The sequence below is a fragment of the Triticum dicoccoides genome, chromosome 2B, assembly GCF_002162155.2.
Source record: "Triticum dicoccoides isolate Atlit2015 ecotype Zavitan chromosome 2B, WEW_v2.0, whole genome shotgun sequence".
Taxonomy (NCBI): Eukaryota; Viridiplantae; Streptophyta; class Magnoliopsida; order Poales; family Poaceae; genus Triticum; species Triticum dicoccoides.
The window spans coordinates 770842976-770915064 of NC_041383.1; the positions used below are offsets into that span (position 1 = coordinate 770842976).

General features: G+C 45.5%; 3 protein-coding genes across 5 annotated transcripts; 2 read left to right on the plus strand and 1 right to left on the minus strand.

Annotated features, from left to right (window-relative positions):
• The first annotated feature begins 6387 nt into the window (after positions 1-6387).
• Positions 6388-9038, plus strand: LOC119366181 (heterogeneous nuclear ribonucleoprotein U-like protein 1). Its single transcript, XM_037631875.1, has 7 exons — positions 6388-7042; positions 7128-7316; positions 7419-7527; positions 7624-7682; positions 7767-7877; positions 7988-8615; positions 8713-9038. Exons 1-7 carry the CDS (start codon positions 6425-6427, stop codon positions 8862-8864), a joined length of 1866 nt encoding a protein of 621 aa, XP_037487772.1. The 5' UTR covers positions 6388-6424; the 3' UTR covers positions 8865-9038.
• On the minus strand, positions 9013-14741 carry LOC119366179 (double-strand break repair protein MRE11-like). 3 transcript variants are annotated; one of them, XM_037631874.1, is made up of 23 exons: positions 14511-14741; positions 14209-14264; positions 13883-14018; positions 13618-13775; positions 13288-13378; positions 13067-13186; positions 12927-12995; positions 12712-12803; positions 12497-12599; positions 12302-12409; positions 12156-12218; positions 12018-12089; positions 11767-11844; positions 11625-11687; positions 11471-11537; positions 11272-11354; positions 10690-10803; positions 10499-10576; positions 10351-10419; positions 10021-10247; positions 9699-9786; positions 9391-9576; positions 9013-9302 (listed from the first exon to the last, which is right to left on the minus strand). In XM_037631874.1, coding segments are annotated over exons 2-23 (2103 nt in total). In that variant the 5' UTR covers positions 14211-14264; positions 14511-14741; the 3' UTR covers positions 9013-9266. The 3 variants fall into 3 exon arrangements, with proteins under 3 accessions (XP_037487771.1, XP_037487770.1, XP_037487769.1); XM_037631873.1 differs by lacking the exons at positions 14209-14264; positions 14511-14741 and having other exon boundaries at positions 10021-10244; positions 13883-14068; XM_037631872.1 differs by lacking the exons at positions 14209-14264; positions 14511-14741 and having other exon boundaries at positions 13883-14068.
• A 168-nt stretch (positions 14742-14909) lies between these two features.
• LOC119366182 (sm-like protein LSM7) lies at positions 14910-17025 on the plus strand. Its single transcript, XM_037631876.1, has 5 exons — positions 14910-15077; positions 15164-15245; positions 15897-15968; positions 16320-16372; positions 16663-17025. Exons 1-5 carry the CDS (start codon positions 15075-15077, stop codon positions 16753-16755), a joined length of 303 nt encoding a protein of 100 aa, XP_037487773.1. The 5' UTR covers positions 14910-15074; the 3' UTR covers positions 16756-17025.
• Positions 17026-72089: the final 55064 nt, after the last annotated feature.

A 72089-nucleotide genomic window follows, 5' to 3' on the forward strand; every position in this document is an offset into this window, starting at 1 on the left:
CTGTTGGCTCTGAGGCATTATATGATTGTCAGATTGGTACTTGGCTCTTTCTTGTGTGCAAGACAATTCTTCCAATGCCCCTGTTCGGCTGTTCCTTATGGTTAAGATTCAAGCGAGACAGTTTATATTATACTCCTACTGTAGGCAATAAAAGAGAGACAGGAAAGAGGTGTGAATGTCTCTTATTTGGGTCAAGTAAATACACACAGTTCAGATAGAAAGTAGAACCTCATATCAGCAGCAGCTTGGGACGCATATCATGATCATGATGGTGAAGACATGCAAGCCAACAGAAAAAATAAAGTCTTAGATTATACTCGGAATTACTTGTCACAAAAATGAATGTATCTAGAACTAAAATATATTTAGATACATTCATTTCTTGTGAAATAAGCAAGCAAAACGTAGGAATGTGATACTCCCTCCGTCCCAAAATTCTTGTCTTAGATTCGTCTAGATACGAATGTATCTAATACTAAAACGTGACTTGATTCGTATTTAGACAAATTTAAGACAAATGAGGATGTACAGTGCTTCAGCAAGCCGTCGCCGAAACTGATGAGATGCGGCAGTTTGAGGACGTAAGAGCATCTCCAACAGGCGCGGCAAAAGGCACGCCCGCACGGTAAAGTTGGGTTTTAGCGCGCGCCGGCTGGTTTCGCGCGATCGAGCGGTGGCGGGAACTTACCGCGCGCGGGGAAGTTAGTGGCACGCGGCGCGGTAGATTTGGCGCGCCGCTTCGCGCGCGCCTATAAAATCCCCACACGCACAGAACACAGCCACGCGCCCTCCCCTCGCAACCTCGCAACCTCGCCACCTCGCCGCTTAGCCGCTTTCCCCGCCACCACCGCGCCACCATGCCGCCGCGCCGCCGGGGTTCTTCGGGCTACCGCGGCATCCGCGAGCGCCCCAACGGTTGGTACTACGCCGAGATCCGATCCGGCGACGTCCGGCTCGGCCTCGGGTCGTTCCGAAGCGCGCACGAGGCGGCCCGCACGTACGACGCGGCGGCGTGGCGCTTGGAGAGGCCCCGGTCGCAGATGAACTTCCGGGACGTCTTCACGCGCGAGCAGGCGCAGCGCGTCGCCCCTCCGCCTCGTCTCATCACCGACATGGACCGTGCCGAGCACGCTCGGCGGCAGCGCCGCCTCCTCATCGCCGAGGAGGACGAGCGAGCCATGGCGGAGTGGCGCCGTCGCCACCCGGAGGACGTCGCCGACGAGCGTGCCTACTGGGCGGAGAGGACGGCAAGGCGCCGCGCGGAGCGGGCGGACCGGCGTCGGCGGAAGGCATTGGCGATAGCGCAGTGCGATATCGTTGAAGCAGGTGGGAGGTCGATCTTCACGTCAGACGATGAATGTTGGGAGGACAACATCGACGAGGATGATGATGGTGATGATGGTAGCGACTTGGAGTAGTTTCTATCTATCTATGCCGTAGTAGTTTCTATCTAGTTGCACCGTAGTTCTATGTATCTATGCTTTCGAACTATCTATCTAGTTGCACCGATGTCAAATACCTTTGTATCGTTATTTTATCTATGCAAAATTAGAATTAAAAATGTTGTAGAATGTGTGCGCGCTGTGTATTTTAGCGCGCCTGCTAGAGCTGCGCGCGTGCTGCATTTTAGCGCGGCTGCTTGACACAGCGCTGCGCGCCGCGCCAAACCAGACGATGGACGTGTGGCAAAGCAGTTTTTAGCGCGCGGCGCGTTCGGCGGCTGTTGGAGATGCTCTAACGGCAGCCGCCCGCCTAGACCCGAAGGTCCTAGATCGAGCCTGGGACGCACCCCGGCCGCCATCTCGTACTAGTCCCGCCGGCTGCAGCCATGCCCCCTGTCGTGCCCTGGCCGCCGCTGCCCGCCATCCTCATGGGAAGGGAGATCCAAATCAGGCCGCCGCCGCCTCAGATCTCGGGACGCCAGAGGAGGTCCGCCGCCGCCGCGCCACAGGGCCTTCGCCCAGCGACGTGCCGACGGCGGCGGAGGGAGGAGGAAGCACGGGGAGTCAAGGGGAGGTCGGGAGGTGGCCGCCCGGTGCGGCCCGGTGGCGGCCGCACAGGGTCGGGAGGGAGGAGTCGGGAGGATGGGGCTAGTTTGCCTGGCTGTCGTCCTTTAGTTCGACGTCAAGAACTCCTTCCCCAATCCTTCTTCGGTTGAATAAGGCCATGGCCAACTCTCCATGGTAGACGGCTGCCCCGACTGTCCATCTCAAAGTAAGCCCTCCAACTCAACTTAAGTACGTACTTGTAGAGAGGATTAGCTGTGTTTTTTAGCGTCAGAAACATTAGGTGTTGGATCAGCGCTAAGTTTTTTTTATCAGGACCGCGGCAAGGTGTTAGTTGGGGAAAGGACGAGTGAATGGGAAAGTAAGGCTTTGTTATTGAAGACCATGGAATTGAATTGGTTCCAACGAAGGACATTGATAATGAGACTGAACTCAAAATTTGTTGTTTGGATGTTCCAGCAATTGGCACTTGGAATTCGGAGGACAGACTGCATTATGATGCTTGTTTGAATGGTCATTGTCCAAATTGGAATTGTTCATTTCTAGGAGGCGCTCGCTATGGGGTGTCGGAGATTCATCGGAGAGGTGAGAGACGGAGGAGGAGGGCGAAGACAGGCGGCTGACTTGCACAATGCATCGAGGACTGTTTAACACCACTTTTATTTTTGCCACGAGCAAGATGAAGGGGTATGCGAGGCGCACGCGGAGGGGGAGGGCTGCCCACATAAGAGGGAAAACCAAGGGCTTTGGCTCCAAACTGATGGGTAGGGCACATGAGTGTTGTCGCGGGGCGTCAAATATTCGTTGTCAAAGAATGGCATGGCTTTTCAAACAATGATATTCGAGCCACCCAAACGCCAAAGTTGAATTCTAGGCCTAGCATCTACATCCAAGCGGTGTCTAAGAGGGGGAGCGGCTTTGACTCGTTTATAGCGAGACACAAGCTCATATCGTCTCAGGCGTTCCTACTAATGGGCCGGCCCAAGTAGCTTCCTGCATGTTAATTTATTTTTCTTCTCTATTTATAACACTGGGAAGAGCCAAAGGTAAAACCGAGTTAAGTCTCACAACATTCGAGAAATGGCCCTTGCATCTAAGAGGAGAATGTGGAAGAGTGTGGGCCCTATAAGGTTATCGATGGGTAAGGCTGGTCATAGTGGGAGTAACATAAGTAATAACACAGATGCCACATAAGCAAAAAATGATGAGGTGGCAAGTAGTTAATGAGGAGAGATGCAAATAGAGTAACATAATACGTTACCATCACACAGCGCTTCCTAATGCAAAATGAGTCTATAAAATAATAAATAAACACATATATGTTACCACACATATGACATTACTCACTATGAAGGTAGTAACATAGACTAGTAACATATGCGTGTTACTAGACTAAGTTACTCTCCACTATGACCAGCCTAAGGTGAACTTGCTATTTTTTATGCTATCCGATGCTATGCTATGTGTCAGTTTAGCACTATCGTGGTGATCACCGTTTTTTGTGCGGGGAACTTCCAATCTACTTATAATCAATCATGGCAGTACAGTGAATACCAGATGTACAAAAATTACAACCAAAAGTATATGACCACCAGCCACGACTTCATCGTACACCCCTCATCGGAGCGGGCAAACGTTATTGTAATAGACAGTCAAAAAATCGTCGTGCTATGCCCCTACAGGACCAGCGCAACATAGCAGCAACCATCACCGACGAAGAGAATCACAGATCAAAAGGATCAAACATATAAACGTATGGACAAAGACTGGATAAAAAAAGGATCCATCCAATACGAACACGAACAATGGAGACTCGCCGGAGCACATGCCATAGCGCCCCCTTTCGGGGATACAACGCGAGGAATAGACTAGTTTTGCTAGGCAGTGGAGAGGGTAGTCCTGCTCCCTGCCTCCCTCCTCCTACGCCTCTGTAACCCATTTTCTTTATTTTCTTGTGTCTGATCAGTTGATCACACATTATTGTAACTCTCCCCTGCTAAGCCAATGAAAAGCCAGAAAGTCTGGATCTTTCAAAAAAAAAAAAAAAGCAAACGCGAACCTCGCGGGCACTATTGTGTTGGCCATGCAGGTTTGTGATTTTGTTCGATTTTTCCTAGAAAACAATTTCTCTACCAGATTTTTCCTATTCGCTTGTATTTTTTTACATGATTTGAAATTCTGAACATTTCCTCAAATTAAGAAATGTTTTCTTCAAAATTGTGAGCATTCTTGAAGATTTTTTCATATTCATGAACTTTTTATAAACTTACGGGCATTTTCTAAGTCCGTGAATTTTTTTAAGTCGTGAACAATTATAAAACTCTTGTATACTTTAAAATTCATTGATATTTTTTTCCATATTTGTGGACAACTTAAATTTTTTGAACATTGTTTAAATCCACAAATGTTTTCTAAAATTATGAAAATTTTTGGCAATTAAAAAACCATGAATGCTTTTTCTAAAGTATGTTAATGGAATGTTGGTTCTGATATTGTCATGCGGGACCGGTGACCCAACCAGACGCTTACAAGCAGGGTCCACTTCAAAGGAAAACCTTTAAAGCTTTCATGGGCCTCTATTTGTGTTTTGTAGGGAGCTTAGTAATTGTAACTAGGATTGTTTAAATTCAATGCTTTTTTTTTTCTAAAACATATGAATGTTATGCAGGACTGATGACCCGACCAGACGGTCACAGATGGGGTCCACTTCGAGAAAAAACATTAAAGCTCTTCTAGCCTCTCTGTTTCTGAGGGAGCTTAGTTATTGTAAGGACACTTAGTTCTGAAAGAAATTAGTTTTTCGAAATACTAGTACTACCTCCGTCTAGGTGAATAAGTCATTCGCGTAGTTCTAGGTCATCGATTTGAAGAATTAAATATGTGTTATATGTCGTGAAAAGTATATCACTAGATTTCTACACGGATGTAGTTTCTAAATATATATTTTTTGTCACATATAATACATATTTAGATAGTTAAATCGTCGACCTAGAACTACGCGAATGACTTATTCACCGAGACGGAGGTAGTACTAGCTTTGGATAGACCATAGTGGACGCCAAGGCACGACTCGAGTATGAGGGATTGGTGCACCGCCACATGTACGATCGGTTTCGAAGTGAAGGATGTGAGGGTGATCTTACTCCTCGTTATGTGGGAGATGGGGAATCACCGAAACACAATTGTGTTCGACAGCGCACCTCCTTCCTCAGGGGTGCTCATGCACCGAATTGAAGACGAGGACGCGCATGAAAACAAACTGGAATCTTAAAAGAGAATGTAGAGCCTCTCTTTGGAGGGCTAGCAAGGTGGGCAAACGCGAGGAGTTAGGCTAGTAGTAGTTTGTACGGTTTTTACCGGTGAAGTTGGTCCACATGTAACTTGTAACATGTACTTGCCATCAGTTTGTACGGTTCCTTCCTTGCCCGTCCACTTTTTAAATATATAGTACGCACACTCGTGCGTATTCGAGAAAAAAAAATAGTAGTACTAGTACCTTCGTTCTGGTTTATTGGCCCCTCTGTAATTTGTGCCAAATTTTGATCAAATATTTAAATAAAATGTTAGTGCATGTCAACAAAAATTATATCGTTGGATTCATATTTGAACATACTCCCTCTGTTATTAAATATAAGTCTTTTTAGATATTTCAATATGGACTACATACGGATGTATAAAGACATATTTTAGAGTAGGTTCACTCTTTTTCTCCGTATGCAGTCTATATTAAAATCTTTAAAAAGACTTACATTTAGAAACGGAGGGAGTAGTTTTCAATGATATGAATGAACATTTTTGTTAGTTAAATTTATGATCAAAATTTTGCACAGAATATAATGAGGACCAATATAAAGAAACTCATTTAAAAATACTACAGTACATACCGGTGCCGATACCGCCTCGAAGCCTCCAGCACGTCCCCTTTTTTAATCCTCTCGCCTTTGCCGCACCCTCCGTAGTCCGTACCGCCTCGACTCCGTCCCAATCGAATCGACCGCGAGCGACTTCAACGAGCCGAACCGAAACATCACCGACCCACCAATGGCGACGAGGCCGGGCGACGAGGCCGCGCAGCCCCCGCCGAAGCGCCCCCGCCACGACGGCGACCAAGCCGACCCGGCGCCGGCGCCGCCGCGCGTGCAGCTCAACCCGGCGGACTGCAACCTCGGTAAGCACACACGCATACCCGCCAGAAATTAAAACTGTCTACAAACCCTCGCTCACACAAGGACTGCTGGACACGCGTCCCGCTTCTTCTCTCTCCAGACTTCGACGTCGGCGCCGGCGGGCTGCGGGGGGAGGCGCTGCACGGGGGCGGGTTCGCCTACTGCTGGTCGGGCGCGCGCGCGACGGCGGGGGCCCGGGGCGGCGGGCGCTACTGCTTCGGGTGCAGGGTGGTGGCGGAGCAGGCCGTGGAGATGGGCGACACGGAGGCCGCGCAGCGCCACCTCTGCCGCGTCGGCGTCTCGAGGGGGGACGACCCCGTGGGCGGCCTCGGGGAGGCCGGCGGCCGCGGCTTCGGGTTCGGGGGCACGGGGAAGCTCTCCCACCGGGGCAGGTTCTTCGATTACGGCGCCACGTTCGGGGTCGGGGACACCGTCGTCTGCGCCGTGGACCTCGATTCCAAGCCCATGGCCTCGATTGGGTTCGCCAAGAACGGCGAGTGGCTCGGCATTGCTCACCACTTTGATGCCGGCCACAAGGGGCTTGGCCTGGTTGATGCTCCTGTGAGGCCGATGCAGTGGGAGTCAGCAATCTTCCCGCATGTCCTGCTGAAGAATGTCGTCGTCGAGATGCAGTTTAGCAGGGAGGACGGGCTGGAGCCGGTCGACGGCTACGAGCCCTGGACCTCAGCTTTTGCCGATGGCAACGCGGTATTCGGGCCTGTGTTTGCTGAACAGAAGGAGTGTGAGGTTATGATGATGGTCGGCCTCCCGGCTTCGGGGAAGACTACTTGGGCAGAGAAGTGTGTCAGGGAACATCCGGAGAAACGCTTCGTCCTTCTTGGAACTAACCTTGCATTGGACCAAATGAAGGTAACCGCCGCAACCCCGCCGCCCATCTTACAAGCAGTGTTTGTTCACTCGGAATTTGCTTTTCACCTTGTCATGCTCTTTGCAGGTGCCAGGATTGCTCCGTAAGAACAACTACGGTGAGCGCTTTGACCGTTTGATGGATCACGCCACACAGATTTTCAACACATTGCTGGACAGAGCCGCAAAGATCCCCCGCAACTACATTCTCGACCAAACAAATGTGTACAAAAGCGCCCGGATTCGCAAGCTGAGGCCATTTGCAAACTACTACAAAGTAAGCCGCCGGAAAAGAGACATACCCTGTTTTCAGGAGTTTTTATTAAATAAATTAACAGAGTGCTAATGTTGGATGGCTTATATATCTTATACGCAATAGATTGCTGTGGTTGTTTTCCCGTCGCCAAGTGAACTCAATTCCCGGGCAGCAAAACGGTTCCAGGAGATGGGGAAGGATGTACCAGCTGAAGCGGTTGATCAGATGACAGGTAACTATCTAGACATACTTTTGGGGTGTTTTTTTTATCCCTGTTCTATCTACATCCTTTATAAGTAACTAATTTACTAAATGCTTCTCTTTGCAGCCAATTTTGTCCTGCCACTGTCAAAGGACATGCCTGGTTCAAAGGAGCCTTTCGATGAGGTATACTACAAATCATGATGATGCAATGCATGGTTTGGCCACTTCACGTTTTTATCAAGCACATTTTTTCTTCATTGTGCACAGGTGATTTTTGTGGAGCTTTCCAGGGATGATGCCCAGAGAAACCTAGACGAGATGAAACGTGTGCTGCCAAGAGCCTCAACTCCCAGCCATGGCAATGTCAGTAACCAGATGGTACGGTGTCATTATTCTTTCTGAAATTGTTCTGCCCATGTGTCTTTCCATAAATGATGATCCTAAGTGATAAACAGCAATGCCCTGACTTCTCTGGGATTGTTTTACAGGCAGGACCATCTCCGTTGTCAGGCTTTGAACCACCAATGAACTACTCATATGGACAAGGTGTGCATGCTCCCGGTGCGCCGGCTGGCTACTCAAATGCTCCATATCAGACCCAGCCCAGCTACTCGAATGCCCCATATCAGCAACAGACATATGCAAGCTACCCGAATCCGAGCTATCCAAACACCGCAGATCAGCATCAAGTTCATGCAAGCTACCCAAGCACCGCAGACCAGCATCAAGTTCACACAAGCTACACGAGCACCGCGAACCAACATCAAGCCTACGGAAGCTACGCAAGCACCGCGAACCAACATCAAGCCTACGGAAGCTACGCAAGCGCCCCGCTTCCTGGATATGGATCACCAAATGCATATGGTTCCCAAGGGTACCCAAGTCCATACAGCAGCCCTGATTACGCGACGAGCCTCTACCAGACTCCTGAGCCAGCGGGAGACTACATGGGATCCGGCTATGGGCCTGCAGCCCCAGTCCATGCCCAGACATCCGGCTACGTACCTGCAGCCCCAGTCCATGCCCAGCCATTGCCTCCAGCTGTTCATCAGCGTCATGATGGTGCTTCCTCATGGAGCCCTGGCAGTTACGGACCCTATGGACAGCAGCCTCTTGGTAAGCGCTTAGCTCATGTCCCAAGCTCTTGCTTTAGTTCACTCTGTATTCCATACACCCAAGTTGGTTCATAGAAAACTGATGCGTTTCTCTGCAGATGCGCGCTACACAAACACGAGGTCGCAGTACGGTGCTGCAGTCCCCATGCCGCCTCCGAACGGAGCTCTTCTGCATCCAGTTCCTGGGCCGCCGCCTTCGGCACCTCCCCCTCCTCCCTACTACATGAATGCACAGCCAGGCCGTTGGTAGGGAGTGCTGGAGCTCCGGGTGTCAAGAGGATACCAGAGAAGATTAGAAAACTGTTTCTAGAATCGTGACATTCTGTATAGTTTTGCACGTATGTGAAGATGGCCTTTCCTGGATTATCAGCATTGTTTTCCTAATTGCTCGAGAAAAATGATTCCCTGGTCACTTTCTGTTCAATGCTTTGCTTAACAGACTTCTGAGGACAGACTATATGTCGATGATAATAGTTCCCAATGGTAAACTGGCAAACTAACTACCAGCGTTCAGCAGTTACAAGCATAAAAATTACAGTAATCGAGTTTTCCACTTGTTCACCGCAAACATACCGCCAGCCAGGCCGATGGGAACACATCAGCTATTCTAACCCTGCCCTTGACTCTCCAAAGCGCTTCATGAGAACGAGAATCATCTCCTCTTGACTGCTCCGTAGTTCCTCGTAACCTGCAAAACAGCAAAACTCTTAACATCAATCATGTAACACAACACAAACAACATTCTCACGCGAAAATTACAAGGTGACTTTGCTTACCCGAGGCGGAGGTTTCTTAGGCTTGTCATCTTCGTCGCTGTCATCGTCTTTGCTCATCACCATGCTTGGCATGGAACCAGTGTCGGCTTTCCTCCCTCTTTTCGCAGTGGTAGTGCCTCTGGCCCGACCTCTACCTCGAGGAGCAGGCCTCTTCCGTCCACTTTGTGGGAAACTGTCCTCAGGATCCTATGAGCATTCGAGGAACCATAAAACGCAGTTCACGAAGTCGTTCGTCAAAGGCCGTCAAGATTGCCGATTTGTCATGGATGTATAAAGTCTGCGTAAGTATAAAGAGGAAACAGACATACTGAATTTTCAACAACTTCATTTACTTCGTTTGCTGCGTCCTCATCCGAGGAAGAGTCCACCTCCTCACTGCGAATAGCAGCACTTGACCTGAAAATGTTGTTCAGTCAGATCAATGTTGAAGTTCCAACACACAAGTTCTACGACATTCAAAAACCTCAATATAGGTAAATGGCAGACAATTGATTAGAGTTCCCTTTGTCCATGAGCTCCACACTCATGGTGTTAATCCATAAATTTCTCCAAGGTAGCATATACTAGTTCACACCAGACTAGAAATTTTCAGTGCTGAAAAGACAAAAATGGCAAGGAATTTTAACAAACCTTGATTGACTGAAAGTAAGGGTGGTTTGTTTCAATGAGCCTTTCCCCCTGCCTCTTTTGGAAGCTCCACCTCGAGCGGCACCAGTAGCATCTTTAGAGGGTCTAGTAAATCCAGCTGTAGATCTGGTTGATCTGGTGCCAAGAAGCAACTCCCTGGTGTCCTCGTCATCACTGAAAGTGTTCAGGCTACTTTCAGCTGCTACAGATTTACCTCTAATAGTATCCTGCTTTGAGTACCATCGGAGCAATAAGCAGGTCAGAAACTAAAAAAAATGGCATACAGCATAATGAGGTGCGAAAGAGGGAAAGGGCTTAAATATATGTGATCACCAAATTTTGAGTGCTTGATGCAAGCCCTGTGTCTCCCTTGGAGCGGAGGGATATTTCCTTTACACGTTCCTAGTAGAGAGTAAAAATGGTCAATCATAAACCTTTCTGCCAGAACCTCGTCCCAAAACTATAGTACAAGGGTTTGTACCTGCATGCACTCGCCGACTTTGACTATTATATCTTCTTCCTCGATTTTAAATTTCTCCGCTTCATAATTCAGTTTCTTCTGCAATTTCCAACAAAACATTTGGAGATTAGACATAACTTCTCACGCATCATGCGGCCAAGTTGAGGACTAACGCTATATGCCTAAGACAACAGAACGGTAGCAAATCATACCCTTGTTTCATCTAGATTTCGCTGCAAACAGGCATAGAATGCGGTCTTGTCATCCTTGCTGACAAAGTCATGCAATGCAATGTCCAAGTCGTCAACTGGAAGAATCTCCATTTTCTGCAAACAAGAAATGTGCGCCATTGTAGAAACAAAAAAATAAAGTATATTCAAATCTGTAGAACAAAATTTGGAAGTCCGCTGGACAATAAAATCATCCATTGTCTCACAATACTGTGAAGTTTTAACTCATGTAAAGTTTTATCGCGGCCGAATAGCCATGTAGGTGCATCATATTAACTGATCAATGGTCCAATGCCTATCACAAAGCAGCTTCTACCTTCTACCCAAAAGTATTTAATCTGTCATTATATTTATGATTTTATGAAGCATGTTACATTTCTCTCCAATACTAAACTAACAGTGAGCATTTGAAATGGGTTTAATGCATGATGCCTAATAGATTATTTTCCTGATATCATGTATTATACAAGTAGAGGGCATGACATTAAGAATAAAACAGATACCCATATGTATCCCATCCCCTTCTGAAAGAAGAAATATAATAGATGTAGTTTCAAGAAATACCAAGTTATTTTCTGCAACCAAAGCTTCAATAGTTTGTTGGTTTAGTTCCTCAGGACGAAGTTTCTCGGACTCATCGATATTCTCTGCAACATATTAAAGACAACGTCAATGAACGTTTACTCAAAATTTCTCATAGTTCTGTATTTTCTCTCACTAATCAAACATCATTTGCACTGTTTTTTTTAACACAGCAAAATACCTCCTGTAGTAGTCTGGCGCTTCTTTGCTGCTTTTGAGAAAATGAGAATATCTTGGGGGTTCGCAACCTTTACAACAAGAGGCCATGAAATGAGTTCGTTCAAGTAAGCTTGAGAAGAACACTTTAATAATTAATGCATTAGTGTCTGAGGTACCTTGCCGACATACTTCTGACCAAATCGTTGCGGGTTTATTGTTGAAAACCCAGAGTAATCTACCTGCAAAACAGTACCCGGACTTTAATGTGTTTTATATATCTTCATCATTTTTCGCGGAACACTTCTCTTGATATTTTACCTTGATTCGAACTAATGGAAGTTTGGCTTCAGATCTACTGGCTGCTGGTTGACTACTCTTTTCGATCAGATTTCTTACCTGAAATTGAGGTAAATTGTTTCCATTTAACAAAGGAGTTTCACCAGACTAAAGAAACTGGCAAATAAGAATTCTTGACCAATTCACATGATGACACGAGCAAGGCCATACGCTTATAGGAAAAGGGACAATATCTGAAGTTCTAAACACAAAACAGGAAACTTAAAACTCACAATTTTATCCAAATGTTCAAGAACAGAGGCCTGATCATTAGGGTCGACATCTGCTTCATCTTTCAACACAACCTACACATTCAACACCATGAGAAACTGAGAATCACTTGCTTATATAAGCACGAAGGAGTGGCATACCTCAGCATACTCAAAAGGTCTAACGGTCATCAAAGGTATTTTGTTTGGCCTATACTGGTTTCCCTGTTTAAGGAATATGTAAGGAATAAGAAAACTCTGAACACCACAACAATGTAATGTTTAACATAAAAGAAGATAAAATTGACCTTGATTTCTAACAAAAGAACATGCTTTGGTTTTGCTTCACCATCAATCAGGGAGGTTGCAACTGATGAGCCTGGCTGCGTGATGTGAAAACCCATTCCAGGGACCTCCTACAGGCAATTGATCAGAAGGCAAGTGCACAGTAAGTTTTTTCCTTGAAAAAAATTAATTTCAAAAAAGAAATCCCAAATTATTACCTGGGGGTCAATAAGGCATTCATGCTCATGGCCCCATACCACGAAGTCTAGAAAACGTGGTAAGAAATGCTCATTGATGGCACTTTTAGGGTTTGTCTTTATCCTGTATGTGTTCGGAACATCAGATGTAAAATTGCTTCCCAGCGTGCAGGATTAAGGACTGAAATAAATTAGTAAAATAATTTACTTTGCTGCTGTTCACTTGCTACGCATACCTGTTCTGATGAAGTACCAGGATATTGAACCAGTCGGATACTGACAGACCCTCTTGACTTTCAGGTCGCATCCATTGTACTGAATGTGGTGTCTGAAGTGTTGAGATACAGAATATGAAATCATTAAGGGGTGACTGCGTTGCAGATGTACAAAGATACAAAAAAATATTGCTCTATAAAAAGCTCCAAACCAAACTAGAAGAATGGAAAGGCACCTGAAACATTCTGTTCAGTCGCTCATCTCTAATGTTCCCAAGGCCATATAGTGCAACTGTAGTTGTACCCTGAAATGATATGAAATTACAGATTTGGCATCTGACAGCTCATGATATTGCCTGGGACTGAAGTAGTTCACCTTTTTAACAAGTACTGGATGGACAGCTATTTGACCAACACCAGAGCCGCCAAGGTCCATCTTCCCAAAATAATTTACAAGATTGCAAGCCGAAAGGATATCAATAGCAGAGAGGTTATCCTACAACGAGGAAAAATTAACGAATGCATAAAAGGAAGTCGAGAGACATAATACAGATAATTTCAGTAGAAACCCATACAGTTCAAAAAATAAGCTCATACCACCCCAGCAGGATCATCATGATTTCCATGGATAGTGAACACAGGCAAGCCAACATTGAAATGTGGGTCTTCATAGTTTACATGGCCAAATCTGGAAATGCAACAGGAAAGTTTATCTGAGAACATGAAGTTCAAGAATATGATTGCACACATCTTTCCTACGGTTTTCATGCATGATAAAGAGGTAAATAAGATCAGAATACATTAAAAGTAACAGGCTTTCTCATGAAAACTCATGTGGTTGTCCTTCTTGAATTTAAATCAAGTGATCACCAAAATATGAGGACCACTATGAAATGGAACGTTGAGCTTTGAGATTCATTGTTGAACCTGTTTGGGAAGTTGACTGTCTGATCACTGACAACCTGGAACTTCACTGGCAGGTCATTAAGGCAGTAGCGGCGTAGAATCTCAATGGTCTTCACCAAAGTCGAACGCGAAGGCTTGTTCTCATGGAACAGGTCGCCGCCAAGAAGCACAAAGTCTACCTGCGGATCAGTCTCGTCACAGTTATTACACACCAACAACAGGCTGCCCACAACAAGATGAGCAGGTGGATCAAAATAACCACACACAAAACGTTGCTCCTACGAACCTCCTTCTGCTTTGCCAACGAGCATATCTCCTCAAAAGCCTCGAACGAATCGAACCTTCGTATCTCGTCCTTCTCCATGTAGCCCAGATGGCAATCGGTGGCCACAAGTATCCGGAGCGTGTCTCTGTCGTCTTCCCTGCAGTGGCATTCAACAGCGAACAGGTCAGGAGGACGGGACAGCATCATGCGGCTGTCAGCCTAGTGGCAGGTGGCAGTCAATCGAATGTCCCAATGCACAAAGATTGTTCTCTCTATGAAACAACGGTTACTTGCAAACAATACGGATTGTTCCACAAAGGCATTATATGATGATCAGGTGGACTCACATTGCCTCTGCTGGTTCCAACTAGAGCCAAAGCACTTGTCTCCGATCAACGGCTCACTGCAACGACAAAAGAAACACAACCATGGTTAGCTGACACCGAATATGTTATATACCAACGACTAGAGTGGCGGGAGCACTAGTGAGGCTTGGAGGCGTTCCGTCGAACAGGTGATGGGCGCCAGAACAGCTGCCCCCGCACACCCAAACCAGAGCCAACCTCGCACGCAGCAGGCCGCCACGAAACAAGGCACGCGGACAACGCGGAGACACAGGATTCTACGGCGAGAGAAGACCAACAATCACCTTCGCTTCTCCTGCGGCCGCCTCCACCGCCGTCGATGGAAGAAGCCAACAGCGGCGAGCGACCGGGCGCGAAGCCGCCGTCCGCAGGCGCCAGTCCTCAGCTCGACCGACGGACCGCTCGCACCCTCTCCTGCACGCACCGGCGGCGGCTGCTGACGAGGGACGACCCGAGCGGCGCGGCGCCACCGGTGTCAGCGGCGGACGAACCGGAGGCAGCGGGAGGAAAGGAAAGAAAAGAATTGACGCGCCGGTCGCGGGACCCCCGCGGCTTTACTTTCTTTCCTTCGCTACGTCGCCAGGCTAAACCGGCCCGCAAGCCCTGGGCCCTGACTGAACCCCGGCCCATGGGGCAGCTCCACCTCCACCTGGGCCGCCCAGGATAGAACCTCTCCCTCCCCTGTCCGTCCGTAGCCCATAGCCACGAGCTGCTCCCGGCTTCCTTCCTCCCTACGCGAGAGTGTTCCTTCCAGAGCTGCGGCGGCGATCGATTTCTAGGGCAAACTCCCCGTCGGTTCGCGCGGTCGAGGCAAGAGCAGGTCGGCTGAGGAGGATCCGGCTGGTGAGATGGTAAGCTGGTGCGCGGGCTGGTTCGGTGGTTCGATTCGTGTTGGTGCGAGCGTGTTGGTGATGCTTTGCTGTTGGTTTCTGCTCAGGCGGGCCGCAAGGAGACGGCGCTGGACCTGGCCAAGTTCGTCGACAAGGGCGTCCAGGTCAAGCTCACCGGCGGCCGCCAAGGTTCGTTTCGATCCGCACAGCCGAAACCCCTCTTTTTCTTCTATCCCTGTGTTATGATGCATTGTCAGATCCGCTAGAGGCGCCCCCGATTTGTTTGCCTTAGGCTCTGTCGCCGGCGCGGTTTTTGGTGTAGAGATTGGTGGTACCAATGTCACTGACACAACTTGTTACTCTGGTCCTTGTCTGATTTAGTTGTTGCATCTTGTGTTCCTGTAGAGTGGGTTTGTTTGCTGTTTTCATTCTAGTCAGCAAACAAATGCCTCTGTGTAAGTTGTTTATCTAGTCTCCACAGTGAGCAAACAGGTGGGGTGCGAAAAGCAAAATTAAACCTGGTTCATGGTAATTCATCATGTGTCAGCCCGGTGTACGGACTTTTATCGCAAATCATTTGCAGGCTTGTGCTTGCTTGCACGTCTTTTCTGTTGGGCATGATCGTCCATATATCTTGATGGGTGTGAGTATGAGGCGTCTGTTACCTTAGTATAGTTGACAAGTATTTAAGCTCGTATGAGCCGTCTCTTACCTTAGTACGTAGTTGAGAAGTATTTAAGCTTCTATGGTGGCCAGGACTATGAAACCCATGTACCTGTTTGTCTCCTGCCGTGTTCTTGCTAGCAGTCGTATACTGACGTGACATATGCATGTTTGCAGTTACAGGAACCTTGAAGGGATATGACCAGCTGCTCAACTTAGTGCTGGATGAAGCAGTCGAGTCTGAAAGAGGTATTTAGGCTTCCTTTCTTTGGGTTTGTTTTACTGACCATCTGTTCTTTTTCTAAATCATTGACAGTGTCTACAGTTAGACCTTTTTTTGAGAGAGAGAGAGTGTCTACAGTTAGACCTTAGGATGAGAGTCATGACTTATTTGTTCAGCATAGAATCTTTTGTTCTACTAAATTTTTGTCAAGGCTAACTTTGTACTAGAGCACTGCATGGAGTACTAGATTACAACAAGTATGTTTTCTGTAAACAGCATGGTCATGGTGACTCTTGCACATTTAAAGAGAATAATCGCCCTCCTTTCTTCTACAGTGTCATGTGTAATAATCTTCATCTTGCAATTCTCTTTTGTAGAGCAAGATGACCCATTGAAGCTGTCAACCAAGACCAGACAACTTGGTCTCATTGTGAGTACTCTTTTACTATTGTCTCTATCAGTCAACATGTGGATTCAATCCTCTGCCTATCATTTTGAATATCTTGATAGTGGATGATATCCTCCATTGTTTACCGACGTGCTCATTTTGAATACCATATGGCCCTTGGTCTTTCTCAGCAATTAGCTCCCCATGTGCTCGTCAGTTGTTATGCTGGATATGAATTGATTGCTTCATAAATCCTTTTGTGTGTTTTGCTTTGCTGTTGTTGAGTACATATGGCATACATCTGTTGATACAATGATATTATCGTGTTGCAGGTGTGCAGAGGCACTGCTGTCATGCTGGTGTCACCAACTGATGGAACCGACGAGATTGCCAACCCCTTCCTCGCAGCGGAGGGGGCGTCATAAGCTTTGTACTAGGCGATTAGTTCGGAGCTGTATTACTCAAGCATGTGCCAAAAGAGCTTCTGTTCTTTTGAAAAAAAAAACTAATTGTGCCCGTGTTTGACATGTGCTGATGAACTTGTAATTTGTATCGAGCTACTTAAGACATCCTTCCAGAGCAGCCATGGTTGCGTGTATCTTCATTGCTGGAGAATGTTGTCATGGTTCTGGGAGAATGGCTGCGTCTATCTTGCATTCTAGCTTGATGAAAAATCAGGTGAAGATACAAGTTTACCAGAATTGCTCACAAACAAACTACCATGGAAGACGCCCGATTGAATGATCTCCAGTGGGTGGGTTCTATTACCATGTGTACACAGGCCTTCTTCCTTCTTTCTTTCTTTCTTTTTTTTTTTTTGAGCTGGAAAGCACTTTCCATAACTTAAACACGCACAGCCGATTCGCTGGCGACCAAATCAAGTACAAAACCTGTAGCATTGTCCTTCCACCAGGTACAGGGCACACCCGCCTTATAGCCAAAGTTCGCTAGTTCATGGGCTACCCTATTACATTCCTGTTTAGCAAAACGAAACTTGAAGACATCAAAAGACGCATGACACGAGCTGCGTGCTTCTCTTATCAGGACGCCAATGTTGGACAGGTCATAGTCCCTAGAATTCAGGCCATTGACGAGCTGCAGTGGGTCTGACTCGAAGATTACCTTGTGGACGCGAGTAAATTGCATAAAACCACCACTTTGAGGGCTAGGCTTGCGAAAAACACTAGGATACAGAATCGTTGCAGAAAGCACCACTTCTAGCGTAATTGTTTTGCAAAAACCATTGATCGGCGGATGGGGCCGAGTTAAGTGAGTTTATGATAGGTGGGGCCCGTTTTTCGCCTATGTGGCACTCCACGCCGTCCCGACAGCCGTTAGACGGCGTTAGACAGCGCCGTTCGGTCCTAGCAGTCAAAAGCGCGAACAGTTACTCCTTCTCCACTCTGCCTCGCTCGCTCTCTTCTCGCTCTCGCTCTGTTCTTGGTCGACGCACCCGTCGCCGCCGCGCCGCGCCGCCACCGCAGCGCCATGGTGTCGTGGAGTGATGGGTCGGATAGCAGCGAGCACACCAGGGAGTACATGAGCTCAGCTTCCGGCGACGGCACCATTAAGGTCAATTCTCAGAGTTAGGGTTGGGGTTTGATATTTGGGGATTTCTGGAATGAGCTTCTTTTCAAACAATGGACCAAATCTATGTCATTCCTTTGCACTCCAGGTTCCTGCTAGCACCGAAGACTCAGATTTCGAGGGCCCTGAGACAGATCTGTATGATTTGTGCCATGGACACAGGAAGGCAACAGAAAGGCGTGTTGCCTTCGAAGGGATTCACACTGGCAGGAGGTTTCTTTGTTGTGGAGAGAAGGTATGGTTCTTGGCTTAACTATGACAGATCTGTCATTTGTTTGCACTGGCAGGCGTGTATATTTGGGGAAGTTGTTGATTAACTTAATTAATTTGTCATTTGTTTGCTATGGACATGTAATGTGGCACTCCAGCAAGCATTGTATTATTTCATGAAGTTTGGACAGTGGATTCATTAATTGTTTACTCTACCAACATTGTTTAGTCTGGTTCTGTCAACATTGTTTAGTTAGGTCATTTTGTTAACTCTGCCAGGTTAGCTTATTTTAAGAGAGAAGATGCATGGGTTAGCACACCAGCATTGTTTAGTCTGGATCTGGCAACATTGTTTAGTTAGGTCATTTTTTTTAACTCTGCCATGTTAGCTTATTTTAGGACAGACTAGGTAATTGCCCGTGCATTGCAACGGTTGAACAACAATCATGTATGCATGGGTGATATATTTAGGTCATACTCCCAAAGATAAATCAACCAAGAGCTCTTTACCCCCTTAATGTTACAATATAAAACATGTGCAATACATGTATTAGTTGAAATAGACACATATAGATTGTATATAGTTAATTGCACACGCATTGCTATGCAAAAAAAAAATATCATCACCAAAATGCAACCACGGTAATTATTGAATTCCTTGCACATATCTGATTCAAAAGATGTAACCAAGGTAATTATCCAGTCAAAGCCAAGTAGATACATAATTTAGTTCACCGCATAATTGCATGACAAGAATAGTCATGGTCGAACTGTACAAAACATTGCAATGCTGCTTCTGCAATTGTGCCCACTATGATATTTTCTCTAACAAAAGAAAAATTGAATAGCAACTTTTCAGGAAAGTCTATGTAGGAGCAACATGCACTTTACAAGGTCACCGTTGAACACAGTATATTCCCTTGGCTTCCTTTCATCTTCACGCACACAGCTCATCAACTTCATGTTTTTCTATGCATAGATTAGACAAAGAATTAGTTTAGCAATATTCTGACTTCGGTCAATAGCACCAATTTTCCCTCTTTGCTGAAAATTTGAGAACGACAAAAGAACATTGAGAATAAGTTATTTTCAATCACCAAAACAAAACAAAAAACAAGATATCGTGTGTGACTTGATTTGTGACTAAGAGGCATTCAAACGCATTTTTGCATGCTCAAGGCGGCCATTGGAATGTTCAGCAAACCTATGGAAAGAACAAGAACTTGCTAAATAATAATACTACTGATAAAATATGCTTATAATTAACAGATACACGCATACCATGATTACTGACATAAGTGCAGCACATCTCTCCCCTTGCAATCACTACAAACAGACGGCGCAAATTAGGATTGGGCTATGGGTACTGTACAAGATAAATTTTATGGAGCAGGTGCAAAAGATGACCAATACTACAAATGACAAGGTACAATATGTTCAGCTTCTCGCAAGGAAGGAACTGAGCCAAAGCCCTTCAATGGCCTTGGATCCGAGTGAACCCTAAATCCCTGGGTATTGTAAATGCTCTTGTTCTTTTGTCTGTATACTGTAAATGCTTACTCTTGTTCTTCTGTCTGTGTACTATAAATGCAAAACAGTGCCCTGAGAACTTATGGCAGAAAATAAACACAGAAATCACGAACATAGTTTATCACGTGTGAACTTGCTCTTTCATGGCCAATATAGTACGTTACCTACGCGTAACGCGCACATGTATGTGAAGCCCACCCTTCGACCAGTCACAAATCAGTCGGCCATGCTGCCGCCGACAGCCGAGCTCTGCTTCCACACAACCGCAGAGACCCGAGCTCTCAAGTATTCTGATTAGAAAAAGGAGCAACATGTTCATGTTATTTCCAATATAACAAGATTTAGCATGATCAATGACAGATTGAATTAGCTAAACAGACAGCCCCCTTCTTTCCCTGCAATATAAATGGCAAACTACGCTAGATGGTTTAGCTTTGAAAAGGTACCTGAATCCACTTGTAGACACACTCAAGGACTGGAATTCTGCAATCATCACCACCTGGTTCATAAACTTTAGACTGCATGTGAGAACGAGTTAAGAAAAGGTTAGCACCTAAACTTCTAGAATATGTGTCTCTTGATCAAACTGCTACTTTATAAAAAAATATTTCTTGACCATCAATGCCCATTTTAGAATCCCAAACGGAGATGATGCGATGATATGTGGTTCTTTTTGTTTGATTTATGTAGAATGTAATTTCTTATGCAGAGAGAAGTAACTAATTCACAAAACCATATGAAAGAGCAACATGGAGGAAAGTATAAACTTATGCATAGGCCTCCTGTACAGGAAATAACACTCTTGTTGGCTGAAAAGGTTGCCAACAAATAGGAGTACCGGCTATTTCAAATGCAGAGGCTTACCGTGCAACAAATATTTGCCATACATCCCCAGTTTTGAAATATTTGTTGCAACTTGCAATTAAGATGTTAATGCAGAGGCTTCTATCTCTGCATCCACCAAAAAATATGGCAATGTTTTCAAATATTTGTTGTACAAGATAGGAGACATTAATAGCAGGGGTGGATCCAAGACAAATATTTGCTGCCACCATATTTTCGTTGGATACCAAAAGTTAATAGTAGCAAAGCAAAAGGGGTTTTCCTGCAACACGTTGTAAAATCCTGTCAGGACCCCGATCCTATGCCACACCGATTTAGCATGTAACACCTCACATCAATTTGCGGCCTCACGCACGGTATTCCCACGGGTGTCGTCTTACCAGGCCCGGGACCGTTTGCGCCTTTTGGCTCACGTATATGATAGTGTCGCTAGCATCCATATGACAAAGAACCTGGGCTGACATGACTAGTCGTAAACCCAAAGTGGTACTAACTTACAGGGACAGGCATACATGACCCAACAACGAACGTGTCGGTCATCAGCGAGTGAATCCGGGCTGTAGCAGCTGGGCTAGTAGGACTTCGGTAAACCGGGCTGTAGCAGGCTAACGGGACTCCGGTATACACCGCGTGACATTTCCCCGAAGGGACAGACACAGGAACGAAGAAGGACACATGCCGGTCAGCCTAAGTGTTCCGGAGCAGTAGCAAGCTACCAGGGCTCAGTGGAAGCACTAGGAGACATTTCCCGGTAAAAGAGGCTACCAAGGATAAACAACTAGATAGTCAGATCCCACACATACCAAGCATTTCAATATCATACACACAATATGCTCGATATGTGCAAATACAACATGGCATCACAACATGACTCTATAACTCAGGTATTTTATTCAATAGGCTCCGAGGAGCGAGATATTACAAACATGGGTCTCATGACCCAACATTCAGAGCATACAAGTCAAAGCACATACGGAAGCTTAACATGTCTGAGTACAGACATCTACAAATGGAAAAGGTTAAGAAGCCTGACTATCTACCAGATCCTGCCGAGGGCACAAGATCGTAGCTGAGGTAACAAGCTAAACGTCGAAGTTCACGCGGAACTACTAGCGAGACTGAAGTCTCTCTGCAAAAACATAAATTAAGCAACGTGAGTACAAATGTACCCAGCAAGACTTACATCAGAACTAACTACATATGCACCATTATCAACAAAGGGGTGGTGGGGTTTAACTGCAGCAAGCCAGCTTTGACTCGGTGGCTATCCTAAACGACGACTGCAAGTAACTCTTTTGGGGTGACGCACATGAGTCCACATATTCTCCAATCAATACACCACTATGGATCCGCTCCCGTCTAGCTACGAGAACGCCATCCATAGCACTCACGCTTATCTTGCGTATTTTAAAGTATCCACTTTCACTTGTCTATGAACTGTATAGGCAACCCAGAAGTAATTTACCACGGACACGGCTATTCGAATAGATGATGTTAACCCTGTAGGGGTGTACTTCTTCACACACGCTCTCACCACTTATCGCCATTTACACGACATGTACTCGGCAACCTTCAAGCAGAAGCCCAGCGAGGGTGTCGGCCACGACCTGACTAACCACACAAGTCTCTCGTCCAGGTTTATCACCTATTCGGGTTCCATCCGTTAGGAGATTCGGCCGGGGTGTCGCTCACAGCCCCAAACGATGTGTGCAGGGTTCCCAAGCCCACCATCCGGGTGCCACTTGGTACACCGGGCCATTGTGCCTAGTCTGTCCCAAGCCCACCTGTACCGGGTGCCACTTGGTAGACTACTAGCACTACCTACAAACACCAAAAACTAGTTGCAACTCCTAGACAGAGATCGAGTTGATTAATAAGTCAAGAGAGTCAATTAAGGATCCCAATGTGTGGTAGTAGCTGTTCATGGATCACAAACACATGACTCAGTTCCTAAGGACGGTTTCAATGAGACAACCCACCATGTACTCCTACATGGCCTCTCACCGCTACCTTTACCAAATTGTGTTCACACACTTAGCTCACACACAGTAGGACATGTTCACACACATCCAATTCATCCCCGATGAATCAGACCTGACTCAACTCTAAGCAGTAGCAGGCATGACAAACAAGCATGAATGAGTAGGCACATCAGGGCTCAAACAAGTCCTACTCATGCTAGTGGGTTTCATCTATTTACTGTGGCAATGACAGGTCATGCAGAGGAAAGGGGTTCAACTACCGCAACATGTAACAGTTGAATCGTTGTTGTCCTAATGCAATAAAAGAGAGCAGGAGCAAGAGAGTGGGATTGTATCGGAACGAACAAGGGGGTTTTGCTTGCCTGGCACTTCTGAAGATAGTATAGCTCTTCATCTGTGTCATCGAACTCATCGTCGGAATGCGTCTATCGAGAGGGAACAACACCGACAAATAGAGAAGGAACACAATCAATGCAATGCAACAATATGATGCATGAATGTGACATGGCAATATGCTGTGATTTGAGCTAATGCAACAGGAAGTCATTTTGATTGAAGTGGAATTCAAAGCTAGATCAAATTCCAACTCCAAATCTATTATCAAATTTGTCCTAATCATGTTGCATCCTAAACAGTGAGGTTAACTTGCTCAAACATGCATCCAAATGGTATAGATGGATATATTGGATTTTTTTGATCATTTTTCATATATAAATTATTTCATTCTGAGTTACGATTGAATTTATATGAATTTTAGAAGTTTATACTATTTTCTGGAATTTCCTGGCTTATTTTAAACGCAAAAAATCAATTACTGCATCAGCATTGCGTCTGGGTGATGTCAGCAGGGTCAACAGGCCGGTCCAGGTCAAACCTGACGTGTGGGGGCCACACGTCAGTGACACAGGGTTGTTTACCTCGCTGACAGGTGGGCCAGGCCAATGGCCACGTCAGCAGGGTCAACTCTGACGTGTGGGTCCCTCTGGGTTAATTTAAACTAAACAGGAAAATAAACTCGGGGTTAATTAGGGCGTGGGGCCCATCTGTCATTGACAAAGAACACTAACTAAACACGATTAGTACCTAAACTAATCGTGCCACGTCAGCCACCGGAGTTTCGTCGGCGACGACCACAGCCGACGGCGGAGCTGCACCATGCGCTCGCGACGGAGCATCATTCGATGCGTGGTTTGCGGCTACGGATGCAGGCTCGCAGCGGTGACCGGAGCCACGGCTTCGAGCGGGGCGAGGCCACAGAGGACGGGAGGGATGGCTAAGAGGCTCACCGATCTCCTGAGGATGCTAGGAGCATGGTGCCGAGCTCGGTTTTGAGCCTCAGTGGCTGCAGTGACGGCGGCGACATCGCCGGCGGATCACAGCTTCGGCCGGAGGTGGAGCCGCGGCTAGAGTACAAGAAGAGGTCGGGGAAGAGGGGGGATCGAAGCGGGCGCTCACAGGGAGGCAGCAGGGTAGCTCAATGGGCTCGGGGACGACCTCCAGCGCGCGAACGACGACGACGGCCGGCGAGCAGATGCGACAATGGCAAGCTCGAAGGCGACGGAGAAGGCCTTCCGGCGTCGTTTGGCTCGGCGGAGACGAAAGGCAGATCATGGGGGATCTCCTTGGTGCGTTCTAGAGGCGTGGCGGTGGCCCTGGCTGCGGCAAACGGCGTCGGCGGCAGCGGCTGCATCCGGTGGTATTGCGGGGAGGGACTAGAGAGGAGGAGAGAGGCCAGGGAGCGAGGGAGAGAAGAGAGGGGTCACGAGGCGTCCCCGTGGCATCGCTAGAAGGGTCGGGGAGGGGGGAAGCAGGCAGGGAGGAGGCCACGGCGATGATAACGCTCACCACCGAGCTGCTTTGGGGCGAGGTGGAGGAAGAAGACAGGAGGGGGTGGCTTGGTGGGCTGGGCCGCCAGCTGGGCCAGCCAGCTGTAGAGCTGGGCCGAACAGGTAAGTTAGCCAGGTAATTCTCTCTCTCTCTCTCTCTCTCTCTCTCTCTCTCTCTCTTTTATTCCTCTTTTCTATTTTTCTGCAACTTTGTGGCTTTACTAAAAATATCTAGGCATTTTCAAAAATCACCAAACTGTGCATGCCCAATGTTTAGAATATATCCAACATGGAACATTTTGGTTTGGGATTATTTGGATATTTAAAATATTTACTAGCATTTAAATGCCCAAATGCAATTAACTAATACTTTAATCCAGTGACCCTCTATTGTCCTAGAAATGTGTGCACCATTTTTTCCAGAGGTTCTAGACCAAAGCAAAGATGATGAACATTTTAGAAGGGCATTTCGGGTTCATTGAAAATGATTTTAGTAAACCCTAGTTGGTTTAAGGGGGGTGCTGGGGGTTCTGTCATCCCCAATTCAACTTAAAAAAAATTAAACATGATGCAACAAGATGCAACACCAGGTAGTACCAGAAGCTAGGGATGTGACAACTCACCCCCACTAAACATGAATCTCGTCCCGAGATTCAAGCGTAGGGTAAGATGAAGGGGGACGCAAACTAACACAATCTTCACGATCCAGGTTGCACTTCATAAGGGCGTTAATTCGATCACCATCTTTGTCTTGTCGTCGTGCTCTGAGAACTCCAACTAACATGACAACAAGAGGAAAAGGAAACTCTAGAAGGATCGATCTTCTCGGAGATCAAGCAACTCAGGATCAACTCACGGAGTAAGACATAGCACATCTCTCGAGCTAGGACACGAAACACACATCCAAAGAGATGGGGTGAAACAGATGACGAGGGTTCACTAGGTAGACAACAATTCCATACTTAAGAGGGTGGTGAACGGTTGTCAACGTAGCAAGGAGTTGAGTTGCCATGATACCTTAACAAGACATCTTAGAGGAGGTGACTCGTGGAATCATCCCTTAAGTGGCAAAAAGAATTACCTTTGATTCAAAGATCATTGAAACTCTTTATACCAGCTTAAGGCAAATCACAATCGATCATTTGGAGTAGTTCGGTAGAATAACATACTCGGACTAGAATGGATGATGTGGATTACCTTGTTGAAAACAACACAAGGGATGTTTTTTAGTAACTGGGGAGAAGCTCAACAGTAGAGAGTGAGTCCACTGTTTAAAAAGTTATAGCATAACCGAGGAAACTGAGAGGAATCCCAGTTAGTGCCGATGATAACACCTAGCGCTTGTGCATGCTCTCAAGAACTTGAGCATTTCCATATTCATCAAGGTTTTACCAACATCCGTGTCAAGGATCCTGGCAACACAATGTACTACCATGATGAACAGCGATGGACGATGCAAATGCAAAGGAAGATAACCTTCTCAGATTTCACCTTAGCGGGGCCAAGGGAACAAAATCTGGATGATCGACCGAGAGACATTTAGCACTCCGCTTCTAATGTTCTCCTTGATGTGCTAGCGTAACCCATTCATAGATATGGTTTGATATCTAGAACATCAAGTAAAAGGTCGGACTTCGGGAGCACAAAAATCCATAAGGAACAACTACTGGAATAAGTTCTACGAGATCCTTATGGGGAGGTGGCCAACTTCCTCAAACAAGATATTACAATAATAGGTCTTCCGGGTGGGTGTGTTGGCTACGACATCCATTTTACCGGGTTACAAAGAGACCAATATTATAGTTCTTGGGACACGTTCCAACCATCATATCTGCCTGAGATTCAGATCTGGTTGATGTTAGAATATTCCAGACTCATCAGGTCTAGAAAAAAATATGAAAGTTTGCAACACAAATCGACGAGATGGCGTTGCGTGATTCTCGGGGAATGAACTACGATAGCAAGCTCCAAAACATGAGCTGGTTCTGCTACATACATGTGAACACACTGTCCTAGACAAGCATGACCACATGGTAGTCTTACAATAAAACACTACCGAGTTCTGATTAGGAACCATCATTGCGGAGAGCGAAGTCCTGCGCACGTACCTTTGGGTCCTTAAGGATTAGCACTTAAGAGCTTCTTTTCCTTGAACAAATCAATCAGTGGCTTGGTGTGCTAGGGATTCATATAGAATGAAGGTTGCAAGTCTCCAGACCATAGAATACTTGGCACGTATGCATGACTGAATTGGGATGATTCCAGAGGAAGCGAAACAAACTTTCTCGAATTCACGGTGACAACTTGCATCAGATGCATATGAACTAAAGGAAGTCACCTCTTTCATCCAAACATAGACTTCATGAGCTAGCACGAAGAAAATGTTTTCAAAAGTTTCCAACACTAACTTAGATGGTCAACATGAATCATGGACAAGATGAAAATGTTGTCAATGGGCTCAACAACAATCCATCCAGGCTTCCATATAGATGGAATTCCACAATTAAACGAACACGATGATAGCATTGGTCAGATCAAAAGATGTAATGGTGTATGCTCATTCAAATCACGAGTAAGACAACATTACGAACATCGTTGGTTCTGATTTGATTTGAGGATAGCCCACACTCAAATCAAAGTTTTGATAAGACAATAGATCCAACAACTAATCACGAGGACCAATCGATGAAGATATCATCTTTCTTCAACACACACACACACACAAAAGACATCCCTTTGAAATGAACTAAGTTAGGCAAGCTTTTATCTTCCAACTCTCCAAGTTGTTGTTTGGCTTAACCAACTAGCTCAGGGGTATCCAACATAGATTCCTGGAGAAGAGGTGGTTACAAGAAACCAACTTGATCACGAACTCAACATAGCGGTCAGGTGACAACCTGGTAACACTTCCGAGAAGACATTCGGAACATCACGAACCACCGAAATGTTAGTAAGCTCGGGAGCAATCTTGTTGTTCAGAGCAAGATGAGATGATCACAAGAGCAAGGGATTGGCACAATCCTAACTCATTGATCGAGGAGTGCACCGGAAATAAGGACTAGGTAGCATGATCTATCTTAGAACAATGATTCAAGAACCAACACGCTAAGAATCAAATTATTGTCCATTAACTACCAAGCAACAAGGTTGCTAGGAGTATTGAATTCACACATCATGGTTCACTTGTCGGCATTCTGGTTACAAAAACACAGGAACCGAGGAATGAAGAATGACGGAAAGAAGTATCACTGCATCAAGAATTCTTAAGAGGGTGTGCAAATCTCACGATACTCTTGCTATGAAAGAGGGTGATACTCCGAGGTAGAACAGAACAAAAGCTGGATTGGCATTTTGATCTGCGGAATACAACTGCTTTGACCAAATCCTAGATATGGATGAGGTACTGGAGTTTGTTTCTCCTAGTCATTCCAGAATAGAATGGCTTGACGAACCACAAGAGTAATAGGCATCAATGAACGAATGCACGCATACTCCTGACTATCAATTGATAGACGAGGGTCAGAATACGACTAAGGGGGACAACTCAAAAGAACATACGATTTTCTGAGTTGTGGACGCATGGATTAGAATGTCGAACGAGTTCAACATATTTCTTCCGGACAATCCATGTAGAGAGGTAGGTTTGGTAGAATCGTAATATAGAAGGGGAACTCATCGAGAGCACTCTTGTTGTGATCTTTTGGTTCCCGAACTTCTGCCATATTGGTTCATGGTATTGGAAGAAGGATATACCATGAAGCTCGAGGACTATCGCAAAGGTTACTAATATCCTAAAGGAACTAGCAAACACCAACAACGTGAAGTAAGTAGGGAAATCTCGGGTTCAGAAACCCAGGAGTAGAATACCTACTACTAAGTGGCATCACGGGATGCTTTCGAGAATGATGGCCAGAATCATCACACTGGAAACACAAATCATGGTTAACTTACCAGGTGGTACTCTAAGACACCTATGGTCATATTAATAATTCCAACATATATGTCGAGGCAATAGAATACCTCAACTCAACAATTAGTGTGATTAACCTGGCCTAAAGGAACATCAAAACCAGAGGCAAAGGATTTTGCAAATGCATCAGATTGTTTGGAAACCTGGGATGACTCGGACAACATAACGGTTGTAAATGCTCAAAAGAATTTGATACATGCTACAAAAATGGTGGCATAGCCACTCAGAAGCACAATATCAAGGTTTCGAGATCAACAATTAACATACAGAAGTAATAGGAACTGAACCGAGGCTTAAATTCATCAATCCTATAAGTCTACGGATTAGTAACATGTGATCCTGATAGAAAGAAGAGAAAGCCTAGTTCCTTAACCCCGTAGGAAAGATAAGATGACTCAGATCAGAAGGCATAAGATATAAGGAGTAAAAGAGCCTTACGTTCCATCCCACAATCAATTCCCTTATATAACTAAAGAATTTCTAGACTCAACTTCGACCAGTTTGGCTTGGTAATCCTACAGGCAGTCAAGCTCTGATACCAAAGCTGTCAGGACCCCGATCCTATGCCACACCGATCTAGCATGTAACACCTCATATCACTTTGCGGCCTCACGCACGATATTCCCATGGGTGTCATCTTACCAGGCCCGGGACTGTTTGCGCCTTTTGGCTCACGTATATGATAGTGTCGCTAGCATCCATATGACAAAGAACCCGGGCTGACATGACTAGTCATAAACCCAAAGTGGCACTAACTTACAAGGACAGGCATACATGACCCAGCAACGAACGTGTCGGTCATCAGCGAGTGAATACGGGCTGTAGCGGCTGGGATAGCAGGACTCCGATAAACCGGGCTGTAGCAGGCTAACAGGACTCCGGTATACACCGCGTGACATTTTCCCGAAGGGACAGGCACAGGAACGAAGAAGGACACATGTCGGTCAGCCTAAGTGTTCCGGAGTAGTAGCAAACTACCAAGGCTCAATGGAAGCACTAGGAGACATTTCCCGATAAGAGAGGCTACCAAGGATAAACAACTAGATAGTCAGATCCCACACATACCAAGCATTTCAATATCATACACACAATATGCTCGATATGTGCAAATACAACATGGCATCACAACATGACTCTACAACTCAGGTATTTTATTCAATAGGCTCCGAGGAGCGAGATATTACAAACATGGGTCTCATGACCCAACATTCAGAGCATACAAGTCAAAGCACATGCGGAAGCTCAACATGTCTGAGTACAGACATCTACAAATGGAAAAGGCTAAGAAGCCTGACTATCTACCAGATCCTGCCGAGGGCACAAGATCGTAGCTGAGGTAACAAGCTAAACGTTGAAGTTCACGCGGAACTACTAGCGAGACTGAAGTCTCTCTGCAAAAACATAAATTAAGCAACGTGAGTACAAATGTACCCAGCAAGACTTACATCAGAACTAACTACATATGCACCATTATCAACAAAGGGGTGGTGGGGTTTAACTGCAGCAAGCCAGCTTTCACTCAGTGGCTATCCTAAACTACGACTGCAAGTAACTCTTTTGGGGTGGCACACACGAGTCCACATATTCTCCAATCAATACACCACTATGGATCCGCTCCCGTCTACCTACGAGAACGCCATCCATAGCACTCACGCTTATCTTGCGTATTTTAGAGTATCCACTTTCACTTGTCTATGAATTATATAGGCAACCCAGAAGTCCTTTACCGCGGACACGGCTATTTGAATAGATGATGTTAACCCTGCAGGGGTGTACTTCTTCACACACGCTCTCACCACTTATCGCCGTTTACACGACATGTACTTGACAACCTTCAAGCAGAAGCCCAGCGAGGGTGTCGGCCACGACCTGACTAACCACACAAGTCTCTCGTCCAGGTTTATCGCCTATTCGGGTTCCATCCGCATGGAGATCCGGCCGGGGTGTCACTGACGGCCTCAAACCATGTGTGCAGGGTTCCCAAGCCCACCATTCGGGTGCCACTTGGTACACCGGGCCACTGTGCCTAGTCTGTCCCAAGCCCACCTATACCGGGTGCCACTTGGTAGACTACTAGCACTACCTACAAACACCAGAAACTACTTGCAACTCCTAGACAAAGATCAAGTTGATTAATAAGTCGAGTGAGTCAATTAAGGATCCCAATGTGTGGTAGTAGCTGTTCATGGATCACAAACACAGGACTCAGTTCCTAAGGACGGTTTCAATGAGACAACCCACCATGTACTCCTACATGGCCTCTCACCGCTACCTTTACCAAATTGTGTTCACACACTTAGCTCACACACAGTAGGACATGTTCACACACCTCCAATTCATCCCCGATGAATCAGACCTGACTCAACTCTAAGCAGTAGCAGGCATGACAAACAAGCATGAATGAGTAGGCACATCAGGGCTCAAACAAGTCCTACTCATGCTAGTGGGTTTCATCTATTTACTGTGGCAATGACAGGTCATGCAGAGGAAAGGGGTTCAACTACTGCAACATGTAACAGTTGGATCATTGTTGTCCTAATGCAATAAAAGAGTGTAGGAGCAAGAGAGTGGGATTGTATCGGAATGAACAAGGGGGTTTTGCTTGCCTGGCACTTCTGAAGATAGTATAGCTATTCATCGGTGTCATCGAACTCATCGTCGGAACACGTCTATCGAGAGGGAACAACACCGACAAATAGAGAAGGAACACAATCAATGCAATGCAACAATATGATGCATGAATGTGACATGGCAATATGCTGTGATTTGAGCTAATGTAACATGAAGTCATTTTGATTGAAGTGGAATTCAAAGCTAGATCAAATTCCAACTCCAAATCTATTATCAAATTTGTCCTAATCATGTTTCATCCTAAACAGTGAGGTTAACTTGCTCAAACATGCATGCAAATGGTACAGATGGATAGATTGGATTTTTCTGATCATTTTTCATATATAAAATATTTCATTTTGAGTTACGATTGAATTTATATGAATTTTTAGAAGTTTATACTATTTTCTGGAATTTCCTGGATTATTTTAAACGCAGAAAATCAATTACTGCATCAACATTGCGTCTGGGTGATGTCAGCAGGGTCAACAGGCCGGTCTAGGTCAAACCTGACGTGTGGGGGCCACACTTTAGTGACACATGGCTGTTTACCTCGCTGACAGGTGGGCCAGGTTAATGGACACGTCAGCAGGGTCAACTCTGACGCGTGGGTCCCTCTGGGTTAATTTAAACTAGACAGAAAAATAAACTCGGGGTTAATTAGGGCGTGGGGCCCATGTGTCATCGAGAAAGAACAATAACTAAACGCGATTAGTACCTAAACTAATCATGCCACGTCAGCCACCGGAGTTTCACCGGCGACGACCACGACCGACGGCGGAGCTGCACCGTGCGCTCGCGACGGAGCATCATTCGACGCATGGTTTGCGGCCACGGAGAGCTGGCGGTGCAGCGCTTTTTCTGGAGCAAGCGCGAGGAGCTGGGGTCACCCAAGCTCGCCGGAGGCAGGCTCGCGGCAGTGACCGGAGCCACGGCTTCGAGCGAGGTGAGGCCACAGAGGACGGGAGGGCTGGCTAAGAGGCTCACCAATCTCCTGAGGATGCTAGGAGCACAGTGCCGCGCTCGGTTTTGAGCCTCAGTGGTTGTAGTGATGGCGGCAACATTGCCGGCGGATCACAGCTTCGGCCGGAGGTGGAGCCGCGGCTAGAGTACGAGAAGAGGCCGGGGAAGAGGGGAGATCGAAGCGGGCGCTCACAGGGAGGCAGCAGGGTAGCTTAATGGGGACGGGAACGACCTCCAGCGCGTGAACAACGGCGACGGCCGGCGAGCAGATGCGGCAGTAGCAAGCTCGAAGGCGACGGAGAAGGCCTTCCGGCGTTGTTTGGCTTGGCGGAGACGAAAGGCAGATCATGGCGGAGCTCCTTGGTGCGTTGGAGAGGCGTGGCGGTGGCCCTGGCCGCGGCAAACGGCGTCGGCAGCATCGGCTACGCCCGGTGGTGCTGCGGGGAGGGACTAGAGAGGAGGAGAGAGGCTAGAGAGCGAGGGAGAGAAGAGAGGGGTCACGGGGCGTCCCCGTGGCATCGCTAGAAGGGTCGGGGAGGGGGGAAGCAAGCAGGGAGGAGTCCACGGCGATGACAACGCTCGCCACTGAGCTGCTTTGGGCGAGGGGGAGGAAGACAATAGGAGGGGGTGGCTTGGTGGGTTGGGCCGCCAGCTGGGCCAGCCAGCTGTAGAGCTGGGTCGAACAGGTAAGTTAGCCAGGTAATTCTCTCTCTCTCTCTCTCTCTCTCTCTCTCTCTCTCTCTCTTTTATTCCTCTTTTCTATTTTTCTTCAACTTTGTGGCTTTACTAAAAATATCTAGGCATTTTCAAAAATCACCAAACTGTGCATGCCCAATGTTTCGAATATATCCAACATGGAACATTTTGGTTTGGGATTATTTGGACATTTAAAATATTTACTAGCATTTAAATGCCCAAATGCAATTAACTAATAATTTAATCCAATGACCCTCTGTTGTCCTAGAAAAGTGTGCACCATTTTTGTCAGAGGTTCTAGACCAAGGCAAAGATGATGAACATTTTAGGAGGGCATTTCAGGTTCATTGAAAATGATTTTAGTAAACCCTAGTTGGTTTAAGGGGGGTGCTGGGGGTTCTGTCATCCCCAATTCAACTTAAAAAAAAATTAAACATGATGCAACACCAGGTAGTACTAGAAGCTAGGGATATGACAAATCCGTATAGTGGTTGGCCGCTCACAAACTTCATCTTGGTCGATTGCTTCGTCCTCCACAGCTCGCGCCCGCGACCATGAATCCATGAAAAACAGGCGTGTAAGAATCCATGAGTGGATCCAAACTCTCGAGATAGGAGGATCTTGTAGAAGAAGAGGCCCACCCATGGGGTCGGCTCCGTCCGGAGCTGGCGACGAGGGAAACTTTGGATCGCGGGAATGGCACCTATCATTGGAGAGGAGGGTCGTGGTGTGAGGCGCCCGAGCCACGACGTAGTCCGTTGGCGGTCGCCGATGGGGAGGCGACATATCGGAGGAAGGTGCTAGGGGTCGGCCTTGCGGGGGAAGAGGTGGGCAATGTCTAGGTGGTGGCGGCGGGCGAGGGTAGCGCGAGCCGCTAGGGCATTCTCATGTCGCAAGGGGGTGGGGGAAAGATTGGGCCAGGACGGGAGAGTAAAGTGGGTTGACATGTGCTCATTGTTTCAGATTTTTTTAGCGAGAAAATTCGGGAAACCAGCGCTCCCGTCGGGAGGGGGTCGACAAAAGGTGAGACGACGTAAGAGGGGAAACGGAACCTTACGCTTCTTTTAGGTAGTAGAGGGGAAACCAGCGCTCCCATCGGGAGGGGATCGACGAAAGGTGGGACGACGTAAGAGGGGAAACGGAACCTTACGGTTCTTTTAGGTAGTAGAGAAGATTCATGGGTTAGCACACCATCATTGTTTATTATAAGGGTACTCTTTATTATAAAGTAATCTAGCCTATCATTGTAAGCAAGTCACTGTTATGTAATTCTTTACGTTAATATTGTTTTTTCAGGAAGGTAAAAATTGTGGACTAGTAGAGTGGATTGATCCATCTTGGCCCAATACCCTTGAGAATGCACTGTCCAAGTTATGGTCTATGTATGAACAGACTAAGATAGACAGGACTGAGGAATGTCTGATGCATTCATTTGCTGTCCATGACCTGATACAAGAGAAGAAGAAACTCCAGGTAGCCTATGAGAAGTTGGTTGAAGATGTAAATGCACTTATGGATGCCCAGGAGCAGAGGGCAGTGATACAAATGAAAGATGCTGAAACCACCAAGTTGCAGGAGAAGTATGACACTGTGAAGAACATAGCAGCTGCTTAGGGTACTATCATTAGGAGCATGAAGTTGAAGCTAGCTGAAGAGAGGAAGAATTTGCAGATTCACATTGATGAGCTCAAGAAGACAGTTGAAGAGAGCAATGTGAAGCTGGAGGGGATCAAGGCCATCATAAATGGATAAGCAGTGCAAGAGAAAGAATGGGCAATATCATTTGGCATTTGCTGACCTTTTGCATGGTGTGGTTTGGCATTTGCTGTAATGATAGTAGTTTAATTCTATTAACTATGAGTACTCCTGAACTATGGATATGTAATCTTAAGTAAGATGTTTGCATTTGAACTAGTGCTGAATGTGGTGGTATTTGAACTGGTGGTGAATGTGGTGGTATTTGAACTAGTGGTGAATGTCAAGCTATGATTATGTATGGATTTGAACTAGTGCTGAATGTGTTGGTATTTAGAGCTGGTTAATGTTATCTTAAGTAAGATGTTTGCAATTGATGATTTTTGCTTTTTGTTGACGCTGAGGCATCAAGTAGGGTCAAGTGATGGTTTTTGGCTTTTTGTCGACGTCGAGGCATCAAGTAGGGTCAAGTGTGCACCACATACTGCTTCCTTATGGTAAAAGTCTTCTCATTTGCAATCTGAGAAGCTGCTATATAAAAAGGGCATGTCTCATCTATGCATTGTTCTATAACCCTGTCACTGCAATTTCTATGGTACTCATAGTTCCTGTTCTGTGCAATGTGCATTGTTTGAAGTGCATTCCTGAACTGGTACACATCAATGAAGCAAAGATGCTTCACAAATTGCTCAGCTGGGTGAGCTCTATTCTCATCATACCATAACCTTTTCTTCATCTTCTTAGCTCTGCTTTTCCTGCCATTGGGCAAAACATATGCCAATGCCTCTGCACCATCATCCTCTTCCACACCCAAGTCCATTGGTTTCTTGTCTTCATCACAAGATGGTATCCAGTCCTCCTCAAACAATTCCTCTACACTTGCATGTGATCTGATTGTTGGGCCTTTTTTGTGTTTCCTCTCCTTTTTCTTCTTCTGTCCATCTTGCCCTACCTCCTCCAAATTACACTCTTCCTCCGGAGTACTCTCTTCATCCTCTTCCTCCTCTGCATCTTCTTCACTTTCAGGCTCATATAGTGCATCCTCCTCCTCTATCTCATACATTTCTTCAACATATGTGTCCCCTTCAAAATGAAGGAGTGGATCTTCCCTCTGTCTTTTCATCTCCTCAAGCCTAGCAAGGATATCACCATATTCTTCCAAATTATCATCATCACTGTCCTCCTCATTATCCATCACTGCAGTTTTTCTCTTCACAGAAGTGACCTTATCTTTAATTTTCTTATTCTTCCTAAACATTTCAATTTCCTTCCTCCTTGTCTCCTCCATAACCTTTTCAATTTCCATTTGCTCCTCTGAATTGTATACATGATTTTCTTCCACTTGTACATAACCTAAAGCAAGTTGCTCCTCCAAATTGGTGCTATGTTGTGTTTGAAACTGTCACTACAAAAAAATACACTTCCGTGATGATACGTGTTTGTCATAGTAGGTCGCCTTTTTGTCATGCATGTACATCCATGACAAATTTATGACAGAATCAAGATAGTCATACCTGTGCTGTCGTAGAAGTGTTCCATGACATTACCAAAATTATCATCACGGAAGTGTCCACTTCCATGACGATAAATCGCGCGCCACAGAAGTGCTTTCTCAAGGGTGACTGACACGTGGCATCCACCGTAACGGAACGCCGTTAAGCTATCGGGTCGGATTTTGGATCCGATAACCCGTTAACAGCCACGAACAATGCCGATTTTCCACGTGTAAAATTATCATTGGCTGACGGATCCACGTGTCAGCTCCGTGTTGGCACAGGTGTCACTCATCCAACGGTCGAGATGGGCCTATGATATGTTGACACGTGGACCGGCCCAAAAGTGGCCCACAAAGTTTAAATGGGCCGGCCCAACCGAAGGCCCATAAGATTTAGAGGACCATAATGGGCTGGCCCAACCGAAGGCCCACAAGATTTAGCGGACCATAATGGGCCGGCCTAGCTAAAGGCCCACAAAATTTAGCGGACCATAATGGGCCGGCCCAGCTAAAGGCCCACAAGATTTTGCTGACCATAATGGGCCGGCCCAGCTAAAGGCCCACAAGATTCTGCAGACCATAATGGGCCGGCCCAGCTAAAGGCCCAACATTCTCTGTCAAATCGGCCCGTCAACAGCCTGGTCTAAACTTGTCATCAATGCGGCCCATGGTCACTTTTGGCCTGTTAACAGTCCGCTAAGTAATTGGGCCGAATTACGGCCCGGTGTATTTCCGGCCTGTTAAAGGTCCGGCTTCATTTGGGCCCATTTACAGGCCATCAAAACTTTCTGCCCATAAACGACCGTGAAGGATTTGGGTCATATTCGACCATGTCTGTCATTCGGCCTGTTAGAGGCCCACTATAGATTTGGGCCACTTTCGGCCTGTTGTCATTTTCGGCCTGTTAACGCCGGACGTAAACCATGGGCCATATGTGGCCCAACGTCATATCGGGCCCATTAATGGCCCATATAAAAATGGCGATAATCTAGCCCGACCGAAGTTCCGACCTGTTAAAGGCCCGTGTATTAGGTCGGCGCATTTACGGCCCGTCCGAATTTCGGCCTGTCAAATATCCGCATCGTAAATGGGCCACCATTTCGGCCTCCTAAGTCCAGTGGGTTATTTGGCACAATCAGGGCCCAATCTCACTTTCGGTCTATTAAAGGCCCATGTTTTTTATGGGCTCAAGATATTTACACCTGTAAACGGCCTATTGAGTGAGTCCTGGATTAGGGGGTGTCCGAATGGCCGGACTATGACCTTCGGCCGGACTCCCGGGCTATGAAGATACAAGATTGAAGACTTCGTCCCGTGTCCGGATTGGGACTTTCCTTGGCGTGGAAGGCAAGCTTGGCGATACGATATGAAGATCTCCTCCCATTGTAACCGACTCTGTGTAACCCTAGCCCTCTCCGGTGTCTATATAAACCGGAGAGTTTTAGTCCGTAGGACGAACAACAATCATACCATAGGCTAGATTCTAGGGTTTAGCCTCTCTGATCTCGTGGTAGATCAACTCTAGTACTACCCATATCATCAATATTAATCAAGCAGGAGTAGGGTTTTGAAGGAAATATGCCCTAGAGGCAATAATAAAGTTATTATTTATTTCCTTATATCATGATAAATGTTTATTATTCATGCTAGAATTGTATTACCCGGAAACATAATACATGTGTGAATACATAGACAAACATATAGCCACTAGTATGCCTCTACTTGACTAGCTCATTAATCAAAGATGGTTATGTTTCCTAACCATAGACATGTGTTGTCATTTGATTAATGGGATCACATCATTAGGAGAATGATGTGATTGACTTGACCCATTCCATTAGCTTAGCACTTGATCGTTTAGTATGTTGCTATTGCTTTCTTCATGACTTATACATGTTCCTGTAACTATGAGATTATGCAACTCCCATTTACCGGAGGAACACTTTGGGTGCTACCAAACGTCACAACATAACTGGGTGATTATAAAGGAGTACTACAGGTGTCTCCAAAGGTACATGTTGGGTTGGCATATTTCGAGATTAGGTTTTGTCACTCCGATTGTCGGAGAGGTATCTTTGGGCCCTCTCGGTAATGCACATCACTATAAGCCTTGCAAGCAATGTAGCTAATGAGTTAGTTACGGAATGATGCATTAAGTAACAAGTAAAGAGACTTGCCGGTAACGAGATTGAACTAGGTATTGGATACCGACGATCGAATCTCGGGCAAGTAACATACCGATGACAAAGGGAACAACGTATGTTGTTATGCGGTTTGACCGATAAAGATCTTCGTAGAATATGTAGGAGCCAATATGGGCATCCAGGTTCCGTTATTGGTTATTGACCAAGAATAGTTCTAGGTCATGTCTACATAGTTCTCGAACCCGTAGGGTCCGCACGCTTAAGGTTTCGATGACAGTTATATTATGAGTTTATGAGTTTTGATGTACCGAAGGAGTTCGGAGTCCCGGATGAGATCGTGGACATGAAGAGGAGTCTCGAAATGGTCGAGACGTAAAGATCGATATATTGGACGACTATATTCGGAGTTCGGAAAGGTTCCAAGTGATTCGGGTATTTTTCGGAGTACCGGAGAGTTACGGGAATTCGCCGCGGAGTATATGGGCCTTATTGGGCCATACGGGAATAGAGGAGAGAGGCCGAAAGGAAGGAGGCGCGCAGCCCCCCTCTGGTCCGAATTGGACAAGGGGTGCGGCCCCCTTTTCCTTCCTCCTCTCCCCCTCTTTCCCCCTTCTCCTACTCCAACAAGGAAGGAGGGAGTCCTACTCCCGGTGGGAGTAGGACTCCCCTTGGCGTGCTCCTCCTAGGCCGGCCGCCCCCTCCCCCTTGCTCCTTTATATACGGGGGCAGGGGGGCACCTGTAGGCACAACAACACAAGTTGATCTATGGATCGTTCCTTAGCCGTGTGCGGTGCCCCCCTCCACCATATTCCACCTCGGTCATATCGTCGCGGAGTTTAGGCGAAGCCCTGCGCCGGTAGAACATCATCATCGTCACCACGCCATCGTGCTGACGGAACTCATCCCCGACGCTTTGCTGGATTGGAGCCCGGGGAACGTCATCGAGCTGAACGTGTGCTGAACACGGAGGTGCCATACGTTCAGTACTTGGATCGGTCAAGTCGTGAAGACATACGACTACATCAACCGCGTTGTGATAACGTTTCCGCTTACGGTCTACGAGGGTACGTGGACAACACTCTCCCCTCTCGTTGCTATGCCATCACCATGATCTTGCGTGTGCGTAGGAATTTTTTTTGAAATTACTACGTTCCCCAACAGTGGCATCCGAGCCTAGGTTTTATGCGTTGATGTTATATGCACGAGTAGAACACAAGTGATTTTTGGGCGATACAGGTCATACTGCTTACCAGCATGTCATACTTTGGTTCAGCGGTATTGTTGGATGAAGCGGCCTGGACCGACATTACGCGTACGCTTACGCGAGACTGGTTTTACCGCCGTGCTATGCACACAGGTGACTAGCGGGTGTCTGTTTCTCCAACTTTAGTTGAACCGAGTGTGGCTACGCCCGGTCCTTGCGAAGGTTAAAACAACACTAACTTGACGAACTATCGTTGTGGTTTTGATGCGTAGGTAAGAACGGTTCTTGCTCAGCCCGTAGCAGCCACGTAAAATTTGCAACAACAAAGTAGAGGACGTCTAACTTGTTTTTGCAGGGCATGTTGTGATCTGATATGGTCAAGACTTGATGAGATCTAAGTTGTTGTATGAGATGATCATGTTTTGTTGAAGTTATCGGCAACTGGCAGAAGCCCTATGGTTGTCTCTTTGTTGCATAAGATGCAAGTGCCAAATAATTGCTTTACTTCATCGCTATGCGATAGCAATAGTTGCAAGAGCAATAATTGGCGAGACGACCATGTGACGACACATTGATATAGATCAAGATGATGAAGATCATGGTGTCGTGCCGGTAACGATAGAGATCATGACAGTACTTTGGAGATGGAGATCAAAAGGCGCAAGATGATCATGGCCATATCATGTCACATATTTTGATTGCATATGATGTTTATCTGTTATACATCTTATTCTGTTTTGTTTGACGGTAGCATTATAAGATGATCTCTCACTAATTATCAAGAAGTGTTCTCCCTGAGTATGCACCGTTGCGGAAGTTCTTCGTGCTGAGACACCACGTGATGATCGGGTGTGATAGGCTCTACGTTCAAATACAACGGGTGCAAAATAGTTGCACACGCGGAATACTCAGGTTAAACTTGACGAGCCTAGCATATACAGATATGGCCTCGGAATACGGAGACCGAAAGGTCGAACGTGAATCATATAGTAGATATGATCAACATAGTGATGTTCACCATTGAAACTACTCCATCTCACGTGATGATCGGACATGGTTTAGTTGATTTGGATCACGTAATCACTTAGATGACTAGAGAGATGTCTGTCTAAGTGGGAGTTCTTAAGTAATATGATTAATTGAACTTTAATTTATCATGAACTTAGTCCTGGTAGTATTTTGCAAATTATGTTGTAGATCAATAACTTGCGTTGTTGCTTTCATATGTTTATTTTTATATGTTCCTAGAGAAAATTGTGTTGAAAGATGTTAGTAGCAATGATGCGGATTGGATCCGTGATCTGAGGTTTATCCTCATTGCTGCACAGAAGAATTATGTCCTTGATGCACCGCTAGGTGACAGACCTATTGCAGGAGCAGATACAGACGTTATGAACGTTTGGCTAGCTCAATATGATGACTACTTCATAGTTTAGTGCACCATGCTTAATGGCTTAGAATCGGGACTTCAAAGACGTTTTGAACGTCATGGACCATATGAGATGTTCCAGGAGTTGAAGTTAATATTTCAAGCAAATACCCGAGTTGAGAGATATGAAGTCTCCAACAAGTTCTATAGCTAAAAGATGGAGGAGAATCGCTCAACTAGTGAGCATGGGCTCAGACTGTCTGGGTACTACAATCGCTTGAATCAAGTGGGAGTTAATCTTCCAGATAAGATAGTGATTGACAGAATTCTCTAGCCACCATCACCAAGTTAGTAGAACTTTGTGATGAACTATAGTATGCAAGGGATGACGAAAACGATTCCCAAGCTCTTCGTGATGTTGAAATCGACGAAGGTAGAAATCAAGAAAGAGCATCAAGTGTTGATGGTTGACAAGATCACTAGTTTCAAAAAAAAGGGGCAAAGGGAAAGAAAGGGAACTTCAAGTAGAATGACAAGCAAGTTGTCACTCCCACGAAGAAGCCCAAAGCTGAACCAAAGCCTAAAACTGACTGATTATACTGCAAAGGAAATGGTCACTAGAAGCGGAAATGCCCTGAATATTTGGTGGATAAGAAGGATGGCAAAGTAAACAAGGGTATATTTGATATACAGATGTTTGATGTGTACCTTACTAGTGTTTATAGTAGCCCCTGAGTATTTGATACTTGTTCGGTTGCTAAGATTAGTAACTCGAAACAGGAGTTACATAATAAACAGAGACTAGTTGAGGGGAAGTGACGATGAGTGTTGGAAATAGTTCCAAGATTGATATGATCATTATCACACCCTCCCTATATTTTCGAGATTAGTGTTAAAACTAAATAAATGTTATTTAGCATTTGCGTTGAGCATGAATATGATTTGATCATGTTTATTGCGATACGGTTATTCATTTGAAGTTAAAGAATAATTGTTATTCTGTTTACATGAATAAAACCTTCAATGGTCATACACCCAATGAAAAAAGTTTGTTGGATCTCGATCATAGTGATACACATATTCATAATGTTAATGCCAAAAGATGCAAAGTTAATAATGATAGTGCAACTTATTTGTGGCACTGCCGTTTGGGTCATATCGGTGTAAAGTGCATGAAGAAACTCCATAAAGATGGATTTTTGGAATCACTTGGTTATGAATCATTTGATGCTTGCGAACCGTGCCTTTTGGGCAAGATGACTAAAACTCCGTTCTCCGGAACAATGGAACAAGCTACTAACTTACTGGAAATAATACAAACTGATGTATGCGATCCAATGAGTGTTGATGCTCGTGGCAAGTATCGTTATTTTCTGACCTTCACAAAATGATTTGAGCGGATATGGGTATATCTACTTGATGAAACATAAGTCTGAAATAGTTGAAAGGTCAAAGAATTTCAGAGTGAAGTGGAAAAATCATCATAATAAGAAAATAAAGTTTCTGCGATCTGATCGCGGAGACGAATATTTGAGTTACGAGTTTGGTCTTCAATTAAAACAATGTGGAATAGTTTCACAGCTCACGCCACCTGGAACACCACAACGTTATGGTGTGTCCGAATGTCGTAACCGCACTTTATTGGATATGGTGCGATCTATGATGTCTCTTATCGGTTTTACCATTATCGTTTTGGGGCTATGCATTAGAGACAACTGCATTCACATTTAATAGGGCACCATCTAAATCCGTTGAGATGACACCGTATGAACTATGGTTTGGCAGTAAACCTAAGCTGTCGTTTCTTAAAACTTGGAGTTGCGATGCTTATATGAAAAAGGTTTTCAACCTGATAAGCTCGAACCCAAATCGGAGAAGTGCGTCTTCATAAAATACCCAAAGGTAACTATTGGGTACACCTTCTATCACAGATCCGAAGGCAAGTTATTCATTGCTAAGATGGATCCTTTCTAGAGAAGAAGTTTCTCTCGAAAGAAGTGAGTGGGAGGAAAGTAGAACTTGATGAGGTAATTGTACCTTCTCCCTTATTGGAAAGTAGTTCATCACAGAAATCAGTTCCAGTGATTCCTACACCAATTAGTAAGGAAGTTAATGATGATGATCATGAAACTTCAGATCAAGTTACTACCAAACCTCGTAGGTCTTCCAGAGTAAGATCTGCACCAGAGTGGTACGGTAATCATGTTCTAGAAGTTACTAGACCATGATGAACCTACGAACTATGAGGAAGCGATGATGAGCCCAAATTCTGCGAAATGGCTTGAGGCCATAAAATCTGAGATAGGATCCATATATGAGAACAAAGTGTGGACTTTGGTTGACTTGCTCGATGATCAGCAAGCCAAATTAAATAAATGGATCTTCAAGAGGAAGACGGACACTGATAGTAGTGTTACTATCTACAAAGCTTGACTTGTTGCAAAAGGTTTTCAACAAGTTCAAGATATTGAATACGATGAGATTTTCTCACTCGTATCGAAGCTTAAGTCTGTCTGAATCATGTTAGCAATTGTCACATTTTATGAAATCTGGCAAATGGATGTCAAAACTGCATTCCTTAATGGATTTATTAAAGAAGAGTTGTATATGATGCAACCAGAAAGTTTTTGTCAATCCTAAAGATGCTAATAAAGTGTGCAAGCTCCAGCAATCCATCAATGGACTGGTGCAAGCATCTCGGAGTTGGAATATACGCTTTGATGAGTTGATCAAAGCATATGGTTTTATACGGACTTTTGGAAAGACCTGTATTTACAAGAAAGTGAGTGGGAGCACTACAGCATTTCTGATAAGTATATGTGAATGACATATTATTAATCGGAAATGATGTAGATTTTTTTCTGCAAAGCATAAAGGAGTGTTTGAATTTTTTTTAAAGAAAGACCTCAGTAAAGCTACTTACATATTGAGCATCAAGATCTATTGAGATAGATCAAGACGCTTGATAAGATTTTCAATAAGTACATACCTTGACAAGATTTTGAAGTAGTTCAAAATGGAACAGTCAAAGAAAGAAGTTCTTGCCTGTGTTGCAAAGGTATGAAATTGGGTAAGACTCAAATCCCGACCACGGCAGAAAATAGAAAGAGAATGAAAGTCATTCCCTATGCATTCAGTCATAGGTTCTATAAAAGTATGCCATGCTATGGACCAGACCTATTGTATACTCTGCCCTAGTTTAGCAAGGGAGTACAATAGTGATCTAATAGTAGATCACTGGACAGCAGTCAAGAATATCCTTAGTGAGGACTAAGGAGATGTTTCTCGATTATGGAAGTGATAAAAGAGCTCGTCGTAAAAAGTTACAACGATGCAAGCTTTTACACTGATCCAGATGACTCTAAGTCTCAATCTGGATACATATTGAAAGTGGGAGCAATTAGCTAGAGTAGCTCCATGCAGAGCATTGTGGACATAGAATATTTTGCAAAATACATACGGCTCTGAATATGACAGATCCGTTGACTAAACTTCTCTCACAAGCAAAACATGATCATACCTTAGTACTCTTTGGGTGTTAATCACATAGCGATGTGAACTAAATTATTGACTCTAGTAAACCCTTTGGGTGTTGGTCACATGACGATGTGAACTATAGGTGTTAATCATATACATATATGAATATTGATGTTAAATCACATGGTGATGTGAACTAGATTATTGACTCTAGTGCAAGTGGGAGACTGAAGGAAATATGCCCTAGAGGCAATAATAAAGTTATTATTTATTTCCTTATATCATGATAAATGTTTATTATTCATGCTAGAATTTTATTAACCGGAAACATAATACATGTGTGAATACATAGACAAACATATAGTCACTAGTATGCCTCTACTTGACTAGCTCATTAATCAAAGATGGTTATGTTTCCTAACCATAGACATGTGTTGTCATTTGATTAATGGGATCACATCATTAGGAGAATGATGTGATTGACTTGACCCATTCCGTTAGCTTAGCACTTGATCGTTTAGTATGTTGCTATTGCTTTCTCCATGACTTATACATCTTCCTGTAACTATGAGATTATGCAACTCCCGTTTACCGGAGGAACACTTTGGGTGCTACCAAACGTCACAACGTAACTGGGTGATTATAAAGGAGTACTAAAGGTGTCTCCAAAGGTACATGTTGGGTTGGCGTATTTCAAGATTAGGTTTTGTCACTCCGATTGTCGGAGAGGTATCTCTGGGCCCTCTCGGTAATGCACATCACTATAAGCCTTGCAAGCAATGTAGCTAATGAGTTAGTTACGGGATGATGCATTACGTAACGAGTAAAGAGACTTGCCGGTAACGAGATTGAACTAGGTATTGGATACCGACGATCGAATCTCGGGCAAGTAACATACCGATGACAAAGGGAACAACGTATGTTGTTATGCAGTTTGACCGATAAAGATCTTCGTAGAATATGTAGGAGCCAATATGAGCATCCAGGTTCCGCTATTGGTTATTGACCAAGAATAGTTCTAGGTCATGTCTACATAGTTCTCGAACCCGTAGGGTCCGCACGCATAAGGTTTCGATGACAGTTATATTATGAGTTTATGAGTTTTGATGTACCGAAGGAGTTCGGAGTCCCGGATGAGATCGGGGACATGACGAGGAGTCTCAAAATGGTCGAGACGTAAAGATCGATATATTGGACGACTATATTCGGAGTTCGGAAAGGTTCTGAGTGATTCGGGTATTTTTCGGAGTACCGGAGAGTTACGGGAATTCGCCGGGGAGTATATGGGCCTTATTGGGCCATACGGGAATAGAGGAGAGAGGCCGAAAGGAAGGAGGCGCGCAGCCCCCCTCTGGTCCGAATTGGACAAGGGGTGCGGCCCCCTTTTCCTTCCTCCTCTCCCCCTCTTTCCCCCTTCTCCTACTCCAACAAGGAAGGAGGGAGTCCTACTCCCGGTGGGAGTAGGACTCCCCTTGGCGCGCCCCTCCTAGGCCGGCCGCCCCCTCTCCCTTGCTCCTTTATATACGGGGGCAGGGGGGCACCTCTAGGCACAACAACACAAGTTGATCTACGGATCGTTCCTTAGCCGTGTGCGGTGCCCCCCTCCACCATATTCCACCTCGGTCATATCGTCGTGGAGTTTAGGCGAAGCCCTGCGCCGGTAGAACATCATCATCGTCACCACGCCGTCGTGCTGACGGAACTCATCCCCGATGCTTTGCTGGATTGGAGCCCGGGGAACGTCATCGAGCTGAACTTGTGCTGAACACGGAGGTGCCGTACGTTCGGTACTTGGATCGGTCGAGTCGTGAAGACGTACGACTACATCAACCGCGTTGTGATAACGCTTCTACGAGGGTACATGGACAACACTCTCCCCTCTCGTTGCTATGCCATCACCATGATCTTACGTGTGCGTAGGAATTTTTTTGAAATTACTACGTTCCCCAACAGGTTTTACCTCCACCGAGAGGGCCCGAACCTGGGTAAAAACATCGTGTCCCTTGTCTCCTGTTACCATCCGCCTAGACGCACAGTTCGGGACCCCATATCCGAGATCCGCCGGTTTTGACACCGACATTGGTGCTTTCATTGAGAGTTCCTCTGTGTCGTCACCTTTAGGCCCGATGGCTTCTTCGATCGTCAACCACGATGCGGTCCAGGGTGAAACTTTTCTCCCAGGATAGATCTTCGTATTCGGCGGCTTCGCACTGCGGGCCAACTCGCTTGGCCATCTGTAGCAGATCGGAAGCTACGCCCCTGGCCATCAGGTCAGGTTTGGAAGCTTAAACTACACGGCCGACATCCGCGGGGACTTGATCTTCCATGGATTCGAGCCATGGCCGAGCGTGCCGCATTATCTCGATGGGCATGATCTAGCTCTGCCGCCGGACAGCACCCAGAGTGCCGCTCAGGTGTCCGCTCCGACCATTAGCTTGGAGCCGACTGCGCTAGTCAGGGATGGACAGTTGGACGCCGCCCCAGGAGCCGCAATCTCTACGGCGATAGAGCTGAATACCAGCCTAGTCCTTTGCAAGGCCCGTGACTCCAAGGTGCCGGACTACGTTCCGGACTCCGAATATCCCGCACCCCTTCCGATCGAACCCGATTGGGCTCCGATCATGGAGTTCACCGCTGTGAACGTCTTTCAGCACTCGCCCTTTGGCGATATCTTGGATTCACTAAAGTCTCTCTCTTTGTCAGGAGAGCCCTGGCCGGACTATAGTCAGCAGGGTTGGGACGCGGGCGACGAAGAAATTCGAAACCCACCCACCACCCACTTGATAGCCGCTGTCGACGACCTAACCAACATGCTCGACTACGACTCCGAAGACATCGACGGTATGGACGCCGATGGAGGAGATGACCAAGAACTAGCACCTATAGGGCACTGGAAAGCCACCTCATCATACGATGTATACATGGTGGACACACCTAAAAGAAATGATAACGAGGATCAAAAGGGTGCAACCATGGATCGCTCCCTCGAAAAACATTCAAAGCGGCGACGTAAGCGCCACGCCAAGCCCCACTTCGACAAAGACCCAGCCATAGAGCAGGGCGAATCAACCGAAGACGAAAATGCCATCGAGAAACCGTCCAAACAGGGCGGACAATCCGAACAACCAATCTTCTGGAAAGATAATAGTCCGGACGACCTCACGCCGGACAAATTGCTGGAACATCAGAACCTCCACCAAAGGCTCGTTGCCACTGCACGGAGCCTAAAAAAGCAAAAGCGGAGGCTCAAAACAGTGGAAGATGCACTCAAAATCAGATGGGGCAAAATGCTCAATACCGCACATAAGTACGGCAACAGTCGTCACACAAAGAGCTATCTGAAGCGGAAACTGCTACCGGAATTTGATGAAGAGGCCATAAAGCCCCCACAGTCAAAAAATAAGGAAGCCACCAGGTCGGATAGACGACCCCATGATCGGTCTCAAGCGACAAAGGGCGCCGCACTCAATACGACGCACGATCCGCCTAAGGATTCGCATCAAAAAACTAGCCCAACTAGATCCATATATGGGCCAAGAAAGCAAGCTCCAGCAAGCAATGCAATGCAAAAAATATCCGAACATCGCGGCACACCTACATACAGGGGCGCCGCACATCCCCTATGTTTTACCGATGAGGTGCTGGATCATGAATTTCCAGCGGGATTCAAGCCCGTGAACATAGAAGCATACGACGGAACAACAGACCCCAGAGTATGGATCGAGGATTATATCCTCCACATACACATGGCCAGAGGAGATGACCTTCACGCCATAAAATACTTACCCCTTAAGCTCAAAGGGCCAGCCCGGCATTGGCTTAAAAGCCTTCCCAAAAACACCATAGGAAGTTGGGAAGCGCTCGAGGACGCTTTCCGGGCAAATTTTCAAGGGACCTATGTCCGACCTCCGGATGCAGATGATTTGAGTCATATAACTCAGTAGCCCAGAGAGTCAGCCCGGAAACTCTGGAACAGATTCCTTACTAAAAAGAATCAGATAGTCGACTGTCCGGACGCCGAGGCCCTAGCAGCTTTCAAACATAGCGTCCGAGATGAATGGCTCGCCAGACACCTCGGCCAAGAAAAACCAAGAACAATGGCCGCATTAACAAGCCTCATGACCCGCTTTTGCGCAGGAGAGGATAGCTGGTTGGTAAGAAGCAGCACCAGCGACCCGAGTACATCCGAACTCAGAGATGGAAACAAGAAACCGCGCCGTAACAAAGAACAGCGCCGGATCAAGGATAATAGCCCGATGAGCACGGCAGTCAACGCCGGATTCAAAAGCTCTCAGCAAAATTAGAAAAAAACCGCCACCCAAAGATGACAGGGATGAGATGTCTAAACCTCAACAAAATCCTGGACAAAATATGTCAAATCCACAGTACCCCCGGGAGACCTGCAAACCATACCCACAGAGATTGTTGGGTCTTCAAACAGTCCGGTAAACTCAACACCGAACACAAGGGGCTCGACACACCAAGCGAGGATGACGACGCACCCCACAAGCAGAACACCAGAGAACAAAAGAACTTCCCACAAGAAGTCAAAACAGTAAATTCACTTCAGATGACAAAAGGGAAAAACAGAACGGTGCCGACGAAGACACGCGCCATACGGCCAGCCCTAGAGGAGCACCGCCACTGGTTGTTACAACCAGTCACCTTTGATTATCAGGACTACTCCAGAGGGGCCCGGAACGCATGCTGGACTGCCTTGGTCTTGAATCCGGTTATTGACGGACTACAATTTACAAGAGTCCTTATGGATGGCGGTAGTGACTTAAACCTGTTATATCAGGACACAATCCGCAAACTAGGGGTAAACCCAGCTATAATCCGCCATGGAAACACTTCCTTTCAAGGAGTCATGCCGGGCCCAGATACCCAGAGTATGAGTTCCCTTTCGTTAGAAGTCACGCTCGGCTCACCCGACAACTTCCGAAGCGAAAAGCTAACCTTCCACATCGCCCCATTCGTAAGTCGCTATCAAGCACTACTGGGACGTGAAGCTTTCGCCCGCTTTAACGCAATACCGCATTATGCATCCCTTACACTTAAAATGCCCGGCCCACGAGGCATCATCTCATTACAGGGGAATATCAATTGACCCCTAAAGTACGGGTAATGGTGCGGCCGCCTGGATAGCCGCACACTAATTCAGCCCTACTATCCTGGCCATGGCTCGACGAGTCCGGCGTCAACATACATGGGCATAACCCTGTACAAGGGACTCCGCGTGTTCACGCCAGGAGACAATACGGCTCACTTCTTGCTCCAACTATATTTTGTTTATTCTAATATAGATTTCTCGCACGTTTATTTTTTTTACTAAAGTTCCTCTTTCTCGCAGACGAACACCATGCTACGCCCGTCCAGGATATGGCACAACGGAGATACAGGCGCAGATGTGCAGTAGGGACCCGTTTCAAGGATTCTTTTCAGATTAAGACCCTGCGTAAACCTTTTTTACTGTCTCTTGTTGACAACATCCACCGGTTTTTGCTATAACCGAGGAGGAGGCTGGCGTCTTGGCATATGGCCACGCCAGAATTTTGCGCGTACCTGGACACCAGGGGATTTTTTACCAAGGGCTCTGTTTTGGCCCGTCTTCATAAAGACCGAATACCTTAGGGAGTGTTCGGCGTCGCAAGTTTGGCCTTATATGCATCAGCTCCGAATCATGTCTTTGGTCAAATGTTGGGTTTGCCCGGCTCCTGTGTTTTCTGCCTTACGTTCCGTTATATCGGCTAATGCGGCACCAGGAGAACTACTGCGATTGTGCCCCGGTTCGGCCAGGCGAGCACCTTAGTAGAGAAAGACAAAAACTGACTGTCATGATATAGCGAGAGACTGGTCAACCACTCGATGACTCTCGGAATCTTTGGGATTCCTCCGCATCAACGAAGGACCGCTTCCCGGTCAGGCACACACGCACCCCGAATTCGGGCGAGCGCGGTGCCTCCAGGGGCTATTAAGTAGCCCCAATGTCAAACTCCTATGGCTAAGTGAAAGTGATAAAGCATTATAGTCCGGTTGCCTAGTTCGTCGTGCTACCACCTCCTTTGCAGGACCAAGACGTTGGATTAAGTGTGAAAAGGCGCCTTTTTGCGAACACCCCCGCATTATATGCGTGGGGGCTGAAGCCAACGACTGCCATCTTTCAGGTTATATACACATATACATTAACGGACGCACAGGAGGTATTATAATTCTTGCAAAGCACAAGTATAAAAAGTTTTTATATTCTATCAAAATATTTCTTTTACAATAACACATGCTATTCGAACACAACATCCTTCGAGCACTGCACTTCTATTAAACGAGCGCCCGGAAGAACTTCCTCAAAGTAGTGCCTGGCAGGTACCTGGCCTTCGTCCAAATCCCGGGATGCGACAACACTGGCCTTCATATCCGCCCAGTATGTCTTGACACGGGCAAGAGCCATTTGTGCACCCTCTATGCACGCCGACCTCTTCATCGCATCAACATGCGGCACAGAACCAAGGAACTGCTGCACCAATCCAAAATAACTCTTCGGCTCTGGCTCCCCCGGCCACAAACGACTCGCAAGATACTTCATGGCGAGTCTGGATAACCTGTTCAGCTCCGCAAAGGGGACCAAATGGTCGGATACCGAAAGTGGGCGTTCTGGATTGTGGAACTGTGACCAAAAAAGTTCTTCCAATTTATGCTCACCTCGACCTCGGAAGTGTTCGGTTGCGTCTGCTGCACTCGCTGCCACATCCAGATAAGTGTTTTCCGCACTCCACTGCCGGTCTAACGGAGCATACCTAGGATCCCCGAACTTCATCCGCAGCATATAGGGCTTTCCAGCCGTGATATCTCCGGCCTGACGCAGCTCCTCCTTCATAGCTCTCATTGCAGAGCGAGCATCCTTGGCCTCGGCAGTGATCTTCTCAAGGTCCTTCTGAGCCGCCCTTCCTTCTTGTTCGAGAAATTTACAGCTGTCGGCAGCATCCTTCAATTTTATAGCCATCTCGGTTATTACCTTCTTACTCTGGCAGTGAGCAGCCTGTTCGGCTTTCAGCTCTTCAGCCGCCTTAACGGCAGCCGCATCACTTTTCCTTGCTTGCTCCTTGGCTCAGGCAAGTTCCGCCCATAGGTTCTCCACGGCAGCAGCACTATCTGCAATAAGCACATATATTGTAAGGCACAAGCATCGAACTCCTCTTATTAGATATCTGCGGAGCATACCTTGTGCCTCGTCTAGCCGCTTATTTACAAGCGCGATGTCGGCATCCGCCACGTCAAGTTGCCGCTTTAGCTCGGTAGATTCATCAGTCTGGCTAGCCACCGAACGCCTCGCCACCTTCATAAAAAGGTGAAATTTTATACCTGGGGTTTTGATCCTCTGTGCGCCATCATTCTTGACGACACACAGAGTCTCAGGGGCTACTATTTATACAGGGCGCATTTTATGCGGCTCTACCAAAAGGTACACCTTTTTGCATACCTGGAAGCCTGTCAGTAAACTCCTGGCGGCCTCGTACAACCCGCTTACCGTGGACGAAATCCTTCCTATCACCGTGTTCACCAACATACAGTGTTCTTCTGAGACGGACGCTCGCCCGAGCAGATCCCTCAGCCTCTCCGACCACGCACCAGAGGGCACCGGACTAGCCCGACGACCTTTTTCAGGATCGGGACTTGGAGAAACCCGCCGGGACGACACCTCAGGGTCGCCTGCCTCGTAAGTCGGTGCAGCTAGAGGAGGCATTTCGCTCTCCATCATTTCCGAAACGAAGATCCCCTGAAGATGAGCTCTGCTGAGAAGGGTTGAGGTCCGAACTGCAAGGTAATATTTTGGTTATCTTCCTCAGAAATAAAACAGGGATGCCACTAATTTTTGAACCCCTCTCTTTACTTACGGCTCGGAGGAAAGCTGATCCCCTTGAGGGCGCAATGCGGCCGGGGCAGCCTCCGGCGCCGGATCCTCTGACAAAGATTTCTTCCCCGTTTCGAGGTCATCCCCTCCGGGTCTTCAGAGGCACTCCTTTTCTTTCCCAGGTTGGGGGGATTCTCGATTCCTCCCTTCCTAACAGTCTCCTTTGTGGAGGCGGTAGCTCCTTGGTTCCCCTCTTCGCCCTCTGCTGAAAGCGTAATCTCCAGCATCCTGGTTAACACAGGACCCGGCGCGGTCTCGGGAAGGGGGGATGGACACCTGATAAGCTTTGCCTTCGCTATCCACTCCTGTTCAAAGGATAGCTCTGTTAAAGGGCAACTTTATGATGAAAATACGGATGGTGTGTCCAAATATGGGGCTACTTACCTTAGCATCCTGGCGATTGTAGCTCAGGCCTGTGTCCTCGGACAAGTCCGGACACCTTGCTTGTGGTCCGAGGAACAATTTGTACATCTCCAGGGCGTCGCGCCCATAAAGTGTTGGAGGACTCGCGGTCCCTCCAGATTAAATTCCCACAGGCGAAGAGGGCGACATTTGCAGGGCAGCGTGCGGCGAATCAGCATAACTTGCACCACCATGGTCAAGTTAATATCTCTTTCTAGGAGATCTCGAATGCGGTCTTGCAGAAGGGGCACGTCTTTGGATGGCCCCCAGATAAGCCCTTCATTAACCCATGACGCTCGCCGTGGTGGGGGACCCGAGTGAAAAGCAGGTGGCGCCACCCATGTGGTGCCCCTGGGGGCTGTGATGTAAAACCAGTCCCGTTTCCATAAGCCGAACTCTTCTTGGAAAGTGCCCTCGGGCCATGGAGCGCTGGCTATCTTGCTTATGATAGCTCCTCCGCACTCAGCGTGCTGCCCCTCGATCATCTTCGGCTCCACCTTGAAGGTTCTAAGCCACAATCCGAAGTGAGGGGTGATATGGAGGAAGGCTTCACACACAACAATGAATGATGAAATTTGGAGGATGGACTCCGGAGCTAGGTCATGGAATTCCAGCCCATAATAGAACATCAGCCCCCTCACGAAGGGATCAATCGGGAAGCCTAGCCCCCGAAGGAAGTGAGATGTGAACACCATGCTCTCACCGGGCTGGGGAGAAGGAATGGCCTGCCCTTGAGCAGGCAGCCTATGCGAGATTTCGCCAGTTAGATACCTGGCATCTCTCAGCTTTCGCACGTTTTCTTCCATAACGGAGGAAGGCACCCACCGGCCTTGAAGGTCGGAACCGGACATCATCGAAAGTCCGAAGCGCCTAAAACTAGAAGCTTTGAGTGTTGGAACTCGAGGCGAGAGGCAGATTCGATTGGATTGAAAGAAAAGGGAGTCAAGCCTTGGTTTCTTTATAAAGGAGTTGAATACCAAGACCCCTCCCCGTAACCATTTGGGACTCACTTTCAATTAGAGAGTCATACCAAAAGGCACGGTTGGGTTACCCGCGCTCGTATTGATGAGAATCCCGGAATAAGGGGACACGATCTCTGCTTTGACAAGACGTGCCAAGGAAACTGCCTCGCTAAACATGCTGAGGTGGGGCAGTAAAACGATTCGAATAAAGGCTTGACCGTGGCGTGATGTCACGTTGCGGAATACGTCAGCAGATTAGATTTGTGCATATATTATTCTCTCTACGGTGGTATGTGGAACTTGTTTTTGCAGAGCCGGACACTATCCTTGTGTTCAAACATCTTCTACGAAGTATTCGGAGGAGGAACCCGCCTCGCAATGCCGAAGACAATTGGCGCGCTAGACTCGTCGTCATTGAAGCCAGGTTCAGGGGCTACTGAGGGAGTCCTGAATTAGGGGGTGTTCAGATGGCCGGACTATGACCTTCGGCCGGACTCCCGGGCTATGAAGATACAAGATTGAAGACTTCGTCCCATGTCCGGATAGGGACTTTCCTTGGCGTGGAAGGCAAGCTTGGCAATACGATATGAAGATCTCCTCCCATTGTAACCGACTCTGTGTAACCCTAGCCCTCTCTGGTGTCTATATAAACCGGAGTTTTAGCCCGTAGGACAAACAACAATCATACCATAGGCTAGATTCTAGGGTTTAGCCTCTCTGATCTCGTGGTAGATCAACTCTTGTACTACCCATATCATCAATATTAATCAAGCAGGAGTAGGGTTTTACCTCCATCGAGAGGGCCCGAACCTGGGTAAAAACATTGTGTCCCTTGTCTCCTGTTACCATCCGCCTAGACGCACAGTTCGGGACCCCTTACCCGAGATCCGCCGGTTTTGACACCGACGCCTATTTTTACTGAGGGCCCAAATTATGTTTAGGCCTGTTAAAGGCCCACTATGGGCACAGGCCTATCGGAAAAATTTGAAAGCTTATGCTAATTTAAGCCCAGATATTTTTAGTGGGCTACATGCCAATTTCGGCCCGTAATCGTTTTTAGCCCAATTGGAATGGGCCCGATGAATGTTGGCATGTTGGGCTCCTATGAAGCTTTCGGCCGAATACATTACTAAGATAAACCTACACTATACAAAAATAGCGTCATAATTACTGCAGCCTGTGGCAGCATCATAAATGTTGTATCACAACAAAATAAATTCCAATCATACAACAAAAGGCCTGTTGGCATAAAGTTTACAGTCCTTCTAGATAAAAGCACCATCAGATGTATAGAAGCACAGATCATTTGACCTGAGTGCTAATGTTTCAGGCTGTAGAATCTGATGGAGCAGCACGATCTCCACCTTTTTTCTGCCATTGCTCTTCAACAACGAAGCGAATGTCTGACAGTCTGGTTTCAAAACCATTCATATCTTGACGACATTTCTCAACCACTATTCTTGTTTCCGAAACAACGTCCATTAGGGATTGGACTTGTGTCTGGTGCACAGATATATCACTCTGTCTAGCAGGAAGATTTTGTTCAGTAGGCGATTTGGACGAGGTTACCTTGACAACTAACCCAGAATTATGCAGGAAGGTGCTTTTTGCACTGTTAGTGGAGAGATACTGACGCACTGCAGCAAGAGGTGACATTGTGCCTGTAGTAGCCTCGTCACCTTCAGGTGGTTGTGGCTGTTCAATCATTTGTTCCATAGCTTCCTGAAAGTTTGAACTTGTAGATTAGTGTACCAGATAAGTTACTAATGAGACAAAAACAAAAAAAGTAGGTTAAATGTTTATACATAACTTATTTCGGTGAACTACTGTAATACATTAGCATGTATTGTAGTGCCAACTACATAATAAAATCACTTTCAGAACATATGTCCATGTAGCATGCCTACTGTATTGTCTATTTCCTCACATTCGTTGACATCTAAGGATAAAGAGACATGGTTTAAAGTAGGATGAACATAGTATGACATCATTCATATCATGGGCAAACAAATATAAAACAAACAGGCTATTTTATCATTGTGTGCGCATGTGAACATAACAACTAGATTACAGATCAAGACCAAAAGAATATCCTTCATCTCTTTTAAACCATGTAAGGTGAAATGATACGTTAAGACAACTGTGTGTAAAAGTGAACAGAGTAACTGACATTGGCTGCAAACCAAGTAGTTAAATGAACACATCACAGTACCAATCAGTTCAAGGCAGGAGGAGTAAGGACTTACAACAACGGCTTGAGCTGGTGTGGCAATCCTTGAAGATTTGCACTGCATTCAGTTCAGGTTCTTTTTGGTCCGCACGGGCTTTCCTCTGTATTTGGAACAAGTCAATATAGATACAATAATATGGCACAAAAAAAGAAGGAAGTAGCAGCTATTTACAAGAGCCTCGCAGTGTGCAATATAGCTACGAGATCCTGTTGTCTGTTGGAATTTCACTTTAGAACGGTTGGTTTTGTTCTTCAAACAGTTAGCCTAGAAGAAGATACACTTGTAAGGCACATACATAAATACAAGTTCAATATGTGGTCTGATCAAATACATATAGCCTACCTGATACTTTGGATCAGACCAGTGTTTAACAAGGGCTGTCCAGTCTTCATCTGTAATATATTCCATTGGAGATGTTTGGGCGATTTCATTGTTAGCCTTGCCTTCAAAGTAAGATTTTCTAAGGTGGTACCGATACTGCCGCAGAGCAGACTGAAAAACATGAGTGCATGCTTGTTTAGTTGCATCATCTTTCAGATCCAACTTGAACCTCATCTGTTGAAAAAAGAATGTGAGTCTTATTAGGAGGAAGCTAGAAAGTATGGGACAGAGCAAGACAATATTACTAATTGCGATGAATAACATTACTTATGGATAAATGGTCAAGGAAGGTGTTAAACTGGGTATTGTCTTTCTCATTCCTGTATTGGATCCACGTTGGGAGGATACGCGCATGACACCTAACGGCAACGGCTGCCTCTGATACTAACTTGGCTGACTCTGTAGCATCACGTGGCCTTTTTAAACCTGCCTCAAAATGGATCTCCATTCTTCCTCCTTTAGATTTTGTTAATCTGTCAAGCATTATCCCTGATGTCTGTTTCCGCTTGCGCCGTGGTGCTAGTTCAACAACGAATATGGAAAGTGTTAGTGTACATCAAACTGTGAGAGTACATATAAAGGACCATGCAACTGCAACTTGACTCAGTCAGGTACCGTCTTGGTGTTGATGCTCATGAGGTTCATCTGATATTGCCAGTTCCGAAGCAAATAAACCATGTAACTGGTTGAGATGCTGGTACAGTTGAAGCGGATGCTACAGCTGGTGGAGCAGGTGATACTGTGTTTGTAGATTTAGCCGGTGGACTTGGACCTTCTACTGCACTATAAGTACCAGCAGAATCTCGACAGCAGAACCTTTTCCGTTTCACCCAACGAGTAACAGCACTCCCTACTATATTATTTTCCTTGCTCTTTTTTGACTTTGCCATGTCAAGCTATACCTATAACACAAAAGAATAAAATCACTCTTCAGAACTCATTGATGCATGATACAGACAAGCAATACTTTGATGTAAGACAACCGTATGAGGATGGAATATGTAAGAAAAATAGGACGTCATGACATATTCACAGCTACGATGTGCAAACTAAGCAGAAGGATTTTTAAGAAAATAGAAGTAATGCAAGCTAGACACCATATGAAAGATGCAACCAATATTACTCTGCCAAGTTAAAAGTGTCTTGTCATAAGTGGCAATTCGAAAAATTAGAAGCAGTACAACATAGAAATCAATGCAAGATGCAACCACTATCAAACTGCCATGTTAAAAGCGTCCAATCATGAGTTAGTGATGCGGGATACACAACACCAGTACTTTGATGTAAGAACATGGCATGATAGATAGATGCAGTGTATTCTAGACACAGAAAGCCATGTCATATGCACATGTATAACGTATAAACTCAGCAGGTGCAATTTAATCAAAATAGAAGAAATACAGGCTAGACAACATATGCAACATGAAACCAATTATCACACTGTCAACTTAGAGCAAGCACCTGCGATGGTGGAGTGCGGGAGATGAACTCATCATGTAGACTTGGGACTTCAACTTCATTAGCAGTAGCAGTGGCAAATCTAGAGAGTCTCTGTTTGTGTCGGTGCGGAGTACCACCAACATCCCCTAACTTACTCTTTTCCTTCCTATTTTCTGATATTGCCTTATGAAGTCAAAACCACAAGAAGATGAATAAAATTAGCTCTGCATAATTGGTTGATGCATGATACAGATGAACACTACTTTGATGTAAGTCAAGCACAGGATAGGAGGATGGAATATATACAAAAAAGACAGTGTTTCATATTCACACGTACGATAGGAGGATGGAATATGTATGAAAAAACAGTAAGCGGAAGGCATTTCAACAAAATTAGAAGAAATGAAAGCTAGGCACCATATGAACATGCAACCAATATCACTCTATCAGGTAAAAAGTGTCTCGTCGTAAGTGCCATTTCAAGAAATTAGAAGCAGTAAAAGCTAGAAGACAATGCAAGATGCAACCTACATCACAGTCACAGATGCAGGTATAAGTTGTAAGCTACGCAGATGCAATTCTACATAATCAGAAGCAATACAAACTAGACATCATACGGAAAATGCAACCACGTATAACAGTTCCAAGTAAGAGCAAGCACCTGTGATGGTGGAGTAGGGGAGATGTGCTCATCATGTACACGTATGTTCTAGAAACAGGAACACGTGTCATATTCACATGCATTATGTGTAAAGTAAGCAGTTGCAATTCAAGTTAGAAGAAATACAAGCTAGACATCATATGCAACATGCAACCACATATAATAGTGTCAAGTTAGAGCAAGCACCTGTGATGGTGGAGTAGGGGAGATGTGCTCATCATCTACACAACTACGTTGACTGTCCAGCCTTGTGTTATCTTCCGAATCTTGTTGGGAGGATGGCGGAGTAGAATCTTTAGAGACCCCCTGTTTGAGTTGCTCCGAAGGACCACCATCATCCACTCCCGGACTAATTTCCTTCAGCTGTAATGATTTTGCATTGTGAAGTCAAACCAATAAGAAAAAGGAATAAAATTCGCTCTTTAGAACTCATTCATGCATGATACCGACGAACACTACTCGGATGAAAGGCAAACACATGATGCGAGGATGGAATATGTATGAAAAACAGGATGGTGTGACATATTCACACCTATGATGTGGTAACTAAGCATAAGGCATTTCAACAAATTAGAAGCACTGCAAGCTAGACACCATATGAAAGATGCAACCAATATCACTCTGCCAAGTTCAAACTGTATGGTGTTTCAACAAATTAGAAGCAGTATATGCTAGAAATCATATGCAAGACACAACCAATATCACAGTGGCGACTTAAAGGTGCCTTATCATAAGTGACTGATGCGGGATATGCAAGAATAGTAGTCTGATGTAGAAACAGGAACACATGTCATATTCACAAGCATTATGTGTAAAGTAAGCATATGCAATTCAACAAAGTTTGAAGCAATACAAGCTAGACATCATACGCAACATGCAACCACATATAATAGTGCCAAGTTAGAGCAAGCACCTGTGATGGTGGAGTAGGGGAGATGTGCTCATCATCTACACAGCTACGTTGAATGTCTAGCCTTGTGTTGTCTTGCGAATCTTGTTGGGAGGGTGGTGGAGTAGAATCTATAGAGAACCTCCGTTTCAGTTGCTCGGAAGGACCACCATCATCCAATGCCTTGCCAATTTCCTTCAGCTTTATTGATTTTGCATTGTGAGGTCATACCGACAATAAAAAGGAATATCATTTGCTCTTCAGAACTCATTCATGCATGATACTGATGAACACTACTTTGATGAAAGGCAAAGTCATGATACGAGGATGGAATATGTACGAAAAAATGGATGGCTTGACATATTCACACCTATGATGTGGTAACTAAGCAGAAGGCACTTCAACAAATTAGAAACACTGCAAGACACCATATGGAAGGTGCAATCAATATCACTCTGCCAAGTTAAAACTGTCTCGTCATAGGTGGCGTTCATCAAACTAGAAGCAATACATGCTAGAAATCATATTCAAGACGCAAACCAATATCACACTGCCAACTTAAAGGTGTCCCATCATAAGTGACTGATGCAGGATACACAAGAAGAGTAGTTTCATGTAAGAACATGGTGTGATAGACAGATATAGTATGTACCAAAAACAGGAAAGCGTGTCATATTCACATGTATCATGTGTAAGCTAAGCAGATGCAGTTTACACTAATTAGGATCAATACGAGCTAGACACCATATGCAACATGCAACCAGATATCACACTGCCAAGTTAGAGCAAGCACCTTGGATGGTGGAGTAGGGGAGCGGAGACTTGGACCATGTAATGCACTATCAGTACAAGGAGAATCGGTACAGATGCTCTGTTTACGTTGTTGCAGAGGACCACCATCATCGCCTTCCTTACTCTTTTCCTTCATCTTTCTTGATTTTGCCTTGTCAAGTCAAACCCACAAGAAAAAGGAATAAAATTTGCTCTTCAGAACTTATTGATGCATGATACTGACGAACACTACTTTCATGTAAGGCAGCCGCATGATAGGAGGATGGAATATGTATGAAAAACAGGACGACGTGACATATTGACATGTATGATGTATAAAGTGTAAACTAAGCACAAGGTGCTTGAACTTGTTAGAATCGATGCAAGCTAGAAACCATATGAAAGATGAAACCAATATCACTCTGCCAAATTAAAAGGGTGCCCTAACAAATGTATTTGACCAAATTCGAAGCAATACATGGCAACAGGCTAGAAATAATATGCAATATGCAACGAATAAAGGTGACTCATCGTAAGTGATTGATGCAGGATACAGAAGAGAGGTAGTTTCATGTAAGAACAAGGTTAACACATAGATGTAGTGTGTACCAAAATAGGAAGGCATGTCATATTCACAGGTATAGTGGGTAAACTAAGGAGATGCAATTTACCCTAATTATAAGCATTACAAGCTAGACACCATATGCAACATGCAACCACATATCACACTGCGAAGTTCGAGCAAGCACCTGTGATGGTGGTGTAGGGGAAGCGCTGTCTTCAGGTATAGAGCAACATTCAATATCTTCATTTAGGCTTTCTTGAAAGTGCAACTATCCCTAGGTGGTTTTGGTAATTCATAACAACATATAGCTCATTGAGCTAATGCTATTCCAAGACAAATATTTCAGGAAAGCTCAATGAATGGCATGGCATGGATGATGAAAGTGGATCCCTCAAAATATCAAGGACAAAGGATTGGCTCAAGCTCAAAAGCTCAAGACTCTTCATTTTACATTTTAGTGATCCAAGATCACATTGAGTCTATAGGAAAAGCCAATACTATCAAGGAGGGATGAGGTGTTGCTTAATGAGCCTCTTGCTTCAAGTGCTTAGTGATATGCTCCAAATACCCTCAACTACTTTCTCACATCCTCATATGACCTAAACCTAAAGCCAAAATCGGTCACACCGATTCTTTCTATCTGGCGCCACCGAGTTCAAATGTCATAGCCACCGCCACAAACCCTAGGCAAATCGGTCTTACCGATAGGGATCTCGGTCTCACCGAGATGGGATTGTAATCTCTCTGTTTCCCTTCGTAACGTTTCGGTCTAACCGAAGTGAGCGATCGGTCCCACCGAGATTGCAATGTAAACTCTCTATTTCCCTTTTGTAACATTTTGGTCTCACCAAAAAGAGCAAATCGGTCCCACCGAGTTTACCTAACCAACTGTCTGGTTAGCTAATTACCAAAATCGGTCTCACCGAGTTCGTCTAATCGGTCTCACCGAGATTACGTTATGCCCTAACCCTAACCATATCGGTCCTACCGAGTTGCATGTCGGTCCCACCGAAAATCCTAACGGTCACTAGGTTTACTGAATCGGTCCGACCGAGTTTGTTGATTCGGTCCCACCGAGTTTGGTAAATTGTGTTTAACGGTTAGATTTTGTGTGGAGGCTATATATACCCCTCCACTTCCTCTTCATTCATGGAGAGAGCTATCAGAACAAACCTACACTTCCAACTTACCATTTCTGAGAGAGAACCACCTACTCATGTGTTGAGGCCAAGATATTCCATTCCTACCATATGAATCTTGATCTCTAGCCTTCCCCAAGTTGCTTTCCACTCAAATCTTCTTTCCACCAGATCCAAATCCCATGAGAGAGAGTTGAGTGTTGGGGAGACTATCATTTGAAGCACAAGAGCAAGGAGTTCATAATCAATGCACCGTTTGTTACTTCTTGGAGAGTGGTGTCTCCTAGATTGGCTAGGTGTCACTTGGGAGCCTCCGACAAGATTGTGGAGTTGAACCAAGGAGTTTGTAAGGGCATGGAGATTGCCTACTTCGTGAAGATCTACCGCTAGTGAGGCAAGTCCTTCGTGGGCGACGGCCATGGTGGGATAGACAAGGTTGCTTCTTCGTGGTCCCTTCGTGGGTGGAGCCCTCCGTGGACTCGCGCAACCGTTACCCTTCGTGGGTTGAAGTCTCCATCAACGTGGATGTATGATAGCACCACCTATCGGAACCACGACAAAAACATCTGTATCTCCAATTGCGTTTGAATCCTCCACACCCTTCCCTTTACTTTCTTGCAAGTTGCATGCTTTAATTTCCGCTGCCTATATACTCTTTGCATGCTTGCTTGATTTGTGTGATGATTGCTTGACTTGTCCAAAGATTGCTAAAATCTGCCAAACTCTAAAATTGGGAAAAGGTTAAGTTTTTAATTGGTCAAGTAGTCTAATCACCCCCCTCTAGACATACTTCAAGGTCCTACAAGTGGTATCAGAGCTTTGGTCTCCATTTTCTTTGATTTCCATAGCTTTTGGTGGTCATAGCCTTGGTTTCACAACCTAGGAGAGTATGGCGTCTAGCGAGGGAAATTATCACCATACAGGTCCTTACTTTGATGGCACTAATTTTGCTAGTTGGAAACATAAGATGAAAATGCATATTCTCGGACATAACCCCGCCGTTTGGGCTATTATTTGTATTGGCTTGCAAGGTGAATTCTTTGATGGGAGAGAGCCGAACCGTGAAGCTAATGCGGAAGAATTGAAGATGCTACAATACAACGCTCAAGCTTGTGATATCATCTTCAACGGATTGTGCCCCGAAGAATTCCACAAAATCAGCCGTCTTGAGAATGCAAAGGAAATTTGGGATACTTTGATTGATATGCATGAAGGTACTGACTCTGTCAAGGAATCCAAGCTAGATTTTCTCCAAAGTCAGCTTGACAAGTTCAAGATGAAGGATGGTGAAGGTGTCGCTGAAATGTACTCTAGGCTTGCTCTTATCACAAATGAGATTGCCGGCTTAGGGAGTGAAGAGATGACCGACAGATTCATCATCAAGAAGATCCTAAGAGCATTGGATGGAAAGTATGATACCGTGTGCACATTGATCCAAATGATGCCAAACTACAAAGATCTCAAGCCAACGAAAGTCATTGGAAGAATTGTTGCTCATGAGATGTCACTCAAGGATAAGGAGGAACTTCACAACAAGTCAAGTGGTGCTTACAAAGCCTCATGTGAAGCCCGCACATCATCAAGTGAGAAACAAACCTTCAATGAAGAATTGAGCTTAATGGTGAAGAACTTCAACAAATTCTACAAGAGTAGAAGCAAAGAAAGAAGCTCCAAGTCAAAGTCATACAATGACAAAAGATCTTCTAGTCGAGAGCGCAATTGCTACAATTGTGGGAGACTCGGACACTACTCCAATGAGTGTACGGCACCCTACAAAAGAAGAGAAGATTCTCCAAAAAGAAGAAGAAAAAGAGAAGAATCACCACCAAGAGAGAGGAGGAGTAGAGATGATTGTTATGAACGAAGACCCTCACGGAGAAGCAAGGATTCGGAAAGGAAGGACAAGTCATCAAGGAGCTATACAAAACAAAGACATCAAGTTCATGTTGGTGAATGGGTTTCCGGCTCCAACTCCGACCATCACTCTGAGAGAAGCTATCACTCCGACTCCGAATATACTCAAGATGAAGGTGTTGCCGGTCTAGCACTTGTGTCAACCAACTCCTACGACATATTTGACTCACCAAATGAAGGAATTGGAAGATGCTTCATGGCCAAAGGTCCAAAGGTAACACATCCCAAGTATGTTGATTTCAATAGTGATGAAGATGACTTGCTAGGTGATGATGATTTACTTGTTGACACTCTAGTGATGAATACTATGATGAAACTTCAACTAATCATGCTAATCAAGATAAAACGAATGACAATGATAAGGAGAAGATTGAGCTTCTAACTAATGAACTAAACACTCTTAAGTTAGCTCATGAAACTATCTTCAAAGATCATCGAGAACTTTTAAGGGCTCATGAGAAGTTACGCTTTGAAAAGCTCAATCTTGAGCAAGAACATGAGTTCTTGAAAGCAATCAATGATGACCTCCGTAAGAAAAGTTCTTCTTACATTGCCAAGCGTTTACTCTTATCCACTTACATGCCTCAAGTCAAGTCTAGTAACAAGAACAAGAAAGATCCTTCCTCTAGTAGTAACAATAATTATGCTAAATCAAATATTGTTGCTTCTAGTAGTTCTCTTGATTCCACTAATGATTCTCTTAGCCAAGTTACACTTGAGCAAGAAAATAGCTTATTGAAGGGAATTATAGAGAAAGGTGTATACAAGAGCTTTGCCGGGAGTAAGCAATTCGAGGAAATGGTACGCAAGCAAGGAAGGCACCGGAAGAATCAAGGTGTTGGTTTTGAACGAAAGTTCAATGCCAATTGAGTTGAGTGGGAAGAAGATCAATACCCCAAGACGAAGTTTGTTCCTCAACAAGAGAAGTATGATCCTACTTCCTTCAAGGGAACACAAGCACAAGATGATCTTCCACCACAAGACCAGAAGAACAAAGGCAAGGACAAGCTTCAAGAGGAGATTGATGCATTTGTGGAAGCACCTAAGGCCTTGGTCAAGTGGGTTCCCAAGACTACGTCAAGTTCTACTTCGTCAAGTACAACTACAACTCCAAGGATTCCCATCAAGATGATGTGGATCCCGAAGAAGAAGAACTAGAGAGTTCTTGAGGGTGACTCCGCCAACATTCTTCACTCATATCATTATGGCAAGGACAAGTGCAATCAACTTCCACATCTTGCACTAGTTCAAGGAGTCACAAACCCTCATGTTGGTAAGGCAAGGGACAAGGTAACCTAATGATTTCATGGACATCATCTTGTGTGTGCATCACTCTATGTCTATGGATATTCTTGTTTGTTCCTTGTGGGACTAACCCATGTAGGTATGTTGAAAGTGCAACTCACTCCAAAGGATTGCTCCAAATGATCTACGTCAACATTGAGCATCCACATCTTCAACACCTACATGAAGTCATCATCGACAAAACCCAAGGTTAGTTCATCCCTCTAAAAGGGGATCTCACATCTAGGGGGAGCTTAACTCTAAGAAATGAGTCAAAGAAAATCTAATGGTGTGAACACATCAATGCATTATGTAAAAGTGGTAACCCCACTTGAGCTTAAACGATGACCTATGATCAAATGTTCTCATTTGACTCCTAAGTCAATATACTCATATAAAGATGACCTAGTCATCGCCAATTGTTTGATAGATGCTAGAATTGGTTGTGCATGCTTTACCACATATTTCTTTTTGCCATTCTATTGTGTGAGCATGTTGGTTGCATGTTTTACTCATTCGAGGACATCCACTTGTTGCTTTGATTGTTTGGGTTCTTTTTCTTTTGCCAAGCGGATGGACAAGAATGCCTAAGAACTTTCTCTAGCTATCTATGCTTTTCTCGTCTCAAACTCTATTCATACTACATCACAAAATTTGATCAAGTCAGATTCGAACCACTCTGTGTGAGGAGCACTCGGAGTCCCCAATTCGTCAAAGACTTAAACTTCCAAAACTTCTTTGTGATTCTCGGTCTAACCAATTCCTACATTTCGGTCCCACCGATATCACTAAGTCGATCTAGGTTTTCAATCTCGGTGCAACCGATTTGAACTTTTCGGTCACACCGAGTTGCTGTAACTATATACAGTTATGCATCTCGGTGCCACCGAGTTGTTCCACTCGGTCACATCGATACGGTCGGGCTATATATAGTCACGGGCAAAAATTTGGAAATTTCTCCAAACCCCTTCGCCCGCGCATTGCTCGCTCTGCCTCCAGGGTCTCCGGATCGTCTCCTCGTCGCCAGCCGCCTCCTGTCGCTGGTCTCCGCCACCGTCAACGGATTTCACCCCCGCCGTTGCCGCCGTAGCGAGTTCATCGCCGAGCTAGGGTATGGACTCGATCACAGTGCTATCCTCGTCTGATTCCTAGCACATTGTGTTCATCATGTATCTTGCCACGATTGAAACACTCCTATCCAGTCAATATGATCCTTAGAATAGATGCGATTTGAGAATTTAGGGTTAGGTTTCTGCCGAAACCATCTCGGACCCATCGAGTTGAAAAACTCGGTCCCACCGATTTGGCTAACGCCATTGCACTAGTAACTCTCGGTCTGACCGAGAATTACAAATCGGTGTGACCGATTTTAGAACTTTGTGAAACCCTAGCAGTCTCGGTGCCGCCGAACTGTGACTCGGTCCCACCGAGTTCACCAGTTTAGGTTCCAAAACTGCTTCGGTATCACCGAGTTTGAAAATCGGTTGATCCGAAATGCTTTCTGTGGAAAACTAAAACTGAGTTTTTGAATCATTCTTTTGCAAAAATCTCTGCATTTTGTGATGCTCATCCATTCTATCTCATCTATAACTATTCACAGGGTCAGCAGTCAGTGATTTGCAACATGTCGGACCAAAGTGATAGTCAGAACAAGTCAGAAGAGCAGATTCACATGAGTGAGGGCACTAGTCCCTCTAGCAGCTCAGATGAAGGGAGCAGGAGCACCCCAAGCAATCTGCCTAAAGCTGCCACCAGGACAAGGAAGAAGAGAACCTCAGAATCTGAGGATGAGGACTACATGGCAGAAGAAGATGAGGCTACTTCCAAGAAGGTAGTGCTCATAAAGGAGTATGGCTCAGCAAAGACCACTAAGCCTGGACTTAATAGGAAGGTCCCTGCCAAGAGGACACCTATGCTGAAGGTCAGAGGATCAACTCAAATACCTGAAAAGCCTGATCCCAAAGAGCCTGCTACTACTGCTGAAGGAAAGAAAAGGAAGGAAAGGGTCAAAAAGACCATAGCCAGAGTTGTTGGGCAACCTTCCATGATGGAAGAGGAAGAAGAGGTTGCTGCACCAGCACCCAAGGCACAAAAGCTGATGGGTGATGCTATAAGATCAGGGGCTGCAACATCAAAGCCCAAAGAAGCACCCAAAGCTGCCCCCAAGCCCAAGACTGCACCAAAGAGGAATACCAGGAGTATTCTAGCTACTGAGAAGAACAAGGCCCTAGTGCCTGAAGTTGCTGATGAGGAAGAGGATGAAGGACAAGTCCTGAAGAAGCTAAAGCCCAAGATTCCAGACCACAATGATACTCATCCTGTGGCTGAGGACATGAACATCAGGAGAGACTCAGGGTTGAGGCTATGGAGAATGACAGATCCATATGCCACCAGGAGAAGGACTGCTGTCGATTACAGGTTCCATACAAAGGAACAACAGGACTTCTATGAGACAATCTTGTTGGACAAGAAGCCCATAGTGTGTGATATGAGGTGGGTCGACTGGACCTACATGAAGGAGAATGAAGAACACTATCCTGGAGTGTATGATAGTTTTAAAGCTTGTGGAGTTACAGATTTTGTTGGGCAGAAGCTCACCAACTGGAATGATGAACTCATTATGCAATTCTACTCCACAGCACACTTCTATCCAGATGGCAGGATAGTGTGGATGTCAGAAGGTACGAGGTACCAGTCAACCATAGAGGAATGGGCTAGTCTGATCAATGCCCCCAAGGAGAGTGAAGATGACTTGGATGTCTATGCCAAGAAGAAAATGGGACACAATACTATGTCACATATGTACAAGGAGATCCCAAACAAAGCTCTTGAGACTTTTAAGTTTGGGTCAGTCCACTTTCTTCTGCCAGGGCTGCCTACGATCAACTGGATCCTAAGGCACACTCTTTTGCCCAAGTCAGGTGACCACAACATGACTAGAGGGCATGCTATCAACTTGCTGCACTTGTTTGATGTGCCACAGAAATTCGAGGTCATGAGCCTTATGGTTGAGACCATTAAGAGGACTGCAGCAGACCAGAAGAGAAGTTGTGGATATGCCCCACAGATTCAGGAGTTGATTAACTCAAAGATGGGCACAGGAAAATATCTGTTGGATAAGGAACATTTTGCTCTTTATCCAGACTTTGAGGACAATCAGGTTGTCATGAATGAGAATGAACCATCATCAGTGCAAGCTCAAGAGCAGAAGGAGAAAGCAAAGAGAGAGAAGGATGCCAAGATGCCAACTCAAGAGGAGGCATCTGAGTACTTTTTGAAGAACAAGCAGGAGCAGCTTGGTTACTTGATAGCTTCAACACTGAGGATTGAGAAGGGGTTGGCCACCCTAACTCAAAACCAGGAGAGCTTGGAAAGAATCACGGAACAAAAATTCTATGATCTAGATGTCAAAGTAACCGAGATTCAGTCAGTTGTGGAGCAGCTTCAGGAAGAAATGCAGGAGAGGAAGGGCAAGACAACCACTGATGCATTTGCCAGAGTGCCTAGAGCTCAGAGGTCAGCTGCAGTGCCTGTGACAGACACTAGAGCCACATCATCTGCACCAGCTACAGCTCCTACAGCTCCAGGGCAACCAGCTCCAGCACCAACTCCTCCAGCTCCCTCTACATCGACTGAAGCCTTCGTTCTTGGAGTTCTCCGGACACCACCACCTGAAGATCAAGCCTGAGAGTCGATCTAGCACTATGCATTTTCTATGAACTTTTTGCTAACTTGTTGCCAAAGGGGGAGAAAAATGTATAGACCATAGGCTTCGAGAGAGAGAGAGTGTGTTGCTTTTGTTCTCTCTTGCTTTGGTGGTTAAACTTTGTTTGCTTTTGATTGCTTGAGATACTATGCTATTATCTGTGAGACATTGATGATCATGTGTTTGATCATAAGCTACAGTTATGCCTGTTTGATGATATTATCTTAGCTATCCTTATATGATCATTCACTTTGCTTGGTGATGAGTGCATGTATTCAATCTTTATTATTTTGAGCGCTCCACCAAGATGTATGTGACATGGAAGAGTAACCCATGAGCCTAATTCCTTGTGCATTTGCAGTCCAAAGCAAATCTTAAACTATGCACAAATTTAGGGGGAGCTCTTGCTTATCACATACTTCTCAAAGCAACGATGTTTTTCAATCTTATTATCATTTGTCGAAGCTTTGATCTATATGTTGTCATCAATTACCAAAAAGGGGGAGATTGAAAGTGCAACTATCCCTAGGTGGTTTTGGTAATTCATAACAACATATAGCTCATTGAGCTAATGCTATTCCAAGACAAATATTTCAGGAAAGCTCAATGAACGGCATGGCATGGATGATGAAAGTGGATCCCTCAAAATATCAAGGACAAAGGATTGGCTCGAGCTCAAAAGCTCAAGACTCTTCATTTCACATTTTAGTGATCCAAGATCACATTGAGTCTATAGGAAACGCCAATACTATCAAGGAGGGATGAGGTGTTGCTTAATGAGCCTCTTGCTTCAAGTGCTTAGTGATATGCTCCAAATACCCTCAACTACTTTCTCACATCCTCATATGACCTAAACCTAAAGCCAAAATCGGTCACACCGATTCTTTCTATCCGGCGCCACCGAGTTCAAATGTCATAGCCACTGCCACAAACCCTAGGCAAATCGGTCTTACCGATAGGGATCTCGGTCTCACCGAGATGGGATTGTAATCTCTCTGTTTCCCTTCGTAACGTTTCGGTCTAACCAAAGTGAGCGATCGGTCCCACCGAGATTGCAATGTAAACTCTCTGTTTCCCTTTTGTAACATTTTGGTCTCACCGAAAAGAGCAAGTCGGTCCCACCGAGTTTACCTGACCAACTCTCTGGTTAGCTAATTACCAAAATCGGTCTCACCGAGTTCGTGTAATCGGTCTCACCGAGATTACGTTATGCCTTAACCCTAACCATATCGGTCCTACCGAGTTGCATGTCGGTCCCACCGAAAATCCTAACGGTCACTAGGTTTACTGAATCGGTCCGACCGAGTTTGTTGATTCGGTCCCACCGAGTTTGGTAAATTGTGTGTAATGGTTAGATTTTGTGTGGAGGCTATATATACCCCCTCCACCTCCTCTTCATTTGTGGAGAGAGCCATCAGAACAAACCTACACTTCCAACTTACCATTTCTGAGAGAGAACCACCTACTCATGTGTTGAGGCCAAGATATTCCATTCCTACCATATGAATCTTGATCTCTAGCCTACCCCAAGTTGCTTTCCACTCAAATCTTCTTTCCACCAGATCCAAATCCCATGAGAGAGAGTTGAGTGTTGGGGAGACTATCATTTGAAGCACAAGAGCAAGGAGTTCATCATCAATGCACCGTTTGTTACTTCTTGGAGAGTGGTGTCTCCTAGATTGGCTAGGTGTCACTTGGGAGCCTCCGACAAGATTGTGGAGTTGAACCAAGGAGTTTGTAAGGGCAAGGAGATAGCCTACTTCGTGAAGATCTACCGCTAGTGAGGCAAGTCCTTCGTGGGCGACGGCCATGGTGGGATAGACAAGGTTGCTTCTTTGTGGACCCTTCGTTGGTGGAGCCCTCTGTGGACTCGCGCAACCGTTACCCTTCGTGTGTTGAAGTCTCCATCAACGTGGATGTACGATAGCACCACCTATCGGAACCACGACAAAAACATCCATGTCTCCAATTGCGTTTGAATCCTCCAAACCCTTCCCTTTACTTTCTTGCAGGTTGCATGCTTTAATTTCCGCTGCCTATATACTCTTTGCATGCTTGCTTGATTTGTGTGATGATTGCTTGACTTGTCCAAAGATTGCTAAAATCTGCCAAACTCTAAAATTGGGAAAATGTTAAGTTTTTAATTGGTCAAGTAGTCTAATCACCCCCCTCTAGACATACTTCAAGGTCCTAGATTTCTGTTTCTTGAGAATCATGTGGAGAGGATGAAATTGCATTCTTTATAAGAGTATTGCATCTCATATTAACCCACACGCGTGACTGTCTCATCATAAGCGATAGACGCAGGATTTACAAGAACAGTAGTTTGATGTAAGAACATGGTGGGATAGGCAGATGTCGTATGTACCAAAAACAGGAAGGCGTGTCATATTCACATGTATAATGTGTAAGCTAAGGAGATGCAATTTAATAAATTAGGAGCATTGATGAGGGATACACAAGAAAAGTATTTTGATGTAAGAACATGGTTAATAGAAAGACGTAGTATGTACCAAAAACAGGAAGGCATGTCATATTCACAGGTATACTGTGTTAACTAAGCAGATGCAATTTACCCTAGTTAGAAGCATTACAAGGTAGACACCATATGCAACATGCAACCACATATCACACTGCCAAGTAAGAGCAAGCACCTGTGATGGTGGTGTGGGGGAATTGGGGTGATCAACTAGAGAGCTATGTTGACTATCTTCATTTAGCCTTGTTGTTTCTTGAGAATCATGTGGGGAGGATGACACCGCACTCTTTAAACGAGTAGGGCGTCTCACAGTAACCCACCCGGGTGACTGTCTCATCATAAGTGATTGACGAGGGATACAAAAGAGCATTAGTTTGATGTATGAACATGGTTAATTGACATATGTAGTATGTATCAAAAACAGGAAGGCATGTAATTATCAAAGGTATAATGTGTAAAGTAAGCAGATGCAATTTAACCAAATTGGAAGCAATACAAGCTAGACACCATATGCAACATGCAACGACATTTGACAGCGCGAAGTTAAAGCAAGCACCTGGGATGGTTGTGTGTGGCAATTGAGATCATCAACTGCAGAGCTACGTTTACTGTCTCCAACTGTTGACACTGCACCCATTAGAGCGCTGAAATGCTTAGTGCTTATCTTCGAATTACACTGGAGCGACTTCTGTCTTTTCTTTTCTGCATTCATCAACACTGCGTCAGAGTCTGAAATACCCATGCATAAAAAACAATAGTGTGAGTATGCATGAAGTGTGTGCACAATTAGTACAGTGTAAAGGTAGCAGATAGCAGGTCGGTGAGAAATAAATGACAGGAGATATATGATAGCTCTACAAAATGCATGGCACACTCAATTACTACAGGATTCTATGAAAATAACAGTCGAATGAAAGCAAATAGGTCAGTCCATTTTTTCTGCACCATCCGATGCACAAAGAATGGGCAGATCGCCTTCATCTACCTCCAGCCAGTCAGTGTTGACGATCTCCCTCGAAACGCCAGCGACCATTGGCCCAGTATTCCTCCCCTGCCTGCACCCTCCCCTCGACCTCACCGCACCACCGTGCTTGGCACCGCCCCCGGCCATCCATTCAAGCGCCGCCGACCTCCAGATCGGGCGCAAGCAGCTCCTGCGCCCCGCACCCCTATGATAGACACCGATGTGCCGCTTCCCCGGGGAACAGGTGGACTAGGTGCTCCACGCGCCTAAGCGGGTGCTGCTTCTTTTAATTGCGGTTCGACTGACCCTGAATTGAAATCCAGGCGGGCTACTGACCTCTAGTAAAGGTGAAATAGTAAAAGGGAGGAAACCGTGTGCATTTAGTATCACGAAGAAGATGCAGTAAGAAGCGCTCAACTAGTTTCTTTCATGGGATGAATACGGTGTGAGCGGAGACGTAA

Bases quoted from the DNA above. Each gene is read 5' to 3' on its own strand.
- LOC119366181 (XM_037631875.1), top strand. From the start codon at position 6,425: ATGGGCGACACGGAGGCCGCGCAGCGCCACCTCTGCCGCGTCGGCGTC. The intron at 7,043-7,127 runs GTAACCGCCGCA...TGCTCTTTGCAG, and splicing joins TTGCATTGGACCAAATGAAG to GTGCCAGGATTGCTCCGTAA. The intron at 7,878-7,987 runs GTACGGTGTCAT...ATTGTTTTACAG, and splicing joins GCAATGTCAGTAACCAGATG to GCAGGACCATCTCCGTTGTC.
- LOC119366182 (XM_037631876.1), top strand. The intron at 15,246-15,896 runs GTTCGTTTCGAT...GCATGTTTGCAG, and splicing joins GCTCACCGGCGGCCGCCAAG to TTACAGGAACCTTGAAGGGA. The intron at 16,373-16,662 runs GTGAGTACTCTT...ATCGTGTTGCAG, and splicing joins CCAGACAACTTGGTCTCATT to GTGTGCAGAGGCACTGCTGT.
- LOC119366179 (XM_037631872.1), bottom strand. From the start codon at position 14,068: ATGATGCTGTCCCGTCCTCCTGACCTGTTCGCTGTTGAATGCCACTGC. The intron at 12,996-13,066 runs GTGAACTACTTC...ATATCATTTCAG, and splicing joins ATCCAGTACTTGTTAAAAAG to GGTACAACTACAGTTGCACT. The intron at 12,410-12,496 runs GTAATAATTTGG...AATTGCCTGTAG, and splicing joins AATGCCTTATTGACCCCCAG to GAGGTCCCTGGAATGGGTTT.